General features: G+C 41.7%; 2 protein-coding genes across 5 annotated transcripts; both read left to right on the top strand.

The window, feature by feature from the left end:
• Nucleotides 1-14,469: 14,469 nt before the first annotated feature.
• nhp2 (NHP2 ribonucleoprotein homolog (yeast)) lies at nt 14,470-20,387 on the top strand. The gene is made up of 4 exons (XM_048552271.2): nt 14,470-14,854; nt 16,232-16,301; nt 18,553-18,658; nt 19,123-20,387. Exons 1-4 carry the CDS (start codon nt 14,698-14,700, stop codon nt 19,246-19,248), a joined length of 459 nt encoding a protein of 152 aa, XP_048408228.1. The 5' UTR covers nt 14,470-14,697; the 3' UTR covers nt 19,249-20,387.
• A 4,925-nt stretch (nt 20,388-25,312) lies between these two features.
• On the top strand, nt 25,313-70,961 carry LOC125462455 (tudor domain-containing protein 5). 4 transcript variants are annotated; one of them, XM_059654166.1, is made up of 18 exons: nt 25,313-25,405; nt 29,988-30,227; nt 34,136-34,531; nt 35,613-35,785; nt 37,072-37,155; nt 43,708-43,764; nt 44,704-44,857; nt 45,902-46,026; nt 47,525-47,724; nt 49,369-49,581; nt 50,297-50,363; nt 51,308-51,508; nt 54,638-54,820; nt 57,334-57,504; nt 59,253-59,409; nt 61,576-61,632; nt 65,253-65,510; nt 67,564-70,961. In XM_059654166.1, exons 2-17 carry the CDS (start codon nt 29,996-29,998, stop codon nt 65,489-65,491), a joined length of 2,709 nt encoding a protein of 902 aa, XP_059510149.1. In that variant the 5' UTR covers nt 25,313-25,405; nt 29,988-29,995; the 3' UTR covers nt 65,492-65,510; nt 67,564-70,961. The 4 variants fall into 4 exon arrangements, with proteins under 4 accessions (XP_059510149.1, XP_059510150.1, XP_059510148.1 ...); XM_059654167.1 differs by having other exon boundaries at nt 25,340-25,452; nt 59,256-59,409; XM_059654165.1 differs by having other exon boundaries at nt 25,340-25,452.
• The last annotated feature ends 1,128 nt before the right edge of the window (nt 70,962-72,089 follow it).

The following is a 72,089-nucleotide window of genomic DNA, read 5'->3' as shown; positions in this document are numbered from 1 at the left end:
AACACCAGCGCTTCATAGGAGGCTCACTGATGATGTTACCTAGACTGGTGACGAAACGTCTGAAAACTAACTTTCCAGCTCAGTGAACAAACTCACATCCAGAAACTCAACCTGAGCTACAAATCTTCTCAAAACTCGATGGTGGAGACTGTTACAACTACAACATTTAAAAGACATCTGGATGGGTATGTGAATTGGAAGGGTTAAGAGGGATATAGGCCAAATGATGGCAGATAGGACTAGATTAATTTAGGAGATCTGGTCGACATGGATCAGTTGGATTGAAGGGTCTGTTTTTGTGCCGTAAAACTCTTACTCTCTGCATTATGACTGGATGTTGTGCTGTGACAGCCTGTTACCTCCTAGAATTTTAGATAACAGCTGATAACTGAACTCATAACCATTATGTGATTGCAGTATTTAATATTCACCACAAGATGACGCTGAAGTAGTGTATTTGCCAAAGAACATCTTGCTCTGACAGGTCCATTATTCTCACCTTAGAGCCTGACTTTGACTTGAAACTGCATTTATATCTGTGTGATATCACAGGAGTTCAACTCAAACCACTTCATTCCCTAAAATCCCATTCTGATGGATATGAAAAATTTCCAATATGCTTCCTTATTAGTACAGAGATGGGAAATATGGAATCTTTTATCCTGCTTACTCCTGAAATGGGAAACCATGCATAAAAAATATTGTATCATTTTGCCTGATGCACTTTTTTTTAAGAATAGGTAATGTGTTAAATTCTTTTGAAGTGCATAGAGTGAGACAAGAAAGTAGAATTAAGTCCCCAACCCAGTCAGCCATCACCTTATTGAATGGCAAAGCAGGTTTGAAGGACTTAATGACCTATTCCTGTTCCTAAGTCCGATGTTCCTATGTCGAAGTTTCAACTGTTTTCTTGCTTATTATGCTCTTCCCTCAAAACATTTTCTGTTTGCCTGTTCCTTGATATTAATGGTTAACTGGTCATAAGCTGTTGTGGAAATTTCCCTGATGAACTGATTTCAACCATGAATCAATTTATTCCTGATGAACAGAAGCTATGGTTTTACATTTTGGAAATAACTGAATCCATCCTGTTCAGACAGCAGTTTTGTTTTGGGGACAAGCAGCTTAGCTGTCAGAAACATATCTCTGAGAAAACAGTAGTGAATTACCTCAGTCACTTTCACAGTTACTTTTACTCTTGGCTAGTTGAAGTTGGAATAGAGCAAAGGGGCCTAAAAGGAGGGAAGATAAATGACCAGAAATGTTAAATTAGAAGTTGGGTGAAAATGAAATGAGTACCACTCTCTTAATTACTTGCTGTCAATTTTGTGCCTGATCGAAAGAAATGGAATATAAAAATAGGGAGGTCTTGCCAAAACTACACAAGGCACTAATCAGACCACTGTTGGAATACTATGAACAGTTTTGGTCCCCTTATCTAAGCAAAAACATACTGGCCTTGGAGAAGTCCAGAGAAGATTCTAAGTTATGAGGGGAGGTTGAGCAGGTTAGGCCTGTACTCATCTGAGTTTAGAAGAATATCAGGTAACCATATTGAAGCATACAAGGTTGTCAGGGGATTTGACAGAGTAGATACAGAGCGGTTGCTTCCCCTTGTCTTGGATGAGTCTTGGACTAGAAGGCACAATCTCAGAATAAAGGGTTGCCCATTTAAGATGGAGATGAGGAATTTCTTCTCTTCGGGACTTGAATCTTGGAATTCTTTACTGTAAAGGTCTGTAGAGTCTGGGTCTTTAAAAATCTACTTCAGCTTTGAATATACTTAATTGGTAAAGGAATTGAAGGCTATGGGGAGAGGCAGGAAAATGGAGTTAATTATCAGATCAACCATGATCTTGTTGAATGATAGAGTCGGCTCTATGGGCTAAATGACCGACTTCAGCTTCTACATTTTGTCGTCGTATTGGAATGTGCTAAGACTCCACCTAATAATCATAACAAAGCTCTCTTGATTTTATTCATCTGTGACTGTAATTCATCACTTTTACCTGTTGTAGGATATACTAGAAGCAGTGGAGTTGGGTGACTTTAACAAGAGCCTCAATGGGTAAAAGCTTGCATCCAACAGGAAAATAAGGTATTGTATTTTGGCAACAGTATTTTCTGAAGAGTCTAGGCTCGAAACGTCAGCCATCCTGCTCCTCTGATGCTGCTTGGCCTGCTGTGTTCATCCAGCTCTACTTGTTATCTCTATTGTACTTTGACTCCAGTTTCATGTAAAACCATTTTCCTTTTGATGTTAGTTTAAGATTTCCTGCTGTTAGAACCTCTGGAGGAATGAGCATTTTTTTGGTAGCAAAAGCTTTTTTTAATACGGAATTGCAAACTAATTTTGTTAAAGAGCTTTTCTTAAAAATAAAAGCAAATTCATTGTTTTTCAAAAAAAAATCTGTGGAATTGAGACAGAGGAGCATCATTGACCCAGCTATCTTTATTTTTGTCTACAATGACTGGGGGTTTTAAAGCTGTCTTTAAAGAGAACTTGTTGTCTTTATTAGTCCAGTAACATCATCTTGAGACTGAGACTTCAATCCATTTAAAGTTTGAATTAAGTTTCATGGAAATAAAGCTGGTGTCATTCATATGACCCAGCTGTTTCACTATGTCTTCTACGGAAAGATCCTGTGGCCTATATGTGACTTCAGTCTCTGAACAATATGGCTGGCTAGCAACTGTTCCTCAATGACCTAGCAAGTCACTATGTAACATCAAATTGCTGATAGAGGCTCAACGAAGTGCCAGAAGTAACCAGTGATGGACAAGAAGTGCTGATGAACAATGCCCACATTCTGAGAAAGAATTAGTTGTTTCCTGAGTTAATAATGGGCATAGTTGTATTAGTGTGGGAAGATACCTTGTCTGTTTGACCTCACATAAGATGTAAGCTTAAATTCTGCCCTTAAGAAAGGGAATTATTGGTTTCATGTCAGGCCTGCTGGTGAATGAATGCATTGTTTTATCTCCTATGAATAGTGTTTTCATCCCAACTGAAGGTAGTATGGGACAGTTCTATTGACAGAATCAAATCTGGCTTAATAGATCATATGTTTAATTTTTGCCATTGGTGGTTAGTCATTGAAACACATTTAGCTGATACTGCAAATGTTCTTAAAAAACAGAACGTAAGTTTATTACACAAATAAACAAAGCTATATATATGGGAAAATTGAAAGATCCTGAAATAAACATCAAAATAAAGTTTCAACAATGGTTTCCATTTCCGGAGATGCGATCTTTGAGAAATAGCTCTCCTATCCCAGATTGCAAATCTTTACCTCCTACTTTCCGGTTTATTTTTGTTTTGCTGTTAAATCATTTTTAAATGATTCCTTTTTGAGTCAGCTGACATGAACCTTGAACAACTCTGGCATAAACTTTACTCAGTTCTAACCAACTTGAAGATTTCTATTCAAACTCTCCCAGCTTAAAAGCTCCTCAGACTAGAAATCCCTCTGCTGAGGGGATTGGTTCTCCTGAATTGATATAATTCCCTTACTAGGCAAAACAACTACTTCCTGAACTGAACTCCTGTTCTTCTGAACTAAAGCTTTGAACCTTCTGATCTGAAATCAAAACTAAATTCATTGTCTTTTTATAAACTAACGTGACTTTTTCCTTTACAGTATTTTCCCTTCGGACAAGATGGAAAATGAAAAGTTTTGTCTTTGGTTTCTCAATGCAATATTAATGCAGTGTTTCTCAGTTCAATATAATGGTTGCTACTGTGGTAATATGTCAGATGGGAAAAAGGAACCATAATTTATTGTATACAAGTTGCAAAGCACTGTAGGAATGCAGAATGCTATTCACCTCAAGAGGTATGTTCTTCGCCACGAAGAGGAAAAAATATGCTTTTGACTTTTTTCAATAAATGTTTGTTGACGTTCCTGTGTTCAGTTCAATTTCCTAAAGTTTATTGACTGGCTGCCTCTCGGTTGTGTGTACTTCATACTTGGATTTTTTGAATAAAAATTAATAACGCAATTCCACTTTGCTCAAAATGCAAATTATTTCGATCTTTTATTGTTTCTTCCTCACTCCTTAAAATAGTTGGTCTGTTGGGGCTTGGAAAAAAAAACTTCCAATAATTTTCCTTGCAGTAAGGGAGATTATGACATGATTTTTAAAAATTTAATTCATGAGATGTGAATGTCACTGATCAGAGCAGTATTTATTGCTTGTCCCAAGGGCAGATAAAGAACAAAGAAAATTACAGCACAGGAACAGGCCCTTCGGCCCTCCAAGCCTGCACCAATCCAGATCCTCTATCCAAACCTGTCACCTTTTTTCAAGGGTCTGTATCCCTCTGCTCCCTGACCATTCATGCATCTGTCTAGATACCTTTTTAAATGATGCTTACAGTGCCCACCTCTACCACCTCCACTGGCGAAGCGATCCAGGCACCCTGCCCCTTCTGTGTAAAGAACTTCCCACGCATATCTTCCTTAAACTTCTCCCCCCTCACGTTGAAATTGTGACCGCGAGTAATTGAGTTCCCCACTCTGGGGTGGGGGGGGGGGGGGGGGGGGGAGAATGCATTTTGCTGTCCAACTTGTCTATACCCCTCATGATTTTGTAGACCTCAATCAGGTCCCCCCTCAACCTGTGTCGTTCTAATATAAATAATCCTAATCTACTCAACCTCTTTTCATAGCTACTGCCCTCCATACCAGGCAACATCCTGGTGAACCTCCTCTGCACCCTCTCCAAAGCATCCACATTCTTTTGGTAATGTGACAACCAAAGCTGCATGCAGTATTCCAAATGTGGTCGAACCAAAATCCCAGACAATTGAAACATAACTTGCCAACTCTGATGAATGAAAGCGTCCCGTATGCCGCCTTGACCACTCTGTTGACCTGTGTTACAAACTTCAGGGTACAATGGACCGGAATGACCAGATCTCTCTGCATCAATTGTCCCCAGGGCTTTTCCATTTACCGTTGAGAATCAGCCATATTGTTCTGGGTCTGGGAGTCACATAGAGATGAGACCAGGTAAGGATAGGACATTAGCGAGCCAGATGGGATTTTCCAACAATCAACAACAGTTTCATGGTCATCATTAGACTTGCAATTCCAGATTTCCATTGGATTCAAGTTCCATCATGGGATTTGAACCTGAGCCTGCAGGACATTACCTGTGGTATCCGGATTGATAGTTTATTGATAAGACTCTCTGCCATTGCTTCCACCAAATTAATGGTAATGTCAGTGGCCTAGTAACCAGACACTCAGACCTACTGCTCTGGGGGCATGAGTTCAAATTCAAATTCAAATAAAGCAGCTTGTATAACTAAAACTCATTTAATAAATCTAAAAAATGAAGCAAATAATAAAGTGTGAAGCTGGATGAACACAGCAGGCCAAGAAGCATCTCAGGAGCACAAAAGCTGACGTTTCGGGCCTAGACCCTTCATCAGAGAGGGGGATGGGGTGAGGGTTCTGGAATAAATAGGGAGAGGGGGGGAGGTGGACCAAAGATGGAGAGAAGAGAAGATAGGTGGAGAGGAGAGTACAGGTGGGGAGGTAGGGAGCGGATAGGTCAGTCCAGGGAAGACGGACAGGTCAAGGAGGTGGGATGAGGTTAGTAAGTAGGAGATGGAGGTGCGGCTTGGGGTGGGAGGAAGGGATGGGTGAGAGGAAGAACAGGTTAGGGTGGCAGAGACAAGTTGGACTGGTTGTGTGATGCAGTGGGGGGAGGGGATGAACTGGGCTGGTTTTGGGATGCGGTGGGGGAAGGGGAGATTTTGAAGCTGGTGAAGTCCACATTGATACTGTTGGGGTGCAGGGTTCCCAAGCGGAATATATGAGTTGCTGTTCTGCAACCTTCAGGTGGCATCATTGTGGCACTGCAGGAGGCCCATGATGGACATGTCATCTAAAGAATGGGAGGGGGAGTGGAAATGGGTTTGCGTCTGGGAGGTGCAGTTGTTTATTGCAAACTGAGCGGAGGTGTTCTGCAAAGTGGTCCCCAAGCCTCCGCTTGGTTTCCCCAGTGTAGAGGAAACCACACTGGGTACAATATACCACGTTGGCAGATGTGCAGGTGAACTTCTGCTTAATATGGAAAGTCATCTTGGGGCCTGGGATGGGGGTGAGGGAGGAGGTGTGGGGGCAAGTGTAGCAGTTCCTGCGGTTGCCAGGTGTGGTGGGGTTGGAGAGCAATGTGGAGCGAACAAGGGAGTCACGGAGAGAGTGGTCTCTCCAGAAAACAGACAAGGGTGGTGATGGAAAAATGTCTTGGGTGGTGGGGTCGGATTGTAGATGGCGGAAGTGTCGGAGGATGATGCGTTGTATCCGGAGGTTGGTGGGGTGGTGTGTGAGGACGAGGGCCATCTCCAACACATCCCTCACCTTCCTGGACACCTCAGTCTCCATCTCAGGCAACCAGCTTGTAACTGATGTCCATTTCAAGCCCACCGACTCCCACAGCTACCTAGAATACACCTCCTCCCACCCACCCTCCTGCAAAAATTCCATCCCCTATTCCCAATTCCTCCGCGTCTGCCGCATCTGCTCCCACGATTAGGCATTCCACTCCCACACATCCCAGATGTCCAAGTTCTTCAAGGACCACAACTATCCCCCCACGGTGGTCGAGAACGCCCTTGACCGCGTCTCCCGCATTTCCCCCCACACATCCCTCATAGCCCGCCCCCGCCACAACCATCCTAAGAGGATCCCCCTCGTTCTCACACACCACCCCACCAACCTCCGGATACAACGCATCATCTTCCGACATCTACAATCCGACCCCACCACCCAAGTCATTTTTCCATCCCTACCCTTGTCTGCTTTCCAGAGAGACCACTCTCTCCGTGACTCCCTTGTTCGCTCCACACTGCCATCCAACCCCACCACACCTGGCACCTTCCCCTGCAACCGCCGGAAGTGCTATACTTGCCCCCACACCTCCTCCCTCACCCCCATCCCAGGCCCCAAGATGACGTTCCATATTAAGCAGAGGTTCACCTGCACATCTGCCAATGTGGTATACTGTATCCATTGTACCCAATGTGGCTTCCTCTACATTGGGGAAACCAAGCAGAGGCTTTGCAGAATACCTCCGCTCAGTTTGCAATAAACAACTGCACCTCCCAGTCGCGAACGATTTCAACTCCCCCTCCCATTCTTTAGATGACATGTCCATCATGGGCCTCCTGCAATGCCACAATGATGCCACCCGAAGGTTGCAGGAACAGCAACTCATATTCCGCTTGGGAACCCTGCAGCCCAATGGTATCAATGTGGACTTCACCAGCTTCAAAATCTCCCCTTCCCCCACCGCATCCCAAAACTAGCCCAGTTCGTCCCCTCCACCCACTCGATCCCAAAACCAGCCCAGCCTGTCTCTGCCTCCCTAACCTGTTCTTTCTCTCACCCATCCCTTACTCCCACCCCAAGCTGCACCTCCATCTCCTACCTACTAACGTCATCCCACCTCCTTGACCTGTCAGTCTTTCCTGGACTGACCTATCCCCTCCCTACCTCCCCACCTATACTCTCCTCTCCACCTGTCTTCTTTTCTCTCCACCTATCTTCTTTTCTCTCCATCTTCGGTCCGCCTCCCCCTCTCTCCCTATTTATTCCAGAACCCTCACCCCATCCCCCTCTCTGATGAAGGGTCCAGGCCCGAAACGTCAGCTTTTGTGCTTCTGAGATGCTGCTTGGCCTGCTGTGTTCATCCAGCCTCACATTTTATTATCTTGGATTTTCCAGCATCTGCAGTTCCCATTATCTCTAAAAAATGAAGCACATCTCATAGGGACTGGACAACTATTTTTCTTGTAAAAATGCATCTGATTCGCTGAAGCCCTTCAGGGAGAGAAATCTGTCATCCTTACTTTGTGCAGACCCACAGCAATGGGCCATCTCCAGCACATCCCTCACCTTCCTGGACACCTCAGTCTCCATCTCAGGCAACCAGCTTGTAACTGATGTCCATTTCAAGCCCACCGACTCCCACCTACCCTCCTGCAAAAATTCCATCCCCTATTCCCAATTCCTCCGCCTCTGCCGCATCTGCTCCCATGATGAGGCATTCCACTCCCGCACATCCCAGATGTCCAAGTTTGTCAAGGACCGCAACTTTCCCCCCACAGTGGTCGAGAACACCCTTGACCGCGTCTCCCGCATTTCCAGCAACACATCCCTCACACCTCGCCCCCGCCACAACCGCCCAAAGAGGATCCCCCTCGTTCTCACACACCACCCTCCGGATACAACGCATCATCCTCCGACACTTCCGCCATCTACAATCCGACCCCACCACCGAAGACATTTTTCCATCACCACCCTTGTCTGCTTTCCGGAGAGACCACTCTCTCCGTGACTCCCTTGTTCACTCCACACTGCCCTCCAACCCCACCACACCCGGCAACTTCCCCTGCAACCGCAGGAAGTGCTATACTTGCCTCCACACCTCCTTCCTCACCCCCATCCCAGGCCTCAAGATGACTTTCCATATTAAGCAGAGGTTCACCTGCACATCTGCCAATGTGGTATACTGCATCCATTGTACCCGGTGTGGCTTCCTCTACATTGGGGAAACCAAGCGGAGGCTTGGGGACCGCTTTGCAGAACACCTCCGCTCGGTTCACAATAAACAACTGCACCTCCCAATCGCAAACCATTTCAACTCCCCCTCCCATTCTTCAGATGACATGTCCATCATGGGCCTACTGCAGTGCCACGATAATGCCACCCGAAGGTTGCAGGAACAGCAACTCATATTTCGCTTGGGAACCCTGCAGCCCAATGGTATCAATGTGGACGTCACCAGCTTCAAAATCTCCCCTTTCCCCACCGCATCCCAAAACCAGCCCAGTTCATCCCCTCCCCCCACTGCACCACACAACCAGCCCAGCTCTTCCCCTCCACCCACTGCATCCTAAAACCAGTCCAACCTGTCTCTGCCTCCCTAACCTGTTCTTCCTCTCACCCATCCCTTACTCCCACCCCAAGCCGCACCTCCATCTCCTACCTACTAACCTCATCCCACCTCCTTGATCTGTCCGTCTTCCCTGGACTGACCTATCCCCTCCCTACCTCCCCACCTATACTCTCCTCTCCACCTATCTTCTTTTCTCTCCATCTTCGGTCCGCCTCCCCCTCTCTCCCTATTTATTCCAGAATCCTCACCCCATCCCCCTCTCTGATGAAGGGTCTCGGCCCGAAACGTCAGCTTTTGTGCTCCTGAGATGCTGCTTGGCCTGCTGTGTTCATCCAGCCTCACACTTTATTATCTTGGATTCTCCAGCATCTGCAGTTCCCATTATCTCTAAAAAATGAAGCAAATCTCATAGAGACTGGACAACTATTATTCTTGTAAAAATGTATCTGATTTGCTGAAGTCCTTCAGGGAGAGAAATCTGTCATCCTTACTTTGTGCAGACCCACAGCAGTGTAGTTCATTCTTAACTGCCTTTTGACCAAACCACTCAGTTCAAGGGCAATTAACGATGACTATCAAATGCTGCCCTTCTCAGTAACACCCACATAGAAACATAGAAGATAGGAGCAGGAGGAGGCCATTCGGCAATTGACTTTCTAAAAAGATCAAAGTCTTTCTGATTTAATATTAGAATCCATCTGTTACATTTCTGTCTATGAGACCATAGGATGTCGGAACAGAATTAGGCCATTTGGGCCATTAAATCTGCTCTGCTATTTGATCATGGCTGATAAGTTTTGCAACTCCATTCTTCTGCCTTCTCCCCATAACGCTTGGCCCTTTACAATCAAGAACCTATGTATCTCTCTCTTAAATATACTCAATCACTTGGCTTCCACAGACTAGCTTCCCTCTGGCTGAAGAAATTCTTCCTCATCTCAGGGTTATGCCTTCACTCAGTCTGTGCTCTCAGGTCCTAGTCTCTTGTGGAAAACATACTTGTGGAAACATCTTCTCCATGTCCACTCTATCCAGGCCTTTCAGTATTCTGTAACTTTTAATCAGAGTTCCCTTCATCCTAAACTCCATTGATTACTGACCCAGAGTCTTCGTGTGATAAGTCCTTCATCCCCAGGAGTATTCTTGTAAAACTCCTCTGGACCTCCTCTCAAGGTTAGTACAGACATCCTTAGATATGGTACCCAAAACCTCAATATTCCAAATGTGGTCTGACTAGACCCTCAGCAGTACATTTCTGCTCTTGTATCTCTTGAAATGAATGCTAACATTGTATTTGCCTTCGTAATGGCCAACAGAACCTGCATGTTGACCTCAAGAGAATTTTGAACTTGGACTCCCAAGTCCTTTTGTGCTCCAGATTTCTGAAGCCTTTCCCATTTAGAAAATAGTCTACTCTATTACATGTCCCTCCACCAATCTTTGTATCATCTGCAAAATTAGTAATAATGCCCTCAGTTCCTTCGTTCAGATCGTTGATGGAAAATATGAATATTTGTGGTCCCAACACAGTCCCCTGCTGAACTCCATTCCATCACCAGCTGCCATTATTGAAAAAACTACATTCTATTCTCATTTCATAACACTTGTCTCTCTTAGAGAATTGTTAAAAAGAGCCACAATGCACTCTTTAATGAAAACATTTTCAAAACACATAATAAATGTAACCTGTAATCAATGTCATAAAGTACTTTCACAGAGAGCTTTCTCATGAATGCCAAAGAACCACAGAGCTTTATAGCATAGAAAAGACCCTTTGGCCTATTGGGTCTGTACTGATCAGAAACAAGCACCTAACTACTCTAAGAGATAGCAGAGAAGTGAATAGCAATAACAGCAGTCCTTGGGTGAAGGTGTTAAGTTGGGGGAAGACAATCTACAACAATATTAGGCAGGAACTGGAGAATGTTGATTGGAGGCAGCTGTTTGAGGGTAAATCCACATTGGACACGTGGGAGTATTTCAAACGGTAGTTGATAAGAGTTCAGGAGTAGCACGGTCCTGTAAGAGTGCAGGGTAGGTATTGCAAGTTACATGAACCTTGGATGACCAGGGATGTTATAATGTCAGAAAGAAACAGGAGTCATACATAAAGTCTAGGAGGATGGAACTGATGAAGCCCTTGAAGTATATAAGGAAAGAACTTAAACAAGGAATCAGAAGGGCTAAAAGGGGTCATGAAATGTCATCAGTAAGCAGGATTAAGGAGGATCCCAAGGCTTAATAAATATATAAAGCAAGCGGGTAGCCAGGGGAAGGTTAACCCACTCAAGGAAGAAGGAGGGAACCTGTGTGTGGAGTCAGAAGAGGTAGGTGTAGTCCTAAATGAATACTTTGTGTCGGTATTCACCAAAGAGAAGAAACTGGTGAATGATGATAGGCCTGAAACGTCAGCTTTCCTGCTCCTATGATGCTGCTTGGCCTGCTGTGTTCATCCAGCTCCACACCTTGTTATCTCAGATTCTCCAGCATCTGCAGTTCCTATTATCTCTCTCAGGGAAGGGAGTGTCAAGTTTCTAAGCCAAGTTGCTGTTAAAAAGGAACAAGGTGTTGTGCATCTTAAAATGTATTAAGGTAGATAGGTCCCTGGGTCTTAATGGGATCTATCTCAGAATATTGAGGAAGGCAAGAGAACAACTTACTGGATCATTGACAGACATCTTTGTATCCTCTTTGGCCACAGGTGAGGTCCCAGAGGACTGCAGAATAGCCAATGGCTGACGTTTTGGGCCTAGACCCTTCATCAGAAAAGGGGGATGGGGTGATGAAGGGTCCAGGCCCGAAGTGTCAGCTTTTGTGCTCCTAAGTTGCTGCTTGGCCTGCTGTGTTCATCCAGCTCCATACTTTGTTATTTCGGATTTTCCAGTATCTGCAGTTCCTATTATCCCTGCTGAATAGCCAATGTTGTCCCATTGTTTAGGAAAGGTAGCAGGGATATTCTTGGAAATTACAGGCCAGTGACTTTCATGTTGGTGATAGGGAAATTATTGGAAAAGATTCTTAGGGACAAGATCTAGAAGCATTTAGAAGCGAGTGGATTTATTAGCGATAGACAGCATTGTTTTGAATGCAAGAAATCATGTCTCACTAATCTGACCGAGTTTTTTGAGGAAGTGACAAAGGTAATTGATGAGGAAAAAGTGGATTGATGTTGTCTACATGGACTATAGTAAAACCTTTGACAAGGCCCTCATGATGGACTGGTACAAATGGTGAAGTCACATGATATCACGGGAGAGCTCTCAAGACAGATACAGAACTGGCTTAGTTCTTGGAGATAGACGGCAGTGGTGGAAGGATGTTTTTCAGAATGGAAGGTGTGACTAGTGATGTTCCATGGGGATCAGTGCTAGGACGTCCGCTTGTTATCTACATAAATGATTTGGAGGAAAATGTAGCGAGTCTAACGAGTAAGTTTGTGGATGGTACAAAGATTGATGGATTTGTGGATAGTGAGGAGGATTGTCAGAGGATACAGCAGTATATAGATTAGTTGGAGGCATGGGCAAAAAAATGGCAGATGGGGTTTAATCTGGACAAATGTGAGGTAATGCATTTTAGAGGGTCAAGCACAGGCGGAAAATACACAGCGAATGGCAGAATCCTGAGGAGTATTGGTATGCAGAGTGTTCTGGGTGTACAAGTCCACAGATCACTGAAGATGGCAGCTCAGGTACATAAGGTACTAAAAAAGGCTCATGGCATGCTTGCCTTCATTGAATGGGTCACTGAGTATAAGGATAGACAAGTTATGCTGCAGCTTTATAGAACTTTAGTTAGGCCACACTTGGAATATTGCGCACAGTGCTGGTCACTATACTGCCAGAAGGATGTGGATGCTTTGGAAAGAATACAGAAATGGTTAACCAGGATGTTGCCTACTGTAGGGGATTTTGGCTGTGAACAAATGTTGGCTAGGCTGCGTTTGTTTTCACTGGAATGCAGGAGGTTGAGGGGTGACATGACAGAGGTTTATAAGATTGTGAATGGCATGGATAGAGTGGCATATATGAGGCATTTTTTCAAGGATGCAGGGGTCAATTACTAGGGGGCACAGATTCAAGGTGGGAGGGGGGGAGCTTAAAAGAGATGTGCGAGGTAAGTTTTTCCCACAAAGGTGGTGAATGCCTGCAACGTGCTGCCAGAGGAGATGGTGGAAGCAGACAACAGCACCTGGATGAAAAATGAATAGGAAGGGAATAGAGGGATACGGATTCTGTAAGTGAAGACGGTTTTAGCATGGAAAGGCAAAATGTGGTGGCACAGGCTTGGAGGGCCGAAGGGCCTGTTCCTGTGCTGTATTGTTCTTTACTCTTATTTACTTGCTCCTCTGATGCTGCTTGGCCTGCTGTGTTCCCCCAGCTCCACACTGACTGCAGTATTGCTTTTTATTTCCCAGCTCTGGTAGGTGTCAGTGTTTACATGGGTGGACCTGGGGGTAGGCATCAGTGTTTACATGGTGGGACCTGGGGGAAGGGGATACTGTTTCGAAGGGGGTGCCTGGGGGAGTGTGTCAGTGTTTACTGTGGGCTCCTGGGGTAAAGTGTTAGTGTTCACAGGGGGTGCATGGGGTAAGTGTCAGAGTTTACAGGTGGGTGCATGGGTGAAGGGGTCGCTGTTTAGAAGTGAGTGCCTGGGGGAAAGTGTCAGTGTTTACAGGGGGTAGCCTGGGGGAAAGTGTCAATGTTTACAGGGGGTATCCTGGGGGAAAGTGTCAATGTTTATGGGTGGCGCTTGGGGGAAGGTGTCGATTTGGAATCAAGGGTTATGGGGATAAGGCAGGAACAGGATACTGATTGTAGATGATCAGCCATGATCATAATGATGGTGGTGCTGGCTCGATGGGCCGAATGGCCTACTCCTGCACCTATTGTCTATTGTCTCTTTTCCCCGCTTCTCATTTCTGAAGAAGGGTTCCGACCCAAAACGTCAACTTTCCTGCTCTAATGCTGCCCGGCCTACTGTGCTCTTCCAGCTCCACACAGTGTTATCCCTAACTATCCCAGTCTCATTTTCCAGCTCTTGGTCCACAGCAACTTATGCCCCGGCCTCGCAAGTTCACATCTAACTTCTTTTTCAATATTATGAAGGTGTCAGCCGTTTCCACGCTTACAGACAGTGAGTTCCAGATTTCCCTTCGTTTTCATTTCCTCACATCTCCTCCAAACCTCCTGCGCCGTTCCTCAAATCGATGTCCCTGGTCATTAATCCCACCACCAAAGGCAAAGTTTCTTCCTATCCTATGTCCATAGTAATAATATGCATCGTAATCAATTTTCTCAGCTCTAAGGAAAACAACTGGCCTCTGTAAACTCGGTTAATTTCCATCCTGAGAGCGTTAAGGTATCCCGTTGCCACGGTGACCGTTGCCGGTTTGATCGGCAGACCAGTAGGGGCGGGGTCTGTATGACGTCACTGTCCGGAAGTGGGCTGTCGTTGCCAGGAGATCGTAGGACCTGCAGATTCTGAGATAACAAGGTGTAGAGCTGGATGAACACAGCAGGCCAAGCAACATCTTAGCAGCAGGAAAGCTGACGTTTCGGCCCTTTTCTGAAGGGTCTAGGCCCGAAACGTCGGCCTTCCTGCGCCTCTGATGCTGCTGGGCCTGCTGTGTTCACCCAACTCTACACCTTGTTATCTGTCGTTGCCATGGCAGCCCAGCCTGACGGCCAGGAATGGGGCGGGCTTCAGCCTCACGTCACTTCCCGGAAGTGGGCTGCCGTTGCCATGTGGTGACGGCGCTGCAGCGGAGACTGGGAGAGAATGAAGTCCCCCAAAGTGAAGAAGGAAAAGGCCGACAGGCCTCAGTACGAGGAGACGGAGAAAACCTACGAGGAGTTGGTGGCCAATGTGAACGACATCGCGCAGCCGCTGGCCTCTAGGAAACTGAGCAAGAAGCTGTACAAATGCGTGAAGAAAGGTAAAGATTTGGCGGGGAAGCGGTGTGGGGGAAGGTCTGCATCATCGACCCCAGGCCCATGAACAAAACTCTTCATGCCTCTGCCGTAGGACTGTTAGCTCAGGGTAGTTGCACTACGTGTGAAGGTAATTCGGCCAGTAGTGTCTGTGCTGGTCCTTTGAGGCTGCAATGCGCCCAGTGCCACTCTTTCCCCATACCCACCGTGCACATTCCTCTCTTTCAGATAATCCAAATCCAGGTGTAACTCGGCTCTGAAAGCTTTCACAGCTCTACACTTTCCTTTATCTTCCTCTTTGTGTCTATCTCTTCTTCCTGTCCTTGTCTCTATTTCCCTCACACGTCCCCATCTCTTCCCCCCCTTCCCCGTCTGATCTTGATTTCTGCATTAAATCAAACGCCTGTCACTAGTCAGTTTTGGTATAGTTTGAAACGGCTACAGTTTAGTAAAAAACATCTTATGTTCTAGACTTCCTAACATTGACTTCAGTGATTTCAGAATGTAATTACTGCATGCAACTCTTGCCAAGGTTTTGCTATTGCCACATGCACATTCTCCAGGTTCATCTTTTGTTCCTTTGTTTGTCACATCTAGAGGAAGTGGTGGCATTTTGGTAATGTTATTGGACTTTAGCTAGAGGCTAATGCTCTGGAAACATGGATTCAGATCCCACCGTGGCAGCTGGTGGAATTTTATGAATAAAGCTAGATTTAAAAGCTAACCTCAACTGGTGTCTCTAGAACTCCTATTCAAAATCCATCTGGTTCGGAAATGTCCTTCAGGGAAGAGAGTCTGCCATATTTACGTGCAGTGATTCCAGACCAATAACTGTGTGGTTGACACTTCACTGTCCTCTGCAATAACATGGCAGAACATTCCATCAAGGGAAATTAGGAATGGACAACAAAAGCTAACCTGGTTAGCGACACCCACATTCTGTGAAAGAATTAAATACTTCCTGCCACTTTTGCCTTGCATATTACATTATTATTTAATGCCCCCCCCCCCCCATTCCATCCCAATCTCAGACCTTCCCTTTTGTTCTTCTCTGCTTTCTCTTTTCCTGGAGGTGCTTGCTTAAAATCTATTAAGTCTTCAACTTTTTCCAGTTCTGATAATAGTTCATAGATCTGAAACATTACCTCTGTTTCTTGTCAGATGCTGCTTGATCTGCAGAATGTTTCCAACTTTTATTTTCTATTAATAATCTCTTTAATTTGGTTGTACAGTTTTTTTTCTGGAGCAGCTTCTGATTTTGTTGAGATAAAGATTTGTATTTGACAAAGTAAGTGGTGGGGAGAATATGGTTGTTACACATTGCTTGGAAACTTCAAAATATTTCACAACATCTCATTGTAAATTTCCATTTTTGTCTGCAGCAGCAAAAGTGAAACAGATTCGCCGAGGAGTAAAGGAAGTTCAGAAATTCATCAACAAGGGGGAGAAAGGGTGAGTATAATGTATCTGTTCTCTGATGCAGCACAAAGAGGAATTATTGTTATACATTTTTAATTCGTAATTCTTTGAATGCAAGCTCTCTACTAACACATTGTCCTACAAAGTAACAGATGTGAATTTGTCATTTTTCATCCACCATTTCAGTTCGCTACCTGAGATATTTTGTTTTGGGATTGCAGCAAGTGACAACCACCCACGAGCCCCAGGAAGAAAATGAGAGGATTCAGTTTAGTCGATGCTTGTACATCTAATCTGTTGGCCTCAGAACTGAGCTGTCAGTTTGGCTGTGTGACAGAAACAAAACTGACAATACTCAATTCTTAAGAAGGGTCATTGGACCTGAAACATTAACTGGGATTTCTCTCCACTCATGCTGCCAGACCTGCTGAGATTTTCCAGCAGTTTCTTTCTGATTTCCATCATCCTCAGTTCTTTTGGGTTTTTTTAAATAGTAGTGTATGGTTCACACCTCGGTATGATGTGAACAAAAGATTCCAATTATGGAGGTGATAAAGTTTTAGTGGACTAATCCAATTGAGTGAATTGTTTAGCTATTTCAGACAGCAATTGAGAGTCAAATGCATTGCTATGTGTTGCCTGTAAGTGAGGCTGGTAGGGGGATTGTTTTCCTTCCTCGAGGGACAGTAGGCAGCCAGAAAGAATTTAATAAATGTCAGTCATTATATGATCATGATTACTGAAACCAGCTTGTCATTTTATCCTTTAGATTTATTAAGAGACTTAAAAGATCCAACTCCTGTGGTGATTGAATTATCAGTCCAGTGATTTAGATTTAATTCAACGATATCACCACTATCCCTGACATCCTAATTGTAGTGCTGCAGGTTTATCCTATTGAAATTGCCATGCCTGTAGCCAAGCTGTTCTATTATTGATACAATGCTGGCAACCAGATGGCAATGTGGAATTATCTAACCAGTTCCCATTTGCATTCAATGGGATTAATATTACTGAGTTCCATCTCTTCTCCCAGTACTCAACACTGTAAATCAGTTCTGACGAACGCTTACTGGATGCATAACATTAACTCTGCATGCTAATAGACCTGCTGAGTTTCTCCAACAATTTTTATTTCAGATCTCAAGCATCTGCAGTTATTTGTTTTGCTGTGAATATTTTATTCATTAATATTACTGGGGTTTTCACAGTGAACCCAACTGCATCCGTTGCTTCTTGGAGCTGATGTATTAAGGTCACTGATCCAAATTGACTGATTTTTCTTTTAAAAACAAACTCCTTTGCGAGACTGAGACACATCTATCAGCCTCAATTTGAAATCCAAATCCAAAAATATGTTTGTTATTCACTTTTCATCACGTGAGCATTCACAAACCTGAACATTCTACCCCCTATTTCATTAAACACTACCTACTTCCCTGTGGCAGGATTTGTAGATCCAGAATTAGACTACTTAGTCACCCCATGACCTCCAACAGTGGAATGGATCCTCTCTGATAGCAAGGAACAGCCTAGATAGATACAAGATGCACAGCCAAAACTCACCAAGGCAGCAAATGCATAAAAATACCACTACCTGCAACTTTCCCTCTGTACCATCCTGACTTAGACGTATATTGTCTGTATTGCTTGGTCATAAACCTGGAACTCCCTTACAATCAGCACTTTGGGTGTAGCCCCACCACATGGACAGCTGTGGTTCAGGAAGGCAGCCCATTGCTGACATCTTAGTGGCAACTTGGGATGTTCTTCAAATGTGGACGTTGCTAACAATGTTTGCATCCCATGAAAGAATAATAGGAATCTATTTTGTATTGTGGAATGCTTGAATTTATAGACCTCTTGGGCCCACACGTCCTGGTAGTCGGAGTCAACCTCACTTTTTCCATTTTTGACCTACTTCTTATGTTTGAGCTGAATTCTCATACTGTAGCTTACTTGTCACCCTTATCAATTCTTACATCTGTATCTTCTTGCTCTGTGCTGTACCTGGATTAGCTATGAAATTATACTTTTTAATGAAAATTCCTCTTCCGTGCATTCCTTTTAATATGTGATTATACTTTGGCTGTTTTACAAATGAATCTTATAAATCAATTTACTCAAAATAAAACACACTGATATCTTGATGAATTTATAGTAAAGATGCAGGCTTGTTGTATTTAATGGAACAAAGGCAATAGAGCAGAAAACAAAAGTAATTTTGCAGGAGTCTGTACTTTGAGTGTGGTACTGTGCTGACATTCTATTTCTCTGCTTACAGGATTGTTGTATTGGCCGGTGATACTCTGCCAATTGATGTTTACAGCCACTTGCCAATCTTGTGTGAAGATAACAACCTTCCTTATGCTTATATACCATCCAAAATGGTACGCTTTCAGTTATATTCTAGAATAAACCAATGAAAAAATCTGATTCTTGTACAAGATACCTATGATAAATTTTCTGATGATATTGGCTGATGGTTTTAGAGTATCAGTTGCAGCTCAGATAGGTTGAAACTAAGAATGAAAATAATGTAAATGCAGAAATCTGAATCAATTAAATTATTTGGGACTAAGTTGTTTCTCAATGAGAAATTACTGTGCTGTTCTTGCCTCCAGTGGACACTGGAAGTATATTGGTTAGACCAAGTGAGAATTTGCCAATTTACACATGGAAGAGACATTGAATTGACAAAATATTTTTGGAGATCACATTTTTCTTCAATCTACGACATTGCCACATACTCAAGTGATCTGATTATCATGTTGTGCTGTCTGATCTGCAGTTATGTTTGCACAGATGTGACTGGAATATGCAGAGTGTGATGATAATATTTGTTTTTGCTCAGGATCTGGGAGCTGCTGCAGGATCCAAACGGCCAACATGTGTGATAATGATTAAACCTCATGAAGACTATCAGGAAGCGTACACTGACTGCTTAGATGAGGTGCGGTCACTAAACCTTCCCGTATGAAGGAACAAAACTGAGTAATCAGTGAACGTTGAATGTGTCCTCACAATATGGTGCACTGAATCAGTGATTTCAGATTCACTTCTGTCTGTGCCAGTTGCTGAATGTTATTTTCAATGCTTAAGATTTTTGTTTGAAATATGTACAGATATTAAAGTTTGTTGTGTTGTTCGAATTCTAACAACAAGCCGTAAACTTCAGAAGCAAAAGTTGCCTTTTTTTATTTCCTGAGGTTTATTTGCTGCGCTTCAGAAACTAAACATTTAGGGCTAATCTTTCGAATTGGATAAAAATTGGACTTGGGGAGGATGATGACTTCAACAACTGCAAACCATTTCAGTCATTAGGTTTCAGTGAGTAGTTTCAGTGAGTTGCTAATGCTCAACAAGTTTGACATGCAGCTCAGCATTGTCGGGGTGAAGGAAACTGGAGCTACATTCGGTGTAACTCCCTAAGGGAACACAACACAATCTGGAGTGGAAATCTCTGAGCAATCAGCAGCCATTGGAAGATTTGTGTTACTTCTGCCCTGCCCATCTTAGAGTGGAGGGATTTTTTTTTCCTGCTTTTGGAACTGCCTTTAAGGTGAAATCAGGCCACTTAATATTTAGTGTCATAGGAGCTCATCAAGTGATTAAGTTGGATGTTGCTGACTAGAAATATGAAACTTTTTCATATCAAGGGAAATGCAAGAATGTCAAGTGCTTGCTATCAGCATTGACTTGCTAACCAATCTCCAGTAGTATAAATTGTCGTAATCATTTGAAATTTGGCATTCTTGTGTTGGTTGTAAGGAGTGTAAGAGGAGAGACTTCAGCAATATGCCTGTCCTCTCAACAATATTCAAGCTGCATTACGCTAAGTGACTTTTCTAAGTGTTGTTGTGGTGAGATGACAAACCATTAGGATCATTATGATTGATATAAAACTAGTGCTAGTGTTAAAAATGATGTAATCTTGTGCATGGAGAAAATCAAATATTTCAAATTCATCCATTCCTCTTGTCAGGTTTTATAAAATCAATTTGGAAATTTTCCTTTTACATGCTGTTTGAGTCTGAGTTACTTCCCATATCTCTTGTAACATTGCACACTATTAACTTTTGTACAAATGTTTGCTAATAAAATAATGAAATTCTTTAACATTTTTTTAAGAATGCCAAAGTTAAATGACTGATTTATTCAATCTTGTGCGGTTACATTATATTTTTGTAGGAAGTAACTTATCCATAGTGTGTAGAACAGCAATTGTTTGCTTTTGCAGAGCAGCCATATTTCTGAGTCACTAGCCCTTCCATTATAAAGGACACTGAGACAAAAAGTATATTCGAATGAAAGCTTCTTCAGATGGGGAATTTTAGTGTCTTAAAGGGATGATAGAGTGTGGACCTGAGATGGGATTTAGGATGCATGTTAACCATTGAACCCCACAGTGTGGAAACAGGCTCTTCAGCCCAACAAGTCGACACTGACTATTACAGCATCCCACCCAGACCCAACCACCATCTCCTTCCCCCCCCCGTAACCCAACTAATTTACACATCCCTGAACACTATGGGCAATTTAGCATGGCCAAGCTACCTAGCTTGCACATCTTTGGAGTGTGGGACGAAACCCACGCAGACACAGGAGAATATGCAAACTCCACACAGTCAAGGGATATGTTATAGGCTGAGGTGCATAATTCCAGTCTTTTTATAACAAGCTTGTATCTACCATGAGAATATGAAAATTTCGTGCTATCCAATATATTTGAAATGCTGAGTCACAGCAAGATGTAACTTTCCTGGCCAATGGCAGAGTTACAGAGTGAACAGCAACCTTTTAAGTTTTTGTGGTTAATGACCTTGTTGAATTGGCTGCGATTTGTGCCTAAGTTGTGACTACCTTAAATCTCTCCATTACTTTGAGTGTAAATTCTGGCCCTGTGACTCAGTTTGGGTTTTGCCAGAGCCAGTCTATTCTTGATCTCTGTTTTAAACCAAATTTGGGTAATAGAGCTGAGTCTAAGTGGTGAGATAAAAGTACTACCTTTGCCCTGGCAGCATTGATTTCAACTGGACTGGGCTGAGAGGAACTGTCCACTGGTTAGACTCATACCTAGCATAGAGGAATGTGATTGTGGTTATTGATCAATCATCTCAGGAGTTCGACCCAGCAATCTTTAGCAACTTCATCAATTCCCTTTCTTATATCACCAGATGAATGTTAGTGTTTGTGTAACATTCAGCACCATTTATGTCCTTTCAAGTACTGAAGCAGTCCAAACGCAACAAGACCTATAAACATCCAGGTTAAGTATCATATGATATTTGCATAACACAAGTACCAGACAATAACCATCTTCAACAAGAGAGAATCTAATAGTCACTGTTGTTGAATTTCCACCACCCCTGCCCCAATAACATCCTGGAAGTAATTGCTGACCAGGTATTTAACTCCTCTGATCACAGAAACACTTACGACCAAAGGCTAGGAATCCTACACTAAATAACTCACCTGTCACTTCAAAAGCCTATCCATGGGACAAGCTCGGAGTGTGATGAAATACTCTCTACTTGCTGAGATGAGTGTAGCTGCAACAACTCTACCAGCCAGGACAAAGCCTGCTTGCTAGGCATTACCTTCAACATTCACTCCTTACACCACAAATGCTCCTTCAACAGCACCTTCCAAACCTGCAACCTCTACTACCTTGAAGGATAACAGCAGCAGATGTGTGGGAACACCATGACCAGCAAGTTCCCCAAGTCTCACATCATCCTGAAATTAGCAATATCACAATTTGTTCACATACTGAGTCAAAATTCTGAATGTCACTAATAACACTGTGGTCGTGTCTTCGTCTTGTGGACTCCAACAGCTCACCACCACACAAGGCAATTAGAGAAGGACAGTAGATAATGACATAGCCAGTGGTACCCATATCTCATGAACAACTTGATTTAAAAAGCATGAATTTGATCTCCCTAATCTTTAACTGAACTAAACTTCAGTTCTTCAGGGCTATATGTCAGATGACTAGTTTGACAATATAGGCTGAAAGGAAGTGAGGTAAAACTGGATTTAGAACCAGACATCTTTGGATGAGGGATAAGACAGGAAGTTGAACATATCTCTCAAGATCTTCTTCAGTAAGTATGGGAGAAGGAAGGGAAACTGTTGGAGATTCTTCAACAATGACTGACAAAGTTCCAGAAGGTGCTCTTTGATTAGAGAGAGAGAGAGACTATTGATAGCGAGTTTCATCTGTGTTCACCATGATTCAGTCATGGAGCAAGTTTGAAACTCTTGTTATCCTGTTTTGCAAAGCAGCTGTCAAGCCAACTTAGCTAAAAACTCTCCAAACAGCTAAGATTGGAAGCAGGCAACAGCAGTTTCATCTGGCCAATGACAATGAGAAGTTGATTGGCATGATTGAGCACATCATTCTCAAAGGCTTCGATAGGTTGAGAAGAATGAGGAGGGAATAATGCTGTAGGGCACTTTGATTAGGTCTACTTTAGTGATGGAGCAGAACTTAATGGGGTGTTCAAACATTGCTTTGCAGGTGAGGAAAAGCAGAGACTTAGCATACAACATCCAAAAATGTTGGTAAGGAAAGGGGAGATCGTGAATGGAGTTGTAGCAAATATAGGAAGAATATGTTGAGTAGAAGTTTGATAGATTTTGGAAGGGAATAGAATAGTAAGGAAACTGAATGATTGATTATATCAGCCAGTGTGATAGGAACTTGAAGATTAGTGGGAACCGGGTCAAGATCAAGAGTCTGGTGCTTGTGGACAAGAGGAGGTTTGAGAAAGATAAGACAATGACAAAGGTAAGTCTCTTGGGTCAAAGAAACAAAGTTGCAGAGGGAGCTAAACACTAATTGCAATCTTAGCAGAAATTCATGAGCTCCTTGCTGTTTTTGGGTGTTTAGCAAAGGATAAAATTGAGAATTCAAAGTGAAAGAAAATTTGGGTGTAACTTGAATGATTCTGGAGAGAGACTGGGATCTGATATTATGTGGCCAGCCAAATATAGTGATGAAATCTGCTGTACGATATAAAGAAGCAAAAGTGTAGGCTGTACCAGAGAAAACTTTAAGGTTCAGACAGAGTAAGGGTTTTAATGAAGGTAAGGACGTCAAAGTGACGGTGAGGAGGTGGTTTGAAGTTGGTAGCTCCAGAAATATTACAGTGAGCAAGAGAAAAGATGAGCTATTTGGGGACAAAAACTGCAGATGCTGTGAATCAGACAAAAATAGAAATTACTATAAAAGCTCAGCAGATCTGGCAGCATCTGCGAAGACAAATCAGTTAATGTTTTGGGTTGAGTGACCCTTCCTCAGACCTCTTTACTCTGATTTCTCTCAGCAGATGCTGTCATTTCCAATTTTTTTTTAAAAATTTCAGGTCTGGTGACCCTACCTCTGTTTTAAAAAGTCTGAGCTGTGACATGTCTACAAGTAGCATAGATGCAAACTTATCAAGCTGGCATTTACCTTCATGACCAGTTGTGGACCAGACCTACCAACCCATTAGAGTCATACAGCATAGAAACAGACCGTTCAGTCTAACTGGTCCATACTGACCATAATCCCAAACCAAATTAGTCCCATCTGCCTACTCCTGGCCTGTATCCCTCCAAACCTTTCTTATTCATATATCTATCCAAATGTCTTTTGAACCTTGTATTTGTACTTGTATCTGCTAGTTCATCAGGAAGCTCATTCTACATGGGAACAACCCACTGTGTAGAAAAATTGCCTCCTGTCTTTTTCCAATCTCTCCTTTCACCTTAACAATGTGCCCCCTAGTCTTTGAAATTCCCCATCTTGGGAAAAGAAAACTACCATCAACTCTATCTCTACCCCTTTATTATTTTATAAATTTTTATCAGGTCATCTTTCAACCTTCCATGCACCGGTGGGTGGTGGTTGGAGGGAGAAACGTCCTAGCCTTTCCTTATAACTCAAACCTTCCATACCCAGCACCATCCTGGTAAATCTCTTCTGAACCCTCTCCAGCTTGATAATATCCTCCTTTCAACTGGGCAAGCAGAACTAGACACAGTATTCCAGAAGAGGCCTCACTAATATCCCATACATACTCAACCTAACATCCCAACTCCTATACTCAAAGGACTGAGCAATGAAGGTAAGTGTGTCAAATGTCTTTTCAACCATCCTGACAAATAAATGATGCAAACTTTAAACAATTACATATCTACACTGCTAAGTCTCCCTGTTCTACAACACTACCCAAGGCCCTACCATTAACTGTATATGCCCTAATTTTGTTTGTTGTACCAAATTGCAATACCTTGCATTTATCCAGATTGAATTCCATCTGCCATTTTTGCTGCCCGTTGACACATTTCATTAACAGCTCTTTGCACTCTTAGAAAACTTTCTTCACTGGCTACAATGCCACCAATTTTGGTGTCATCTATAAATTTACTGAACATACTTTCTATATTCTCATCCAAATCATTTACATAAATAATAAACAAACATTATTTGAAAGAAGAACTCTGTTTCAAGAAGTTAAAAACCTGTGAATCATACATACTAGCCTGAAATGTCTTGCATTCCTCAAAATGGAGCTCCCACATGACTAGTGCATACGTTTCCAAGTTTGACAGCTTTGATCTTTGGGTTATCCCCACGTGTCCTCCTTTGTCATGTCTGCCATTGTCTTAAAGTGCAAAACAGGCCAGTTTTTATTTGGAGGGGGAAAAAAAGGCTGGATTCTTTAAAACAAAATACGCCAGAAAGGTTAATCCTTGTATGTGTTATTTCAGACTGTTGGTGCCAACTCTTGGGTCTGTTTCAGTGAATACTCAATAAAACACTGTGTTCTAGCTCCTGTGCGTTTATTTATTAATTGCTGTCTGTGAACGATGGAGAAAGTGGGGAGAGTTTCCTTACGGATTGCAATCACATTAAATCCAGCGCATCGTAAAACACTGGTTCTTCGATGGTCCCTGAAGGGTGTGCTCGGCGGAACGTGCGTTCGGGCTCACATCGGGAGGGGGTCTCGGGGGAAAGGTATTGTGGACAGTGTCCCTGGGATTTGGGGAACGGGCTATTGGTGGGACCGGAGGGAGGAGATTGGGTGACGATCCCCATTAAAACCCCCACAACAAAGTAATCAATAATCCAGGAGCTTCAGACGGTGAGTTGATCGAGCCTCTCCATCATCCACAATTAATTAGCAAATAAGTAAGTACATCAGTAAGCACGGGCCCTTCTAGGGTTAGTGGTAATGTCCCCTTCTTTTGAACCAGGAGCCCCAGCTTCAAGTCCCACCTGTGCCAGAGAGGTGTGTAATAACATCTCTGACCAAGTTGATTTAAAGCTATTTGAGGGGTTCTGGGGGGTTAATTTGGGGTAAGAGGTATTGAAATGTTCCCTCAGGCATGATTCTATTAATAGTGGGGCAGGCTCGATGGGTTGAATGGCCGCTGCTGTTCTTGTACCATTATTTATTGAGTATTAACCGGAGCAGGCCGAGGAGTGAGCTGCTGGGATCAACCAATACTCTGTATCATTGTTGAGCCTCCATTCAGGCTAATTTTTTTTTGCAGTTTTGTTTTTAATGAGTCCAGCTAAAATTAGGTTTTGTTTTTGTTTGTCTTGTGTGCTTTAAATGTATTAGTCAAAATGAATTTCTGCCTGACCTAAGCATTTCTAGTGATTTTTCTGTTTTCATTTAATTAAATAATTTAATTTCTCACACTGGCTGATGTGCTCAAGGATCTCTTTCTCCATGTGTCGCTTCCTTCTCACCCACTCTTCACCCAACTTAAGGTTTGTCCTTATCAACTCCTAAAATATTCTTAATTCCTTCCATGCTTGCAAATTTAGACCCAATTTTTTTTGTTTTGTAGCCTCCTGTTGGAATCCCTCCATTAGGTTTCCACTCCTGCCATTGTAATGAAATTATATTTCTCAATGTTGTGAATGATGATCCCTGTATGAATACAATAGGGGTAAATATTTCTTTGTTTCTCTTTTCAACCTGTTGGCTGTCTTTGTTGTAGTTGACCATAATATCCATCTTTGAAGCTGACCCAGACAATGTGCAACTTTGGGTGTCAGATTTGCCCCCAGGCTGGATATCTGACTAGGCATCCACTGTCACTACTTTCTCTACTTCCATTACAATTCTACAGCTGCCTTACGTTGTTGCTGCTGAAGCCCTTGTTCACATATAGCTCCTCTAAGTCTGGTATTTTGTGCATCTGATTTTAATCAATCTGCCGAGATAATGGAAACTGCAGATGCTGGAGAATTCCAAGATAATAAAATGTGAGGCTGGATGAACACAGCAGGCCAAGCAGCATCTCAGGAGCACAAAAGCTGACGTTTCGGGCCTAGACCCTTCATCAGAGAGGGGGATGGGGAGAGGGAACTGGAATAAATAGGGAGAGAGGGGGAGGCGGACCGAAGATGGAGAGTAAAGAAGATAGGTGGAGAGAGTGTAGGTGGGGAGGTAGGGAGGGGATAGGTCAGTCCAGGGAAGACGGACAGGTCAAGGAGGTGGGATGAGGTTAGTAGGTAGCTGGGGGTGCGGCTTGGGGTGGGAGGAAGGGATGGGTGAGAGGAAGAACAGGTTAGGGAGGCAGAGACAGGTTGGACTGGTTTTGGGATGCAGTGGGTGGGGGGGGAAGAGCTGGGCTGGTTGTGTGGTGCAGTGGGGGGAGGGGACGAACTGGGCTGGTTTAGGGATGCAGTAGGGGAAGGGGAGATTTTGAAACTGGTGAAGTCCACATTGATACCATATGGCTGCAGGGTTCCCAGGCGGAATATGAGTTGCTGTTCGTGCAACCTTCGGGTGGCATCATTGTGGCACTGCAGGAGGCCCATGATGGACGTGTCATCTAGAGAATGGGAGGGGGAGTGGAAATGGTTTGCAACTGGGAGGTGCAGTTGTTTGTTGCGAACTGAGCGGAGGTGTTCTGCAAAGCGGTCTCCAAGCCTCCGCTTGGTTTCCCCAATGTAGAGGAAGCCGCACCGGGTACAGTGGATGCAGTATACCACATTGGCAGATGTGCAGGTGAACCTCTGCTTAATGTGGAATGTCATCTTGGGGCCTGGGATGGGGGTGAGGGAGGAGGTGTGGGGGCAAGTGTAGCATTTCCTGCGGTTGCAGGGGAAGGTGCCGGGTGTGGTGGGGTTGGAGGGCAGTGTGGAGCGAACAAGGGAGTCACGGAGAGAGTGGTCTCTCCGGAAAGCTGACAGGGGAGGGGATGGAAAAATGTCTTGGGTGGTGGGGTCGGATTGTAAATGGCGGAAGTGTCGGAGGATAATGCGTTGTATCCGGAGGTTGGTGGGGTGGTGTGTGAGAACGAGGGGGATCCTCTTGGGGCGGTTGTGGCGGGGGCGGAGTGTGAGGGATGTGTTGCGGGAAATACGGGAGACGCGGTCAAGGGCGTTCTCGATCACTGTGGGGGGAAAGTTGCGGTCCTTAAAGAACTTGGACATCTGGGATGTGCGGGAGTGGAATGTCTTATTGTGGGGGCGGAGGCGGAGGAATTGGGAATGGGGATGGAATTTTTGCAGGAGGGTGGGTGGGATGAGGTGTATTCTAGGTAGCTGTGGGAGTCGGTGGGCTTGAAATGGACATCAGTTACAAGCTGGTTGCCTGAGATGGAGACTGAGAGGTCCAGGAAGGTGAGGGATGTGCTGGAGATGGCCCAGGTGAACTGAAGGTTGGGGTGGAAGATGTTGGTGAAGTGGATGAACTGTTCGAGCTCCTCTGGGGAGCAAGAGGCGGTGCCGATACAGTCATCAATGTACCGGAGGAAGAGGTGGGGTTTGGGGCCTGGGGCCTGTGTAGGTGCGGAAGAGGGACTGTTCCACGTAACCTACAAAGAGGCAGGCATAGCTGGGGCCCATGCGGGTGCCCATGGCCACCCCCTTAGTCTGTTGGAAGTGGGAGGAGTCAAAAGAGAAGTTGTTGAGTGTGAGGACGAGTTCAGCTAGGCGGATGAGAGTGTCGGTGGAGGGGGACTGGTCGGGCCTGCGGGACAGGAAGAAGCGGAGGGCCTTGAGGCCATCTCCATGTGGAATGCAGATGGACAGGAAGAAGCGGAGGGCCTTGAGGCCATCTCCATGCGGAATGCAGGTGGACAGGAAGAAGCGGAGGGCCTTGAGGCCATCAATCTGCCGTTGGCCACCTTACATGCAGCTGACATGACTCTAAAGTCTGAAATTCCCTCTCTAAAATTCTACACTTTTCCTGTTTTAAAGTGTACTTAAAGCCTAGCTCTTTGACCAAGCTGTTGGTCAATTGCCCAGCATCTCTCGAGGTAAAAGTGATCATTTTTGCTCTTTGAAAGCACTTTAGATATTTTTCTGCTCTGAAAGAAGTGTGTGTGTATAGGCAAGAGTTTAAAAAACAGACTTTTGCAATTCTCTTAATCTTGCCCAATTTGTATATCATTCCATTACTTCTCCAGCCAGTGTAATAATTCTGCCTTGAATGGCCTTTTTGTTGTCTGGTGGAGTTAGTTAAGGAATGTTTTGAAAGGCAAAAAATATCCTTTAAAGTTTGGGGCAGATGCTACTTTATTATGATCATAACCGAATAACTGCAGAAGGGACCATGGAAGGGCGGGGAATATATATATACTCAGTTTGTTAAGAGTGAATTTTAAATTAAACTGAGGAAAGGTTTCATGAAAGCCTACTCCCACCTTCGGCTGAGTTGACACTAATTTTGAACTTAGCTGCCTTCTTGATGATCAATCACAATTAATGAGACTGAAGGAATTTTGGAAAAAATTAATTGATGGGTTTTTGTGTGAGATTTTAAGTTTCCTTTAAATACCAAAGAGTTAGAAGTGCTGATGAAACTTGAAATGTAATGAAAATGAAAAGTATCCAAATTAAGCATCAAAGATTCTCAGTTATTGACCAGTTTCCCTGATTGTTAAATACATTGGGATATATTTACTGCTGCTTGACATCTTAAAGGGGTACGGGTGCGTTGCTAGTTAAAGGCAGAGGTGGATTTCAAGGACAGAGCCTGAAGTGGCAAAAAAATTCCTAAATAAGCCAGATTCGGAGAAAAAAAGTTGCCAACTCCCGTTCAGATGTCTTTTGATGGATACAGACCAATGTTCTGAACCTCTTTAATTTCAGCATTAAGCATGAATGATTTAACGTTATTTAAATCATATTATCTGTTTGCTTACTCTTTATTTTGACGGTAATATTTATTCCAGTTTATAAATCATGTAATCTGCTCAGATATAAATACCTGACTGCTCTTACCTTCTGTCATTCCATCAAATTTTAAATTTACAGTTAACATTTCATTCTGTTGGATAAATTTGCTTTTATATCATTTAAAATTATGTTCTTATTACATCAAGGTTAATATTTTATGTTAGTGTTCCAGGTGATCTTTACGTTCTTGGGTAGAGGTTAGGGGTTTGGAGGAGTTCAGGGAGCTCCTTCTGTGACAAAAGAATATAATGAAGCTTTGAAGTTATTGCATTCTGCCAGATATTGTAAGGTATCAAGTGATTCTTCTATTTTTATCCTTTTTAAAGAGTATACCATTTCCTCCAGCTCAACATTATCTGAGCAAACAAGTCAAAAACACTTTTTAAAGACAGATTTGAATCCTGACTCTGGCCAGGATATTTTCTTCTAAATAGCTGTTTTAAATCTGAAAGCATTATGACTAAGGGAAACAAGAGAGGTTATTGTGTACATTTTAATTTTATTTCTTTTTATTGCTGTAGCATTCAACATGTCAGATCAGGAGAAGTTGCTCGAGATTTTAAAGAAGGAGCTGCGGTCTCTGCTGATTTCTGCCAAAAGTAGCCTGACTCCTGTGGAACTAGAACGAGATTACCACAGCATGATGGGGAAGCAGCTGCCTCTGTGTGCATTAGGCTACAGGTCTGTTCTGGAGCTTGCCTCCAACATACCTGACACTATCAAAATTCATGCATGTCCAGATGGCACCGTCCTTCTAAAAGGTGAACGGGAATCTTTTCTTTGATTTTTCTAAAAACAAAATTCTTTGCATCAGTTGATTTTTGGAAAGTTTATATTCTTTCACAAACCCCACAAAACTGTGGAGTAATTTTATGTCGGGTGTCATAGCTGGCTGAATAACTAGAAAGGAAGTTTACAGCCTTCATTTTTCTTATCTATGTTATTCTTCAGTTTGATGTTATAGTCATAGATTTATACAGCACAAAACAGACCCTTTGTTCCAACCTGTCCGCACTGACCAGACATCCCAATCTGATCTAGCCTTGTTTGCTCGCATTTGGCCCATATCCCTCTGAAAAACACTTCCTATTCATAGAACATAGAACATAGAACGACAGCACAATGGTAGAATTTACTGAAGATATGGGTACCTAGCCCAAAAGGATTGTGAAGAGATTGAGTGGATTGTATTGTGTTCACACAATTACATGCAGATTAAACCTGTATTCAGACCTTGGGTGAAGTAATGCACTAATGGAGGGAAAGACACTGAAAATAAAGAGATGCGCCGTATTATAGGAAAGATGTGGATGCTTTGGAGAGGGTTCAGAGGAGGTTTACCAGGATGCTGCCTGGACTGGAGGGCTTATCTTATGAAGAGAGGTTGACTGAGCTCGGTCTCTTTTCATTGAGGAAAAGGAGGAGGAGAGGGGACCTAATTGAGGTATACAAGATAATGAGAGGCATAGATAGAGTTGATAGCCAGAGACTATTTCCCAGGGCAGAAATGGCTAACACGAGGGGTCATAGTTTTAAGCTGGTTGGAGGAAAATATAGAGGGGATGTCAGAGGCCGGTTCTTTACACAGAGAGTTGTGAGAGCATGGAATGTGTTGCCAGCAGCAGTTGTGGAAGCAAAGTCATTGGGGTCATTTAAGAGACTGCTGGACATGCATATGGTCACAGAAATTTGAGGGTGCATACATGAGGATCAATGGTCGGACTGGAGCACAGTGTGCCTTCAGCTCTGAATTTACTGATTACTGATAAAAGAAAGAATTCCCCCACTACCTACCTCTTTGTCTGTGTCCTGTTGGGATGATTAATTAGTGTTGGTTGTTTACTGCTGTGTTTCAGGCTGCAGAGGAATAAGTTCAGTCCACATGGATTGAGTTGTCTTCAGTCACTGAACAGACCTGGACTTGTATACATCTAGATGCCTTTTAAATGTTACAACTGTACCTTCCTCCTCCACGTCCTCTGGTAGCTTGTTCTATTCATGCACTACCTTCTGTGTGGAAAAAGTTACTAATCAGTTTGTCGTCTTTTCTGTGAAGAAGGCATATAGCCTGTTTTTCATCATTTTTGCCTGAATTCCCTTTAGAAATTGAAAATTCATCAAGTGAGGGGTTGCAGCAGTGTATAGAAATTGCACTTTAATGTCGTGGATGTTCATGGACTATTGCCCCATGCGTCCTCAGCATAGGCTTCCTCTTAGCTGTCTGTGTGTATAAACATAAAAACGTAGAAGGTGAGAGTATGAATAAGCTACTCGACCCTTGAGCCTGCACCACCATTCAATATAACTGTGGCTGATCATCAAGTTCAATACCGTAATCCCATTGTCCTCCCATCCCTTGATCCCTTTAGCCCCAAGAGCTATATCTATCTCCTTCTTGAAAACACAGAAAGTGGCTGAGCCAAAACACTGTAGTAGTGAGTGATGAAAGATTTCTAATAATCTCTTATATTCAAGCTGGTGGCATAGAATCCCTACAGTGTGGGAACAGGCCCTTTGGCCCAACAAGTCCACACTGACCCTTGGTGCATCCCACCCAGACCCATCCCCCTATAATCCATCTTGGCCACACGCCCCTGAACAATAAAGGCAATTTAGCATGGCCAGTCCACCTAATCTGCACATCTTTGGACTATGGGAGGAAACCAGAGTGCTCGGAGGAAACCCATGCAGACACAGGGAGAATGTGCAAACTCCACGCAGACAGCTGCCCAAGGATGGAATTGAACCTGGGTCCCTGGTGCTGTGAGGCAGCAGTGCTGAATGCTGAGCCACTGCCGGCAAATGAGTGCTTACTTTCATCAAGGGTTTTTAAAAAATACGAAACAAACCAGGTCAGAGTTCTTTTGTGACCTGATCCAGTGTGTGTAAGATAGGTGTCTAGATGTCTTCCAGCATTTTAATCAAAGGCTTTGAAGTTTATACATGAGTTAATGACAGATGGTAAACCTTGAAAGACATTTGTTGTCTTTTAGTTTCAAACATGAATCCTTTTGGGCAATTTTTAAGAATGTCGCTGATCAGCAGCAAATATAGTTTTTCTCATTAGAGTATAGGACAGTGCAGGGAAAGCTCAGTTACCCTATTGTAAAAGTTTAGCTCTTTAGACTTCCAGCCAGAAATGTTTGGATATAAGTCAGGTTATTAAAGGACCACTAATATCTTAAGTTTTCACTTTTTAAGAATATTTATGTTAGAAGACTTTGCAATTTTACGATACAAGACAAGGAGAAGCAGTTATCTCTCCTCCACACCTCCTTGACCTGACACAACCTGTCCATCTTCTCTCCCGCCTATCCACTCTTCCCACGTCACTGACCAATCTCCACCACTGCCTACCTGCACTTAACTATCACCATCCCGCCTACCTTCACCAGCCCCACCCCTCCTCATCCCTATTTATTTCAGAGCTCCCTTTCCCCTCTCCCATTTCTGAAGAAGGATCCCGACCTGAAACGTCAGTTTTCCTCTTCCTCTGATGCTGCCTGGCCTGCCGTGTTCTTCTGGCTCCACACTGTTATCTATGACTCCAGCATCAGCAGTTCTTGTTATGGCTAAGTTAAACTTTGAGATTTGATTATAGAAGAATAATTTATTTAGATTTTGATCCGCTCTAAAGTTATGGCGATAGCTTGTTTAGATTATTTTAATTTTGAGTAATAAACTTCCGTTTTATTGTTAAAACTTTGCAGCCTTGTATCTGTATGTTTCAGTTAAATACCACCACGTTAAACTGAGGTCAAAAATTATTTGTCAAGCTATCTTTTGTTCTGGGATGTGACTGGCCCAGTGGCAACTCAGCTGGCATCTTAAGTGTCTGAAGAATTTTTCAAAGATTGAAGTTTCAAGATGGCAAAGGAATGGGATTATAGTCTAGTCAGGTTTGAATTTGAAATAGATTTTTAAAAAAACACACTTCTATGGTCAGTAGCTAACACGTTGATGATGTGGGGAAGTTGATTTTACTTCAGAGTATAGACTTGTCAAAATGTGGTAAGAAGTTGCTATAGCCCTTTAAATGGGATGTTTCTGAAATCATATGTTTCTGATTGAGGATGTTTCCAGCCTGCTGAGAGTGTATTGCTAATTCATTGTGATTATTATGAGTGTTGGCTGGTATGATGTCCTAGAACTTGTTTGAATGCTGTCAGAAGTTGGAGAAGAATTCCCAGTACTTTTCCTGACTTGGCTACAGATTTTCTCTTTTTCCTTTTTATTATATCTCTCTTGGAAGATAACACTATTAAGCAGGTAGTTTTCTGTTTGTGTTGTTGCAAAGAAGCTTCATTGTTTCCTTTTTGTCACATTTTTTAATATGTTTACGAGGAAATCAATTACTTGGAACTGAAATCGCTGTTCATACATTTGGAGTCGTTCATGGACACCTTTTATAGAGTTGGGTTTTTTTTGGTAGATTTCTTAAATACTAATAGCATTTCCTGCAGGACACATCACCATTATCTGAAACTGTTTTTGTAAATGGCATTGGATTGTATCATTTGGTGTGGGAAGATAATACATTGTCTGGCTGTGATCTGACCATGATCTCATGATATTTTGTATTTGGATTTTGTTTCATTTTTGAATGGAGGATGAATTAAAATAATGGCAGCATTTGGTTACTCTGCTTTTGAATACCCTTCTTTTCCAGGGGTTGGGAATGAAACCACAAAAGGAATTGAAGAGCTGGTAGCAAAAGCAAAAGTTTCTACCAAGACCAAACGTAATGTGAGAAAAACCCGGGTGGAACTCATGCAGAAGCAGGCGTTTCTGCCCAGGAGATATAATACCACACCAATTCTACCAGCATTAATAAAGTGTGAACTCAGAGAGCTGGTGGCATCCTTTCCTGGTGGTGTCTTGCTCTCTGATTTTGACAAGTCATTTATGAAAAGGTACGGGCGGCCTTTTCAGTATACGAGGTATGGCTTTTACTCCTTGCAGGAAGTTCTCAAAGTAGCTGGAGATGACATTGAGATCCAACAGACACGCCGGGGTTCCCTGCTGTTGCCTAGAAACAAAAATAGAGAGAGTCCACTGAAGCAAGGTAGGTTTTTTATTTGGAAGCTAGTTCATGCTTCTTATTTTATAAAGCCTGATTTGTTTCATTTATAGCCAAAGTGTTTCAATTAGCACGTTGTCAGTCCGCTCTTTCAAAGGTTCATCCATTCAAGCAATATATAACATCCATAAATGTTGGTGCTAGTCCTTAACTGACCTACACCATATGATAAAGGAGCGGAATTAGGCCATTCAGCCACACAGGTCCGCTCGGCCATTCAATGAGATCATGGCTGATCTGACAACCCTCAACTCCTCTTACCTGTCTTTTCCCCATGACCCTTGAGTTCCTTGCTGATTAAAGGACTGTCTATCTCACTTTGAGTAGACTTAATAATCCACTCTCTCGAGCCCTCTGCCGTGATTTTTAAAAAAATTCACAGATTCACTACCCTCTCCGAATAAAATTCCCCCTCAACTTTGTCTTGATGAACTGCCTTTTACTCTGAGATTATCTTTTTCTGGTCCTGTACCCTCCTATGAGAGGAAACAACCTTAACATATTTTCCCTGTTGAGCCCGCTATGCATCTTAAATGTTTCAATCTGTTCTCGTCTCATACTTCTAAACTTCAGCGAGTGCAGGCCCGATCTAATCAATCTCTCAAGAAAATTCTTCCATACCCAAATTAAACTGGAAGTGTTAATTAACTGGGAACAACACAGTGTGGAGTTGGAGGAACACAGCAAGACAGGCAGCATCAGAGGAACAAGAAAGTTGACTTTTCAGGTTGGGACCATTCTTGTGAAGAAGGGTTCCGACCCGAAATGTCAATTTTTCAGCTACTTTGCTGCCTACTCTGACTCCAGCATCTGCAGTTCCTGCTAGCTCTTGAGTGTTCATTAATCGTCCTCGGTGCTACTTGGAAATCATGTCATTGCTTCATTTCCACAGCTGAAAAACAAGAATACTGTCAAAGAATCATAAAATAGCCAGCAATAATTCAATAGCTGAAAGAGGCTCCAGATGTCAAGTTATGAGACTTGGCGAGAAGTGAAACTTGCACAGTTTGCTCTTCCAGATGTTAATGCAAATTTGCACATTTAATTGTATTTTATGCCGGTTTAGGTAACTGGTCAAACCAATCTGTTCAGAGCAATCCAGCCGAAACACATGCGAAAATGGCGGTACCAAGCTCAACCAAACCACCTACAGACAATCAGATGGTATCAGTTTTGAATACAGAGGATTTACCTGATCCAGCTCCAGTCCCTGAGTACTTTGATGGAGGTTTGAAAAAGGTTTGCATTTCCTTAGCTATCTTTGCTTACAATCATCTATCCATCTCTTTTTTTTTTCCATACCTGCTGTACAGCTTTCTTTTGTAGCTGTGGTTTCTTTCGTTTTGATCTTTGCAGTTTGGTGTTTCTTACTGTCTGATCTTTGATTTTTGTTTGTTGCCTTCTTTGAGCAAGATATTTGCCTTCGGGATCAATTTGTCTAAAACTGTGTCTGAGGACAAAGACTTGACTGTCTTTGAAATCAGGTGTCCCATTTGTCTACTGATTTATTTTTTTCCTTACTGTGCTATCTTCCTGTTATCAATCTCTTCTCAACTAGTTTGGTTTCCTGAAAGGAACAATTGTAGTTTTAAGAAAAATTGTGATCTCAACACAAAGCAGCATTAAAGATGACCGTCAGGTGCATGTGCACAGAGTTACCATTATGTCCCACATGTGGGACTGATGATACTCTAGCTGACATTTGATGAGTAATTTTAGAAAATTCCCATGTATCTTTCCTGCTTTTATTTTGCTTTGCCATGTCTGCTTTCCAGCTAAGTGTGGGTTCAGAAAGTTGAAGCCAATGAACTGAATGGTGTGGGTTAATTGTGACGCCTATTAAAAAAGGTTTTCATATTGATAAAGCACCACGTAGATGTTTTCAATGTAGTTGAAGTGAATTTCTGTGACCTATGCTGCACTTTTTATATTAGATATCTTGATGCTATTCCAAATCTGTTTTATATTAATGGAGATGTGATGGAATAACTTGTCCACGAGTGTTTACCAACATTTTTCAGATAAAAATAGAAGGGCCAAAGGATCATATGCAGAGTACCTCAACTTCGCTATCTTGAGAACATGGAATCCTGAGTACTGGATTTCCTCTTGAGGTCCTCTTTTTTTTTAAGAAAGATTACAGTGGAAAACTTTTTTCATGAGTGTTTTGAAGAAATTCCAGTAGCCATGAGTTTGATTTATTCCCACCCTGCATTGAATTATGACCGGTTCCTTGATTATACGGAAAGTAAACTACATTGAAGGAATTTACGTGGCTTTACAATCTTGGCAAAATCGACAGAGCAGACAAACTTCTTAATTGCTTTTGCTACAAGTAGGCTGATCAACCGTGAATGAGACAGCATGGCTGCCTGTTAACAGCTTGCCGATTCCCATCTAGGCCAACATGGGAAAAGGCAGGTGAGTAGTCTAGAAACCAGCAGCTGTTTTGTTCACTGGCTTCACCTCCTCTTTTTGGTGCGTTGAAATGATGTATCACCAACCAGTACCTTTTGGTGTTCAAGCTTGTAGAAGACCTGAGGACAGTACTTGTAGATAAAGGAGTTGAAGGCACCATTGATTTGCAAATGAAGGAGAAAATTCGATTTGTAAGTAGAAATTGAATATTTTGATGGAACCTTTTTTCCGGGGAGGGAAGTGAGGAAAATGTTTATTTCGGTGTTGTACCATGTGATGGTCAACGTGAAACTCAATATCTTGCAAATAACCAAAAGTGATTGTGAAATTTTAAAGCAACAGAGAAACATCTTCCTCCTTTTCCATTTGTGAGGTGAAGATCAAGGGGCATCATAATGTGAAAACACCCAATTGTGTTTTGTCAGGTAGGTTTTATTAAATAGGCACTTATTCAGAGTTAATCCTGCGTTTGTATTAAGTGTTGAGTCAAATATAAGGCCTATGTAACCAACTAAAGATATAAAGCTTGCAGCTCCAAAATTGTTTCAGACACTGCCCACTCAACAGATGTAATAGGCTGGTTTTCGTTTCCTGCTTAAAAGAGGAGGGGAGACTTATTTGGAAGTAAACTAGCGTAATAGTTTGCAAAACAAAACTTTTATTATTGAGATGGAGTTAAATGTGAGAAGTTGTATTTTGGTAAGTCAAACCAGGGCAGGACTTAACAGTTAATGGTAAGGCCCTGGGGTGTGTTGCAAACAAAGAGACCACAGGTGCGGGTGCATGGTTCCTTGAAAGTGGAATTGCAGATAGACAGGGTGGTGAAGGAGGTATTTGGCACACTTAGTTAGTCAGAGCATTGAGTATAGGAGTTGGGACGTCCTGTTACAGCTGTACTGTATTTTGATGAGGCCACATTTAGAATACTGCATATAGTTCTGGTTGCCCTTCTATAGGAAAGATGTTGTTAAACTTGAAGAATTCATAAGTTGTTCCAGGATTTTGCTGGGACTGGAGGGTTTGAGTTAAAAGGAGAGGCTGAATAGACTGGGCTTGTTGTTCTTTGAACTTTGGAGGCTGAGAAGTGACCTTGAGGGTTTCATAAAATCATGAGGGCCATGGATAGGGTGGAATATCCAAGGTCTTTTTCCCTATGTTGGGGGAGTCCAAAACTAGAGGGCATATGTTTGAGGTGAGATGGGGAAATAATTTTTAAAAAGGACCTGAGAGGTAACAGCACAGTGAGTGGTGCGAGACATAGATAAGCTGCAGAGCTGGGCTGAGAGGTGGCAAATGGAGTTTAATGCAGACAAGTGTGAGGTGATGCACTTTGGTAGGAGTAACCGGAAGGCAAAGTACTGGGCTAATGGTAAGATTCTTGGTAGTGTAGATGAGCAGAGAGATCTCTGTGTCCATGTACACAGATCCTTGAAAGTTGCCACCCAGGTTGACAGGGCTGTTAAGAAGGCATACAGTGTTTTAGCTTTTATTAATAGAGGGATCGAGTTCCGGAGCCATGAGGTTATGCTGCAGCTGTACAAAACTCTGGTGCGGCCGCACTTGGAGTATTGTGTACAGTTCTGGTCACCGCATTATAAGAAGGATGTGGAAGCTTTGGAAAGGGTGCAGAGGAGATTTACTAGGATGTTGCCTGGTATGGAGGGAAGGTCTTACGAGGAAAGGCTGAGGGACTTGAGGCTGTTTTCATTAGACAGAAGAAGGTTGAGAGGTGACTTAATTGAAACATATAAAATAATCAGAAGGTTAGATAGGGTGGATAGGGAGAGCCTTTTTCCTAGGATGGTGACGGCAAGCACGAGGGGGCATAGCTTTAAATTGAGGGGTGAAAGATATAGGACAGATGTCAGAGGTGGTTTCTTTACTCAGAGAGTAGTAAGGGAATGGAACGCTTTGCCTGCAACGGTAGTAGATCCACCAACTTTAAGTACATTTAAGTCATCATTGGATAAGCATATGGATGTACATGGAATAGTGTAGGTTAGATGGGCTTGAGATCGGTATGACAGGTCGGCACAACATCGAGGGCCGAAGGGCCTGTACTGTGCTGTAATGTTCTATGTATATTGAACAAGCTGCCAAAGTGGGTACTATTACAACATTTAAAGGCATCTGGATGGGCATATGAGGAGGAAAGGCTGAGATTGATATGGGCCAAATACTTGCAAATGGTACTAGATTATATTGGGATGTCTGGCAGGGATGAGTTGGACTGAAGGATCTGTTTCTGTGATGTATGACTATAAAGAGAGATGTATTTTTTTTTCATTTTCTACCCTCCTCATGTGGTACTGCAGTTATTGACTTTCTAGTTCTGGCCATATTGTCTAGTTTTCACCAAATAACATTCTTTGTTTTTGGCTCATTTTCCTCTTCCTTTTTCAAGAAGCAACTGTTTTATTTAGAACGTAGAACAGTTTAGCGCAATATTTGGCCCATGCTGTTATGCTGACCTATTATCCTACTCTAGATCAAAACTAACAGGCATACCCTACGTTTTACTATCCTCCATGTGCCTATCCAAGAGTCACTTAAATGCCCCTAATGTATCTGACGCTACTGTAATTTCCCTTCCTCCAACTAAATACTTTCCCATGCCATCTACCCCTGTCCCTCTCCATGACTATAGTAAAGGTCAGGGAGTTATGATCACTATCACCGAAATGCTCTCCCATGAAGAGATCTCCCACCTGGCCTGGTTTGTTGCCAAATACCAAATCCAATATGGCGTCCCATCTAATTGGCCTCTCTACTTATTGAGTCAGAAATCCTTCCTTGACACACCAATATCTGCTCCGTCTCCTTGTTTAAGAAGGGTAGCAAGGATAATCCAGGTGATTATTGACCAGTGAGCCTGACATCAGTGGTTGGGAAGCTACTGGAGAAGATACTGAGGGATAGGATCTATTCCCATTTGAAAGAAAATGGGCTTATCAGTGATAGGCAACATGGTTTTGTGCAGGGAAGGTCATGTCTTACCAACTTAGTTGAATTTTTTGAGGACGTGACAAAGTTGATTGAGGGAAAGGCTGTAAATATCATATACATGGACTTCATTAAGGCGTTTGATAAGGTTCCCCTTGGCAGGCTGATGGAGAAAGTGAAGTCACATGGGGTCCAGGGTGTGCTAGCTAGATGGATTAAAAAACTGGCTAGGCAACAGGACACAGGGTAGTAGTAGAAGGGAGTTTCTCAAATTGGAAACCTGTGACTAGTGTTCCACAGGGATCTGTGCTGGGACCACTTTTGTTTGTGATATATGTAAATGATCTGGAGGAAGGTGTAGGTGGTCTGATCAGCAAGTTTGCAGATGACACTAAGATTGATGGAGTAGCAGATAGTCCCTTTCACTATCAGAGATTACAAATAGACTGGAGAGTTGGGTAGATAAATGGCCGATGGAGTTCAATCCAGGCAAATGTGAGGTGATGCATTTTGGAAGATCTAATTCAAGGGCGAACAATAGAGTAAATGGAAAAGTCTTAGGGAAAGTTAATGAACAGAGATCCGGGTGTTCAGGCCCATTGTTCCCTGAAGGTGGCAACGTAGGTTAATAGGGTGGTCAAGAAGGCATACGGCATGCTTTCCTTCATCGGACGGGGTATTGAGTACAAGAGTCGGCAGGTCATGTTGCAGTTGTACAGGACTTTGGTTTGGCCACATTTGGAGTACTGTGTACAGTTCTGATCGCCACATAACCCAAAGGATGTGGATGCTTTGGAGAGGGTGCAGAGGAGGTTCACCAGGATGTTGCCTGGTATGGAGGGTGCTAGCTATGAAGAGAGGTTGAGTAGATTAGGATTATTTTCATTAGAAAGACGGAGATTGAGGGGGGAACCTGATTGAGGTCTACAAAATCATGAGGGGTATAGACAGGGTGGATAGCAAAAAGCTTTTTCCCCCAGAGTGGGGGACTCAATTACTAGGGGTCATGAGTTCAAAGTGAGAGGAGGGAAGTTTAAGGGAGATATGCGTGGAAAGTTCTTTATGCAGAGGGTGGTGGGTGCCTGGAACACATTGCCAGCGGAGATGGTAGACGCAGACCCGTTAGCGTCTTTTAAGATATATCTGGACAGGTACATGGATGGGCAGGGAGCAAATGGACACAGACTGTTAGAAAATAGATGACAGGTTAGACAGAGGATCTCGATCAGCACAGGCTTGGAGGGCTGAAGGGCCTGTTCCTGTGCTGTAACTTTCTTTGTTCAAACTATTTGCAGTTAGGAAGTTCCGGTCGATATTTGGGAAGTTGAAGTCACCCATGACAACAACCGTATTACTTCTGCACCTTTCCAAAATCTGTCTCCCAATCTGTTCCTCAGTGACTCTGTTGCTATTGGAGGTGCCTAGAGAAGACTCCCAATAAAGTGACTGCTCCTTTCCCGTTTCTGACTTCCATCCATACTGACTCAGACAAACCCTCCTCGACAACCTCCCTTCCTGATAGCATCCCTGATTAGCAATGCCACTCCCCCACCTCTTTTACCTCCCTCCATATTTCCTTTGAAACATCTAAACCCCAGAACATCTAACAACCCTTCTTGCCCCTGTGATATCCAAGTCTCCATAATGGCCACCACATTGTGTCTCCAAGTACTGATCCATGCTCTAAGTTCATCACCCTTATTCCTGACACTTTTGCATCAAAATGGACAGACTTCAACCTATCCCGCTGGCTGCAACTTTGCCCTATCAACTGTCTATCCTTCCTCACAGACTCTCTGCATGCTGTATCTACCTATACACCAGCTACCCCATTCTCTGATCCATTGCTCCGGTTCCCATCCCCCTGCCAAACTAGTTTGAACCCTCCCAAAGAACTTTAGCAAATCTCCCACCCAGGATGTTGGTGTCTCTCCAGTTCAAGTGCAACCTGTCCTTCTTGTACAGGGCCCACCTTCCCCAGAAGGTATCCCAGTGATCCACATCTGAAGCCCACCCTTCTACACCAGCTGTGTAGCCACATGTTGAGCTGCACTCACTGTCTATTCCTCGCTTCACTAGCCTGTGGCACCAGTAGTAATCCTGAGATGATTACTCTGCTTGTCCTGCCTTTTTAGGTTCCAACCTAACTCCCTATATTCACTTTTCAGGTCCTCATCTCTTTTTCTAGTTATGTCATTGGTACTGATGTGTACCACAACTTCTGGCTGGTCCCCCTCCTCCTTAAGAATCTTGTAGACTCGATCCAAGTCATCCCTGACCTTGGCACATGGGAGGCAACATACCATCCAGGAATCTCGTCCTGTCTGTTCTCCTACCCTTGAATTTCCTATCACTATCGCTCTCCTATTCTTCCCCCATTCCCTTCTGAGCCACAGAGCCAGGCTCTGTGCCAGAGACCTGGCTGCTATGGCTTTCCCTGTAGGTCCACACACGCACATGCACACAACAGTATCCAAAGCAGAATACTTTTTATTGAGGGGAACGGCCACAGGGAATCCCTGCACTATCTGTTTATTCCCTTTCCCTTTCCTTATAGCTGGGTGACTATCGTTATCCTGTAACTTGGGTGTGACTACCTCCGTATAACTCCTCTCTATCACCTCCTCAGCCTCCTTAATGACCCAGACTTCCTCCAGCTCCAGCTCCTTAACACAGCCTGTGAGGGGCTGGAGTTGGGTGCACTTCTCGCAGGTGAAGTCAGCAGAGACACTTGTGGTGACCCTTACCTCCCACATCCTGCGAGAAGAGTTGCTTGAGAAGAATTAGAGTTTAAGATCTCTAGTTGAACAACTTTTCTTGATTTGAAAGGAAACTCACTGATATGTACTTGAGAAGTAGCAAGATAATATTGAGGCTACCAAAACCAAATTCTACAGCGTTGTTAATAGATAAACAGAAAGGCAGCTTGTTCAAGGCATCCAAGCTTTGGGAAGAATAATAGCTCACACACAGGCACTGGGCAGAAATTTCCCATTGACTTAGAGCACCCACATTCAGTTAATTATTCAAATGCTTAGTGGTGAAAAATAGGCTTTTAGAAAGCTTAATCTGAGTACTCGCTTTCAAAATGCTCCCAAGAGCACACTGTGTATTTGAACTTAATTAATGTTGCATTGTGATTCCATTAGAATCAAATACAAATCACAGGACGTAATATTGAGCCTGCTGGCTCTTAAGCATTCCAGGTGGTACCATGCAGGACCTTTTCTGTGCATTTCTAATTAACATATTGCAGGAAGAACAGTATGGTGTTGGAAAATCTTATCAAATATGCTAAACATCTGACACCTGATGACAGAGAGAAACTGAGGCGGTTGCAACACAGAAAAAATCAGTGGTAATCAGAATCCCTAAGGGTAATAGCTGTTTGAACCCAATAAATTGTTTGTCCTTGATCCAAGATGCATGTGAAAAGGTGCATGGACATCAGAAAAACTATTTCATCAGGAACAAATGTTTAGATTGGTTTGCCCAGGTAAGTGATGGGGTTTGAAGATGTTAATTTTAAGACTTATTAGACTAAAGTGCTGCTTGGCCTGTCTCTCTGTCCCACTCTGTCATTAATTGTCTTTGATATGCATCACTTTGTTGAGCAGTTCTTTTTAACTAGAAGTACAACTGATGTGAAATTTTGAATGATGTAGAGACCAATAGCCACAAGCTTAACTGACTTCAGATTAGTTCAGCCACTACTTGGGAATAAAAAGCTTTTAAAAGTGTGGTGTTAGTTTAGTCCTGCGCGTGGCTTCTAATTTAATCTATTTTTATGTCTAATTTAGACAGTAACACAACGACCTGATGGGTTATTGGCATCCAAACTCCCCACAGAATTCAAGGTAACTCCAGGAGTCATAAGTATGTGCAGGCAACCTGTGGATCAGTACAAGAGCCCCGACACATTGGGATGGATTGTCAGTTCTTCCAGTGAGGCGTGTCAATGGGGAAATATTAAAAATAATTAGTTGACAAGTCTGCTTGCATGTGAATAACTTTCTCTGTATTTGACTGAAAAATAATTGCTCACTTGTCAATGTCGCAAACATGAATGAACTATTATGTTCTCTGGAATGTGTCCATTTTTCCCTTAGCTTCTGATCTTTGACGTTTTTGCAATGAATTTCAGCACTCCGTGCTAAATATTATTAGGTACTGGCTGAATTATATTTTTGAAGTACACTTAATGCTTTAAATGGGATTCAGAGGATTCGGAAAGAACAAAGGGGGATGTTTGTGGAATGAAATTGTTGTTTTGATCTTGGTGGCTTTGGAGCAGAGGAGCAATTCTTCTGAGGGTTTGCCAATATGAGACCTGTCTGGGCACCTTAGCTGAAGGTGTGAGCCAGCTAAATTTTTAATGTGAATGTACTGAATTAAGTTGTACAAATTGACATGTCATTTGTCAATCGTATTGCCAACCATTCTTACTGTTTATTTCTCCTACTGTTTTGCCAAATGTTAATCAATTGTTTGTCACCTAGATCGCCAAACCTGATGGAAAGTAAGTCTGAATTAGCCTTCTGTTTCTATTTATGAAAGTTGACAAACTCAGCGCTAAATTTACACATTGAAGTAGTCTTTAATTTGCAAGGGATGAGGTAAGGTACACCTACAGGGGCAAATCTAATATTGCTAGTAGGCTCCAGGTGACTAAATGATAATCTAATTTGTTTGGAATCCACACTGTGGTTTGTATCCTGTTTAGTATCTGGTGTGTAAGCAGCTACAAATAATAGGAAATGTCTTAATCTGAAATCTGTGGTCTTCTTCACTTGCAGAATATTTTTGGAATGGAACTTCCCTTAAAGGAGTTGGGCTTTTATAGTGTGACTGAGCTTGTTGGTGCCTTGAGTGATACCGTCTATGTGGAGCGTGACTCCGTGAATCAGGATTGGCTAGTCTTCGACATTCGACACCACAAGTTGCTTCAAAGTAAAAGGCTAATAAAGTACTGTGTGTTTCTGTTTAGTCATAAGTTAGCCATCTTTCAGCAACACTAAATCCCAGAAATTCTTTAAGGATTCCTACGACCATAGTCATTGTTCTAAATTTGTACAGATTTGTTGTTTTTCATAAATATTTAAATTAATTTTTATTAATTCTTCTCTGACCCTTCTTTTAGCGTAGGCTTTTAGAGCGTAACGTTTGAAACTCCCTGAACTTGTGCTATAATTGACATTCCCCAGCCCTATGAAGTAAAGAAACCCAAAGATTCAACACCCTCTGAAAGAAGTAGTTAGTCCTCATCTCTGCCCATTACACTGAGAGTGTGGCCTATGATTTTTGAGTCACGAGTCAAGGATAACATCTGTGTCCGTCCTGACATCTCCTGTGAGAATCTTGTAAAGTTATTGAATGACGGACAAGGCTTCAAAGGTCACGTGGCTTTATCTCATTCTTGTGTGCGTGATCAGAATTGATTAATGATGTTCCATCAGGTTCATTCCATAGTTTTAACATTGTTGCGTCCTCTCGCTCTATCTGGTCATCCCTGTTGTAACCTGTAATCATTGAAGCCTACAGTGATGAAATGAAAACAATGTTGGAGAAACTTGCCGGACCTGGTGGCGTCAATGGAGATATATTCAAATATTTCAAGTCCAATATAAATTTTCAAAAGACTCGCACTGCACGTGAAATGTTAACTCCATTATTTTACCTCTCCAAAGACACTGACCCGTCTGAATTTCTCCAGCACTTTGCTTTTATTCACATGTAATTAGAATTAATTTGATCTATTCCCCTTTCGGAGCTGAAATATGTTACTTGCTTCTGAGTAACCTTTTCTCCAAGCTAAACCAACTTGGTAGAGCTACTTTTCAACTGATACCTTTTTTAAGGTATTAATTTCGTTTCACTTTGGTACTCACTATGGTATAGGTATAGCATTGCACATACTATTGCAGGTGGGGCTGCATTTTTATGAAACAAAAGATATGAGAGTAGTGTTAAAATATATTTTATCCTTTTTTCTAGAGCAAGCTGAGCTACAACTCAACAAAATCAATTCATTGGTGTCAGCAGACCAGGAAGGGGCAGTTATTGCAGACAGTAGGGAGCCTGAAAGGAATTTGAATCTTAAAACAATTAATGTGGAAACGGTAAAGGTTTAAAATCTTTTTCAAATGAAATCTTATCTCAGCTACTTTTTTTTATTATTATTATTCAATTTTTAATGCCTTGGCTCTGATCCAAAATTGGGAATTTCTTGCAATGATTACAACAGATGCTATTTGTCCCTAATATTACTCCCATTTCTGTTGCCATTTTGGTACTGTCAGTTAATGTTCAAATATGTTGGCAGATTAATTAGTAAATGGAGAAATGTTAAATGGATGTAGTAGGTAGAATGACTTGAATGTAAGAATTATGTAACCAATAATACCTCAAGGGTGGAGGACTACAAAATGGATTGGTACTTGGAAATTTCCATACAGACTGGGGAGTAGAGGGTAAATAGCACAATACTGCCTGTCAAAGATTTTTTTTTCAAAATTCCATTGAAATTATTCTGTAGAAAGTCTCCACAGCTTCAAATTCTTCTCTTCTCACAGCTGATTTTAGAGAAGAGAGCTGTCAGGAAGAGGGCATGGGACATTCTGAGGAATGCAAGGTGACAACAATACAGAGATGGTAGAGTCTGAAAAAATAGTTGCTGGCAGGAAGTCAGAGGGCATTCTGCTATCTAATTGCAGTGAAATGGAGTTTATGTTTATTTTCTCTCTGAACTGTAATACTCGGCACCAAAAATGCGCAGGACGCGGCTGCTTTTGGGAGATAGGTTTGCTTCTTTCGAAGTGGGGAGGGTGACAAAAACTCAGTCCTCTGCTCGTAAGACTTTTGGCAACAAATTGAAAGCCCAATGAATCTTGGCATCTGGCCCCTTACATGGCTACGTTGGCTGAACATCTGCCAGGGTTCAGGCCTTCCATCTGTAAGCATAGCGCAGCTGTACATGACAGATTTGGAAGGGAAGCTGAGGATCTTCCTTCTGCGATGTCTATGTGTCATTTGATCCCTCTCCACTGTTCGATTATATGTGTAACTGTCTGATGGTTCTTCACTTTTGAGGTCTTCTATTCTTCTTATCACTACAATCTGGCAACATGGTGGCTCAGTGGTTAGCATAGTTCCCGAGGCTGTAAGGCAGCTGAGTTCAATTCCAGCGTCAGTCTGTATGGAGTCTGCATATTTTCCCCATGTCCACATGGGTTTCCTCCAGGTGCTCCAGTTTCCACCCACAGTCCAAAGATGTGCCGGTTAGGTGGATTAGCCATGCCAAATTGCCCTGTCGTGTGCATGGATGTCTAGGCTAGGGCGATTTAGCCATGGGAAATGCAGGGTTACAGGGTTGGGGGATGCTCTTCAGAGAGTCAGTTTGGATCCAGTGGATCAAATAGCCTGTTTCACATGGTAGGAATTGTATGATTTAGAGTGACAGGCAAATATGTGGTGAGCATCACCTGCAGTTAACCTCCAAGCCACTCCCCATCCAGTTAAAGATGAACATGTCAGTAGGATAAGGCAAAATCTATGAAAACTGGTCCATGAAATGAAGAGAATAAGCCTTGTTTTACAGTTTGTTATCCTATTATACAGGTTGCAAAGGTATATCCACCAGAAATTGAGATTCCACCAGATGCCATACAGGATGGAAATCTCTACAAGCTGCCAGAGCTGGAGGAAAATTCCTTTGTCTGTGTGTTTGTGGAAAGCGTGACTTCACCCAGCCAGTTTTATATCCGTTTCTATGGGGATTTCACTTCAATGATGCTCGAAGATCTGATGATAGAGATGAGGTACAGACTTCTTAAAAACCCATTGGGCTAGATTTTGCCAAAAACTTCAGGACTGCGATGTTGAAACCAAAAAGGGGCCTCGAGTCTGTACTTGCCAGCAGTGAGGATGGCTCAGCCATTTTTTTTGACATTGGCCATAGCCACTTTGTTGCCTTAATAAGCACAGTGGGTTTGCAGCAGAGGCCTTACCCAATCAGAGAGGTGGCAAGTTTGGAGCCTCGGAGAGAGAAGTGGGCACTACTGCAGTAGAATGATTACCACAATGGTGTCTAAACATTTGAGCTGCAAAGCGTTGTAGAACTAAACAATCTAGCCTGGCAAGTCCAGAAAGGATTCTCCTCTTGAGGTTTCATGCTTGTGCCACCATTAATGGAGTGTGAACACCACTTAACTCTGATAACCCTGCCACTTGCTGCACAAACCCCACCTTCGTTAAACTGATGACCTTCACATGCAGTGGGAGGATTAGCTGGTGCTGGCTGTCAGATGCCAGTAAGGCTGCAATAATTACCCTAATCGGTACTTTTACAAGCTGCTTGCTCCACAGAGACAGGAAGCCATGAACACATGCTTTTATTCTTCTTTAATGCTAACCTAAGATAGAAACAGCAAATATAAATTATCCCCTAAACTCCCCATGCTAATGAAAGATTTATCGTTGATTTTCTGAACCATAATTAACATACAAAAGTCAATTGCTTTGAGAACTACTGAACAGAGACACCATGATTGGGGAGTTCTTTTTTTAATCTTGTTCCTTTCATAAATCATTGAGCAACATTGCAAAAGGAGTCCAGAATTAAGTTGCTTTTTCTGTCACAGTAGAGATGCACTTAATGCATTAAGTAGTTCTAGTAGACCCTGTATGACCTCGTTATTTGTTTCCTCTGTGTGAACAAGCTTAGGGAATACTGGGTCCAAATTGAGATCAAGACATTCCTTGTACTTTAACTTATCACAGAAGTCAAGTTGGAGGGTAAATGGCAATGTACTGAGGTGATTATAGTGCAAATAAAAACTGAAAGAACTGCAGATGTAGTAAATCGGGAACAAAAGCAGAATTTGCTGAAAAAGCTCGGCAGGTTTAGCAGCATCTATGAAGAAAATTGGAATTAACATTTCAGGCCCGGTGACCCTTCCTCAGAAGCCTTGAGGAAGGGTAACTAGACCCAAAACATTAACTCAGATTTTTCTTCACAGATGCCACCAGACCTCCTGAGCTTTTCCAGCAACATCTGTTTTATGTCTGTTTATAGTGCAAATCTGAATGGGTAACCCTGTCACTCCTGATTGGTAAACACGCATGTTTTACAGGTGAGCAACATATACTAAAACATGAAGTCCACTCCTTTTACTTTGGGAGAGGGCCGGATAGTCAAACACTTCTTTGCATTTCATGTAGCTGTTTTCCAAGCATTTCCTTCCATTGTTATCTGTGGGAAAGGTAAGAGGAGAGCTCAATTGTATTTTAATTCTAACAGAAGAGATTCTGGCCTCCTTGTTTGTATATAAGTTCAGTTAAGTAGGTCTTGACTTTGTGGATGCATTTAAAAGTTCAAGCCGAGCAGGGCTAGACATTTCGTAAATGATTGTTCTAAACAAGCATTGCTGGGCTAGGTATTAATTGTAGTCTTACCTTTTCAGACGTTGCTATTCTTATGAGGAAGTCTCTGAACGTTATGTGATGCCAGATTCATTTATCCAACCAGGACAAGTGTGTTGTGTGCGAAACCCTGATGATGTGTGGTGGTATCGTGTCATTATCCATCGGGTGCTAGATGAAAAACTAGTGGAGGTGTACTATGTTGACTTTGGAGACGTTTCTCCTGTGGAAAGATCTAGACTAAGATTCCTCAAGTAAGCATTTTTTTTAATGTGGTTTTTATGTCCTGCATTTGTTTGGGGTTCTGCTCATCTCCAGTCTGGATGATGTGAAGAATCGAGTTTTACATTAGAGAATGAGTTTACATGCACAATTTGAAATAGGTCATCTTCCTCTGCAGCAGTCTTGCTGTAATGGTCAGTGAGTGTTCATGTTGAGTATCCAAAGAAACCACTACCTGACATGATCCATGAGGAGTAGGAACCATTGTTTGTAGGGAACAAAATCAGTGGGAAAGTTTTTAATACAAATCCATAAATCTCCATGTGTAAGTACACACAGATTGGGAGCAGTAGTAGTCTTTTCAGCCCCTCAGATCTGCCTGCCGTTTGACAAGGTCATGGCTGATCTGATCATGGCCTGACTCCACATTTCTGCCTAAACCCTCAATACTTTGACTTAGTTTTTAGTCAAACTGGTTCAAGTCTTAAAGTTGTGTCATTGTGAGTCAAATAGTTGTAGCTTTGCTTGAACCTGAGCTCAATGTATGTCTCCAGATACCATGTACTGAAGTAACCGTCCATCAATGAATTTGTATAATGTGGGCATGACATGCACAGACCATCTGTAAACTATATAGAGAGCTTACAAACATGAGTAGTATTTTGTCTCAACAGGTTTTTTCCAACCTATGTCTTGAAAGCCAAACACCTGTGAAGATTCATAAATATTTTCTCTTGTTTTCCTTAGATGTTGTCATTCAAAGCTTCCGGCCCAAGGGATTCCATCAACACTTATGTGGCTACAACCATCTGAGGTGGGGAAAAGGCGAAGAATACTTTCAAGTATATGCTGTGTTTTTGTGGAGAAATGCAATTTAGCATTCTCTTTCTAGTATCTTACGTTATTATTTATGAAGGGTTAGCAGATACACTTTTCTAATGATAGGGGTATCGTTAATGTGTAATAAACTATTCTATAGCCTTCAGCTGTAGTGATACTGTGCTCTGAAAGGAAATACCCCGATCATTGCAGACTCAATGGGCTGAATGACCACCTCCTGTTCCCACATCTTATCGTCTTGAATTCTCACCCTCTAATTCAGTGATTTCAGTTACCTGTGCATGATTGCACATAATACTGGCTGTCGTTTTTTTTTTTAATCCTTACTTCTGACCAACTCCTTTAAGTCTACCCTTTGTTCCTATTTTTATGCATCACTTTTTACTGTCAATGATTGCCTGAACCAGGATGAATGAATAAATGGAGCTCCAACAGGGAGGAACAGTCTGGGGACTGCATCTCTTGGGAGTAACCAGGGTGGACCCATTTTTTTTTTAAAAGAAAGGTTCCTAAGTTCTGGAGCTAAATATTTTCACTTTTTTTTTTGTTTATGGGTCATTTGAACAAAACCCAATGACTCAAGCTCAAAATACTCCTTGAATAACATCACCAAAAAAGTAGTTTATTTCATGCTGTGTGGACAATTGTCTACAATTTCACCATAATTAATGTGAATGAATTTCAAGTTTGAAAATTAACGTTCTTCCTATGTTAACATTGAATTGTATTTGTGTGTCAGTTTGGTTTATCAATTATTTACTTTGTTTTTCCTGTTAATATTTTGTCATTCAAATATTGGAAAATTGAATCAATTAAGCCCTTGTTTCAACAGGTTACATTTCTTTGCCCTAAGATGTGACACCTGTGAATTGTGATTCAGCATTTCATTGTAGAGTTTACATTTTTCCTTTTTGACAGGATGATTGGAGCATTGCTGCCAAAAGTCAGTTCCTGAGATTCTGTGGAAAACAACCGCTGGTGGCACTGATCTGTGGATATGTTGAGGATGTGCTGCACTTATTCCTTTGTGATACTTCTACTGATGAAGATATTTACATTAATGATGTCCTTACGAAAGCAGGCCATGCTGTACCCTGTCTCTCAAATGATGCCTGTAAGGTACAATCAAGTATACTTTTTTGGCAAAAAGAGGAGGGGGTGTAGCACTACTAATCAGAGAGGGTATCACAGCTACAGAAGCTTCCATTGTCGAGGAAGATCTGCCTACTGAGTCAGTATGGGTGGAAATTAGGAACAGCAAGGGAGTAGTCACCTCGTTAGGGGTTTACTACAGGCCCCCCAATAGCAGCAGGGAGATTGTAGAAAGCATAGGTCGACAGATTTTGGAAAAGTGTGGACGCAGTAGGGTTGTTGTAATGGGTGACTTTAACTTTCCTAATATTGATTGGAACCTCCTTCGAGCAGAAGATTTGAATGGAGCTGTTTTTGTAAGGTGTGTTCAGGAGGGTTTCCTAACGCAGTACGTTGACAGGCCGACGAGGGGAGAGGCCATTCTAGACTTGGTGCTCGGAAACGAGCCGGGGCAGGTATCAGATCTTGTGGTGGGAGAGCATTTTGGTGATAGTGACCATAACACTCTCTCATTCTACATAGCTATGGAGAAGGAGAGGATTAGGCAGAATGGGAGGATATTTAATTGGGGAAGAAGAAACTATGATGCGATTAGACACGAGTTAGGAAGCATGGACTGGGAGCAGTTGTTCCATGGTAAGGGAACTATAGACATGTGAAGATGGTTTAAGGAACAGTTGTTGGGAGTGATGAGTAAATATGTCCCTCTGAGACAGGCAAGACGGGGTAAGATAAAGGAACCTTGGATGACGAGAGCGGTGGAGCTTCTAGTGAAAAGGAAGAAGGTAGCTTACATAAGGTGGAGGAAGCTAGGGTCAAGTTCAGCTAGAGAGGATTACATGCAGGCAAGGAAGGAGCTCAAAAATGGTCTGAGGAGAGCCAGGAGGGGGCACGAGAAAGGCTTGGCAGAAGGAATCCGGGAAAACACAAAGGCATTTTACACTTACGTGAGGAATAAGAGAATGGTCAAAGAAAGAGTAGGGCCGATCAGGGATAGCATAGGGAACTTGTGTGTGGAGCCTGAGGAGGTAGGGGAAGCCCTAAATGAGTTTTTTGCTTCTGTCTTTACGAAAGAAACGACCTGTGTAGTGAATGAAACCTTTGAAGAGCAGGTGTGCATGCTGGAATGGATAGAGATAGAGGAAGCTGATGTACTGAAAATTTTGTCAAACATTAAGATTGACAAGTCGCCAGGCCCGGATCAGATTTGTCCTCGGCTGCTTTGGGAAGCGAGAAATGCAATTGCTTCGCCACTTGCGAAGATCTTTGCATCCTCGCTCTCCACTGGAGTCGTACCTGAGGACTGGAGAGAGGCAAATGTAATTCCTCTCTTCAAGAAAGGAAATAGGGAAATCCCCGGCAATTATAGACCGGTAAGTCTCACGTCTGTCGTCTGCAAGGTGTTAGAAAGGATTCTGAGGGATAAGATTTATGACCATCTGGAAGAGCATGGCTTGATCAAATACAGTCAACACGGCTTTGTGAGGGGTAGGTCATGCCTTACAAACCTTATCGAGTTTTTTGAGGATGTGACTAGTAAGGTTGATGAGGGTCAAGCTGTGGATGTGGTGTATATGGACTTCAGTAAGGCATTTGATAAGGTTCCCCATGGAAGGCTCATTCAGAAGGTCAGGAGGAATGGGATACAGGGGAACTTAGCTGCTTGGATACAGAATTGGCTGGCCAACAGAAGACAGCGAGTGGTAGTAGAAGGAAAATATTCTGCCTGGAAGTCAGTGGTGAGTGGGGTTCCACAGGGCTCTGTCCTTGGGCCTCTACTGTTTGTAATTTTTATTAATGACTTGGACGAGGGAATTGAAGGATGGGTCAGCAAGTTTGCAGACGACACAAAGGTCGGAGGTGTCGTTGACAGTGTAGAGGGCTGTTGTAGGCTGCAGCGGGACATTGACAGGATGCAGAGATGGGCTGAGAGGTGGCAGATGGAGTTCAACCTGGATAAATGCGAGGTGATGCATTTTGGAAGGTCGAATTTGAAAGCTGAGTACAGGATTAAGGATAGGATTCTTGGCAGCGTGGAGGAACAGAGGGATCTTGGTGTGCAGATACATAGATCCCTTAAAATGGCCACCCAAGTGGACAGGGTTGTTAAGAAAGCATATGGTGTTTTGGCTTCCATTAACAGGGGGATTGAGTTTAAGAGTCGTGAGATCTTGTTGCAGCTCTATAAAACTTTGGTTAGACCGCACTTGGAATACTGCGTCCAGTTCTGGGCGCCCTATTATAGGAAAGATGTGGATGCTTTGGAGAGGGTTCAGAGGAGGTTTACCAGGATGCTGCCTGGACTGGAGGGCTTATCTTATGAAGAGAGGTTGACTGAGCTCGGTCTCTTTTCATTGGAGAAAAGGAGGAGGAGAGGGGACCTAATTGAGGTATACAAGATAATGAGAGGCATAGATAGAGTCGATAGCCAGAGACTATTTCCCAGGGCAGAAATGGCTAGCACGAGGGGTCATAGTTTTAAGCTGGTTGGTGGAAAGTATAGAGGGGATGTCAGAGGCAGGTTCTTTACGCAGAGAGTTGTGAGAGCATGGAATGCGTTGCCAGCAGCAGTTGTGGAAGCAAGGTCATTGGGGTCATTTAAGAGACTGCTGGACATGCATATGGTCACAGAAATTTGAGGGTGCATCCATGAGGATCAATGGTCGGCACAACATTGTGGGCTGAAGGGCCTGTTCTGTGCTGTACTGTTCTATGTTCTATGTTCTATGTTCTAAGTGCCAGTGTAGCAAGCACATTACCGTTTATTGTCTTGAAATGGCCCTGTTTAATTCCACTGATCCATGTGTCAGTTTTTTTTTGTCTGAAACGGTGATTAGTGGGCTTTTTGGATCTTGTTGCTGTTTGTCCTGATGCTGGGGGAGGAAATGAGGCAATATCCCGGCTCTTACGTGGTATCCTTGCCTCAACATGGCAAATCAGATGTTTTTAGAGAGCAAACAATTTTGCTAGTTTTAAAAAGAAACAAACTGGAACAAAACATGGGTTAGTGTGCTCATTTTAAAATTAGTGGACCAAGACAAAAATAAATTTAGAAATTAAGGAGCAAGAAAGTCCTTTTTACCAGCTTTTGTTGTATCTTGGTTGAACTCAAATAAGCTATGAAATGTTTTAATTTCTTTCTTGCTTTGGTTTTAGGCATTTGAGGAGTTTAATCCAGCTGCCTTGTATTTGAAATCAAAGCCAGTTTCTGTGAAGGAGATTTCGTCAAAAGTTAAGGCATGTCCAACAGCTCCACTTGACAGGAAACTCAATCCCAGTACAGAAGAGGAGAGTGACAAAAAAGCAGACCTCCCAATATATGGAGATAACAATGAAGAGGTGAGCTAATCTTCATTGTGTTGTGAAATCTTTAGTTTGACTCTTAATATTCTCTCAAACCACGTCAAGACCACATGCGTTAATCAGGTTTTCAGGCAGATAAGTAAATGTACCTAGGTAGGGGTGACTGGAGGAACCATAGAGAGAGGATGCTTTTAAGATTAGAGGAGGTACACGTGATGTGGTTAGGACTACATTGACTGGGGTTTAGAAGAATGAGTGGGGGGATCTCATAGAAATCTATAAAATTCTAACAGGACCAGACAGGGTAAGTGCAGCAAAGATCGGTACTTTGTATAAATTATTTGGATGAAAGTATAGGAGGCATGGTTAGAAAGTCTGCTGATGACACCAAAATTGATGTATAGTTGAAAGTGAAGTAGATTATCTGAGATTACAAAGAGATCTTTATTAGTTGGGTTAGATGGAGTTTAATTTGGATAAATGTGAGATATTGCATTTGGTAAAACAAATAAGGGCAGGACTTATTCAGTTAATAGGACCCTGGATAGTGGTGTTGAACAGAGAGACTAGGGGTCTAGGTGCATAATCTTTTTGAAATTTTTGTCACAGGTAGATAGGGTGGTTAAGAAGGTGTTTAGCACGCTTGCTTTAGTTGCTCGGATCTTTGCGTATAGGAGTTGGGACATCATTGAGGTTATACAGGACGTTGGTGAGGTCTCATCTGGAGTAACGTGTGCACTTCTGGTACCATTCTATAGGAAGAATATTATTAAATTGGACAGGGTTCAGAAAAGATTTACGAGGATGCTGCTGCAACTGAGGGTTGGACATATGGATAGACTTGGACTTCTTTCACTGAAGTGTAGGAAATTCAGGGGTGACCTCAGAGGTTTATAAAATCTCGAGGGGCATAGATAAGGTGAATAGCAAATTTCTTTACCCAATGGTGGGGGAGTTCAAAACTATGGAGCATGTTTTTAAGATGAGAGGAGAAAGTTTTAAAAAGGATATGAGATTTACACAGTGGTTTATGCGTGGAATGAATTGCCAGAGGAAGTGTTGGATGCAGGTACAGTTACAATACTTAAAAGACATTTGGATAAGTACGTGAATGGAAAAGTTTTGATAGGATATGGGCCAAAGGCAGGCAAATGCGACTAGTTTCGTTTGGGAACCTGGTCACCATGGACTAGTTGGACTGAAGGGTTTGTTCCTATGCTGGATGACTCTGACTCTCTGCTCTCCATGACTGAGGAGCCCAAAGATCTGTGGTAGACTATTTAGGACTGGGATAGGGAGAATTGCCTTCATCCAGAATGTGGTGAGCCTGTGTAATTCTCTACCATAGAAATTGGTTCAGGCCAAAAGAATTGAATGTTTTCAATAAAGAATTTAGATACAGTATCTGCGTCTAAAAGAATCAGAGTATGGGGAGAAGGCATCAAAAGGGTACTAAGATGGATGGTCAGCCATCATCAAATTGAATTGTGGAGCAGGTTCAAAGCTGAATGACCACCTGCTTTAACAAAGTGTGGAGCTGGATGAACACAGCAGGCCAAGCAGCATCTTAGGAGCACAAAAGCTGATGTTTCGGGCTTAGATCCAATGAAGGGTCTAGGCCCGAAATGTCAGCTTTTGTGTTCCAGTGATGCTGCTTAGCCTGCTGTGTTTGTCCAGCTCCACATTTTGCTGTCTCGGATTCTCCAGCATCTGCAGTTCCCATTATCTCTGACCTTCTGCTTTTATTTTCTGTGTTCTGTGATTCATTGCAAGGCAAGTATGATAAAAACATAATGTAAATCCTGCTTTAATGCCAGATTTCTTATTCTTGACCTGTAGTATCCCAATGAGAAGATTTCCTTTTCTAGCCACTGACAGAAATATGCAGATAGAATTACTCATTTCCTCCTCTGAAGGGGTTTGGACAGGAAAAGGAAATATTTCTAACCACAGATGATTCTACCTAATCACTAAATAGATGGAACAACAACTTTCTCATGACTGCAATACCTTGAAACTAGGAATTAATGATCCATTCCTTTCTAATAACAACACACATACAACTAAGATTTCAAGACCGGTGAGAGGAGAGAGATTTTAAAAAAGATTTGAGGGGTAATTTTTGTACAGAGTGGTTTGCATGTGGAATGAAATTCCTGAGGAAGTGATACAGTCACAGCATCTAAAAGACACTTAGATAATTGCGTGAGTAAGAAATGTTTGGAGGAATATGGGCCAGGAGCAGGCAGTTGGAACTAGTATAGTTGGGATTATGGTTGGCATGGACTGGTTGGACCGAAGGATCTGTTTCTGTGCTATATGATTGTATGACTCTATAACTAATCCATCAGGCCTTGACCTCTGTAATGATCATGTGAAAATGATGGACATGTTATTCTGTGTCAGCTTTAATAATGGGACACTTTATTCTATAATGTTGACCACTCACCACATTGCCTTAATTATGAATGTCATTCACCACCCATTACAGTCATGTATATATCTGTAATTGTGGACAGCCTTTAACAGAGTGATAATTTCTTTCACAGGATTTTGAAACAATAACCTATGACTTGCCATATCTGGAGCCATATCCATTTTGCCCTGTTACTCCAGTTCAAGACAATTGTAAATCTTTGAAGATGTCTGTATTGGAAGCATCTGAACAAGTTGAATATAATGAGCTCCCAGCACTAGAGGTGGTGGAGGAGGAAAAGCTAGTATGTATTATCAGAAACCCAGAATTGATTACTCTAAATCTGATAATCAACAAAAAACCTGTATACACTATTACAAAATGACCTCAATGTGGTGTGCCAGCAGAGGTAACTGGTTTCTGTTTGTCACAAGGCATTTTATATGCCCAGATGTTTAAAAGAAACAGATTTTGTAGCACTGAAGCATATTTGCAAATGATGTAAAAAGCATTGTAGAGTTGGAAACATCTGCTTCTAACATGGTGTTAATAGGTTTCTGCCAGTGGGACAATATTTTACTATTTGCCCAAGATGAATTTCCTAGGTTTCATTATCCTTTTTACTGGTTGTTCTGTCTGTGCTACACTCACTGACTGTGAAGCTGCTTCTGGTTTGGTAGAAAATTCTGTCCCCCTAGTGTACAGGACTAATGGTAAGATTCTTAGCAGTGTCGATGAGCAGAGAGATCTCAGTGTCCATGTACACAGATCCTTGAAAGTTGCCACCCAGGTTGACAGGGCTGTTAAGAAGGCATACAGTAGAGTTTATTAGTAGAGGGATCGAGTTCCGGAACCAAGAGGTTATGGTGAAGCTGTACGAAACTCTGGTGCGGCCGCATTTGGAGTATTGCGTACAGTTCTGGTCACCGCATTATAAGAAGGATGTGGAAGCTTTGGAAAGGGTGCAGAGGAGATTTACTAGGATGTTGCCTGGTATGGAGGGAAGGTCTTACGAGGAAAGGCTGAGGGACTTGAGGCTGTTTTCATGAGTGAGAAGAAGGTTGAGAGGTGACTTAATTGAAACATATAAAATAATCAGAGGGTTAGATAGGGTGGATAGGGAGAGCCTTTTTCGTAGGATGGTGACGGCGAGCACGAGGGGGCATAGCTTTAAATTGAGGGGTGAAAGATATAGGACAGATGTCAGAGGTGGTTTCTTTACTCAGAGTAGTGAGGGAATGGAACGCTTTGCCTGCAACGGTAGTAGATTTGCCAACTTTAGGTACATTTAAGTCGTCATTGGACAAGCATATGGACGTACGTGGAATAGTGTCGGTTAGATGGGCTTGAGATCGATATGACAGGTCGGCACAACATCGAGGGCCAAAGGGCCTGTACTGTGCTGTAATGTTCTATGTTCTATTCGTGCCACCTGATTCACAAGTCCCAATCTGTTCAACACCAAATCTTTCTTTGTTAAAGTAATAATAACAAAGAAAAAGTTATTTTTATTATATTGTTGCTCTAAATCAAAGAATATGACCTCTGGTAATTCCATCTCCAAAGTGAGATTGAACTGAGTGAGCAACTTACTACACTTGCAACCATGTCAGAAAATTTGACACTCAACCTGACATATTTAGCATGAGGTAGATTGTTATTGTACTACTTAGATTTGAGCAGAACATTGCACTTCCCAAAAGTTGATCTGAAAAATTGTTGGTGGATTTAGGTTCCTTAGTCTTCTAGCGGATGCTGCTTCTAGTTATTTGGATAAGATGAAGGTGCTAGAATTTGGCAGACTTCGAAGACAACAAAGGTCATTTAGCTTCACATTCCAAATGCTTCAAATTCAGACGATGCTTTCGGTTTCTTATGCTGAAATTTTTTTTATTGAATAATGGTTTCTGCACCTAAAGTGGGGAGCAATGTTATAACTTTGTAATACCAAATATTTCTGGACATACTGGTTCAATCACTGTACTTAATCTTGATGAAAAGTGATTAAAGTTTACCTTGTGTTTGTCTTATTAACTGTGTATATAATTCTAGCAGGAGCTGTGCTGTGAATCGTTGAACAGCATGCATCATCTGCAAAATCCAGAGACCAAGTTAAAAACTCAGGATGAGTTCTATATCTCTATAATTGATACTAAGCATTCTGCAGAGTCAGGCAATGCAGAAATTCCAAGTGCTTATGACAAGCCTGGTGAGTAGAGCAAGTACTATTGAGATTGGAGAATTGGATATTGCTGAAATATTTTTTATCTGAGATGAAATATACAGGTGTGTTTTTTTTCTTAGAATTTAACTATTATTGTATTACCTCCAAGATAACTGAGCCCTATGGTATGAAAGAGAGGACTGATCATCAGCAAGATAAAGTCGCCACTACAGGATATTGTGCAATCATATAACATTTTTGTAATAATTTTCAACTTCTTCACAATGCGCTTTGCAACTCTCCCAACTTGGTTCAGTTGGTAAAGACACTGGTAAATATGGACGTGGACCATAATAGATGAGAGAGTGCATGTTAGATGGCTTGTGTGCTGCTGAGATGTCTGATCTGAACTGGAATTATTAGAACTGGAGTATTAGAGCTTGATTTTGATATGCTTGTAATATAAAGGATAAAAATTGACCCTGAATCCTGTTTCTGCCTGCTATATAGTGATGTTGGGAAGTGCACATGTATGGAGATGTTGTATAAGACCTGCCTTGGCTTTGGTGATCACGTCAGAGTCATATACAGCACAGAAACACATGCTTTGGTCTAACCAGTCCGTGCTGAGCATAAACCCAAAATAATCTAGCCCCATCTGCCTGCTCCTGGCCCATATCCCTCCAAACTTTTCCAATTCATATATTGTCCAAATGTCTTTTAAACATTGTAATTGTCCCTCATGTACCACTTCCTCAGGAAGTTCATTCCATATAGGAACCTCGCTCTATAAAATATTTGCTCCTCGTGTCATTTTAAATCTTTCTCCTCTTGCCTTTAATATGTCCCTTAGTCTTGAAATACCCCACCCTAGGGAAAAGACAACTGTCATTAATCCTATTTGCACCCCTCATTATTTTATAAACTTCTATAAGGTCACCTCTTTACCTCCTACACTCCAGTTTTTTAAAAAAACGCCCCAGCCTATCCAACCTTCTTTATAACTCAAACCTTCCACATCTTGGGAAATATGGTCAAGATTTGCACATGAGGATTAACCACTTGGGCTGTGTATTGTAGCACCCTTAGTGATTGTTTAACTATGCTGCCGAATGGTTAGAAAATAGATAAAATGAAAGATTTGTGTTTCTGGAGAAAGAGATTTTTATTTTACAAATGGTGTTGTTGCATTAATGTTTTAGATTTTTTTTCATATTCTGTTGAAAATACTTTTCGCAAGAACTGATAGGGCTAGGTTTGCACTGAGTTATGCAGTCCTTAATTTGTAATGTTCAATAATAAAACTCCTCTTTACAGAGCCTACAGTGTTGTTCCTTTACGGAGAAAGATTGAATTGTGATGAAAGGTTGTTGCTTTTTCAAATAATTTCAAGTTCTTAATGGACCCTTCAAAATATGTAATTTAGTCTGTCTTAGAGAGGCTTTTTTTTCTTGTATCAGTGTCAATTCAAGTTTTAATTTGTTTTCACACAAAATACCAGTACCACAACCACGCCTCCTTGAAAAGCAATGTACTATTGTGCTGTCAAGATAGCTTGAGTTATTTGGGGAACATATTTGGATGGTGAGCACAAGTTAAAACAGGCATTTTTGTTTTGTTTTGTGCTGAACTTGGTAACATCAGTTGAAATTTACAGTTTTCAGGCTGGTTTACAGCTCCTTTTGCCCAGCTCCCAAACAGTAAATGGCTGAACGTTTGGTTGAAGAGGACTTTCCTGCACTTATAAATATAACTGCTAATTTGTGTACTGCAGCCCTTGTGTTTGATTGAAGTGCAATATTTGCCATCAGGTGAAGTAATTTGATAAACAGTTTGCATCAGCAGGAATAATCTGTGAAATATGACGATAGAGGACTGAGACAGAACTATCCACATTTAATCCGAGATACTTGAATTATTCATCAATTGCTGTTAACAACTAGGAATTCTTCACATCCTAGATAATCATTAAGATGTCAGTAAAGTTTGAATACTTTTCCTCTGATGTACAAAGTTGCTTTTGTGCTGTCAATACGTGTTACTCTTTTTGGCCTAAAATAAAAGAAAAATCCCTCAAGATCAGTCATGTGACCAATTTTTATATGTAGATTAAAACTTTCGTAAAATTTGTAAAACATTCGGGATGTTTTAATGCTGCATTTTAATAATCTTGGCTGATCATCCATTTGTTATTGATTGCTCGTATTTCAGGTGAAAAATTCAAACCAGAGAATATTCAGTCCTCTGTGAAAACAGGTACCAAAAAAGGTAAATACTTGAAATGTTGGGTACAGCCACTTATTTACACTTTCACTTTGGATTAACTGAGAATCTAACTCCTCTTTTGGACGTACCTGCTCTTCTGAAAATGTTTTCCATTCCGTACAGTCCCCGCTCTTGAACAAGTCACAAGTGAGTTTTTTGTACATGTGATGTAGGCAGGTATTGTGATAAATAACCAGTCTGTTTAGCAGTGATTAAGAGAAAGATGTTAATCAGAATTTCCTGTTCTCTGAATAATATTACAGAGCATTCTGTAGCCATTCTTTAATCCTTGTCTGGAAAAAAAACTGAGAAGGTAGTTGTCATCTTAATTTTTAAGCTCCCATCTGAAAATGAATGATAACTGGGGAGTTCAAGCTGGCTTACAGTGAGCACATGCTGTCAGCTCGAAGTATATTGAAACTCCCAATTGTGTAATTTGACTGCCTGAGATGAGCCATTTTAAAATGACACCCTTGTTTGTGCAAATTCCTGTTCAGCTAGGGAATATGAAGCTGCTACTAACAGTAACCCACACACCTTAGCTAAATGCCAGTGTTTGGACATGCTCTAAGAGAAAGTTGACAAGCTCAGGTTGAAATAGGTAATTGCTCCCTCTGATTTATTGCTTAGGACATTTGTATTTTGTGTAAATTACAGCCAAATAAGCACGCATAAGCATTGCTCAAATGTAGATTCTAATCTACAATTTAAGCACACTTATGTAAAACCTGGCTATGAATTATAAATTCTTTCACAGATGTATTTAAAGTTTATTAAGATGTTAATCAATACAAACCTGATTTGAATATCAAATTGTTTATTATTTCAATTGCCATTTAAGGTTACTGATTCTCTGGAATGGTTTTTAACAGTGACACTGACACTGTTTTATTTGAAATATAAATCTTACTGATTTTTCACCCATGTAATGAGCTTTTATCTTCCCTATTTCATAAATATATACAATTAGAATTTCACTAAACCACTCGGTAAGATATTGCCTGGCTAGGAAAAGAAAGTGAGCAATCAGGGTGGATCACATAAGTATTAGCTTTAGTCTTTTAAATGAACTGATGTAAGTAGGTGAAGCAATGACAAATTAATAAAAATAAACGTAAAATTTGTGTATAGAAAGCTAAAATGGGCAACACTGAACAGACAGCAGTATACAAACTGTGTCAACACCACCTTAGGACAAGCAGGAACATGCTATAAATGTGATGTTGGATGTATTGTTAAGAAGAATACATTCCAAGAACGATGTTAAAATAGCTCGAAGATGAGGTTGAAAAGAGCTATGATTCTAAAATTTGGTGCACAACCTGGCCAGCTAACAGAGCACAGAACTCAATACCACCTTTTGAATTTGGCTTTGGCATCTTGCTGCACTTCTTAATTGTTTTTGGAAAACATAGAACATAGAATATTACAGCACAGTACAGGCCCTTTGGCCTTCGATGTTGTGCTGACCTGTCATACCGATCTGAAGCCCATCTAACCTACACTATTCCATGTATGTCCATATGCTTGTCCAATAACGACTTAAATGTACCTAAAGTTGGCGAATCTACTACCGTTGCAGGCAAAGCGTTCCATTCCCTTACTACTCTCCTTGTTCTCACTGTCACCATTCTAGGAAAATGGTTCTCCCTATCTAACCCTCTGATTATTTTATATTTTATTATATTTATTTTATATGTTTCTATTAAGTCACCTCTCAACCTTCTTCTCTCTAATGAAAACAGCCTCAAGTCCCTCAGCCTTTTCCTCATAAGACCTTCCCTCCATACCAGGCAACATCCTAGTAAATCTCCTCTGCACCCTTTCCAAAGCTTCCACATCCTTCTTATAATGCGGTGCCCAGAACTGTACACAATACTCCAAGTGCGGCCGCACCCGAGTTTTGTACAGCTGCAGCATAACCTCTTGGTTCCGGAACTCAATCCCTCTGATAATAAAAGCTAAAACACTATGTCTTCTTAACAGCCCTGTCAACCTGGGTGGCAACTTTCAAGGATCTGTGTACATGGGCACCAAGATCTCTCTGCTCATCTACACTGCTAAGAATCTTACCATTAGCCCAGTACTTTGCCTTCTGGTTACTCCTACCAAAGTGCATCACCTCACACTTGTCTGCATTAAACTCCATTTGCCACCTCTCAGCCCAGCTCTGCAGCTTATCTATGTCTCTCTGTAACCTACAGCATCCTTCGTCACTGTCCACAACTCCACCGACCTTAGTGTCATCTGCAAATTTACTAACCCATCCTTCTACGCCCTCATCCAGGTCATTTATATAAATAACAAACAGCAGTGGACCCAACGCCGACCCTTGCGGTACACCACTAGTAACTGGTCTCCAGGATGAACATTTCCCATCAACTACCACCCTCTGTCTTCTTTCAGCAAGCCAATTTCCGATCCAAACTGCGATATCTCCCACAACCCCATTCCTCCGCATTTTGTACAATAGCCTATTGTGGGGAACCTTATCGAACGCCTTGCTGAAATCCATATACATCACATCAACCGGTTTACTCTCATCTACCTGTTTGGTCACCTTCTCAAAGAACTCAATAAGGTTTGTAAGGCACGACCTACCCTTCACAAAACCGTGCTGACTATCCCTAATCAATTTATTCGTTTCTGGATGATTATAAATCCTATCTCTTGTAACCTTTTCCAACACTTTTTACCAACAACTGAAGTAAGGCTTACTGGCCTATAATTACCAGGGTTGTCTCTACTCCCCTTCTTGAACAGGGGAACCACATTTACTATGCTCCAGTCATCTGGCACTATTCCTGTAGACAGAAACGAGTTAAAGATCAATGCCAAAGGCTCGGCATTCTCCTCCCTGGCTTCCCAGAGGATCTTAGGATAAATCCCATTCGGCCCAGGGGACTTATCTATCTTCACGTTCTGTAGGATTTCTAATACCTCTTCCTTGTGAACTTCAACCCCACCTAGCCTAGTAGCCTGTATCTCAGTATTCTCCTCAACAACATTGTCGTTTTCTAGAGTGAATACTGTCGAAAAATATTCATTTAGTGCTTCCACTATCTCCTCTGGCTCCACACACAGCTTCCCACTACTATCCTTGATTGGCCCTAATCTTACTTTCGTCATTCTTTTATTCCTTAAATATCTATAGAAAAGGGGTGAAACGCTTGGGGGTCGTCCCATCTTGGCTCAAACAAAATAGATCTCTGGGAGAGAGATGGGAATGGGATGGGGGAATGCACTGTTCTTTACCCCTCCAGGAATGCTTGTGTGTTGCACTGATCCTCTTGACCGAGGAATGTTGCCCAAGGTATGGGCAAGGAGGAAGTGGCTAAAAGTGGAGAAAGAGGAAGTTGCACAAGAATAAGAAAATTGAAATGATATGAGCATAAAGAGTTGAGGAGAAAATGCAGAATCTCCACCAAAAAATCTTAAAAACTCAAACAATAAATCTGTTTCTAACTGAATCAGTCTGGTTTAATAGGAATGAACGTCTAAGCAAACCATGCAGACCAATGCACTGTTTGCCAAAGCCCAATACAACTTTAAGTGAACTAGAATTGAACTAGCAAAAAGTTGTTACCAGGTATCAATTAATAAAATACCTTTTTTCCAAACAGTTTGGAGCTGCTGTTCTGAAATTCTGCAAAAAGAATCCATTCAGGATTCTACCGTGCCTTTACTCGGCAGCGTCCAAGAGGAGCCAACACCAGTGTTACCTGAATTAACTGCACCAGCCGGGCAGAGTAAATTTCACGTTCTTCTGAGCTCCCCATCTGCAGCACTAGGACCCTCAGCACGCATGGCAGGAGCACTTCATCATTTATCATGGCTGTCGATAATGAACAAAAATCTGTAACCTTCACAGTTACAGTCAGGTAAAAACCTTTTGTATGTGATGTGGAAAAGGGGAAAAGGCATTTTTTGGCTCACAACCTTGTCAGCCAGTCCTGCTGTTGCCTTCTGTCTGTCGATCTCTGTTTCTCTCACTCTGAAAATCTTTGGGTAAGGGTTTATGTTTTCTCTTTACAGGCATCTATATAGCTCTGAGTAAATGCAAGTGGCACCAATAATTATGGACTGCATCTGCCATATATATTCTTGTGATATTTTCACACTTACTGCAATCATGTATATTTCAGTGAAGAAACCCAGGCTGGAACATTGAGCTATGGAATTTTCTGTCATTGGCAAGACACCTTCCTTAACAAACATTCACGTTAGGACGAGCTATACACATTTGGCCCCTTGAGCCAGCTCTACCATTTAGTAAGATTGTGGCTGATCTGATTATGGCGTCAACTCTGCTTCCTCCCTACCAAATTACCCTGGTCACTCTTAGATACATTGCCTCCCTTGTTATTTGTGATTGCTTTTTGGAGGATGGTGTTCCAAAAACTCTCCCTTATTTTTTAACCTGTCCCATAGTTCCAGTCACTTTGATCAAGGCTAAGCATTCTTTCGCATCCGCCCTGTCAGGTTCCCTAGAATCTTGTACAGATGTATTTCAATAAGCTTGCCTTTGCCTTTTCTTTCCATTCCCTTTGGTGGTTTAAATCCAGTAACATTTTCAAGTGTTTCTCCAGACACCTAACAATGGTGGTATAGTAGGGGCAGCAACCAATTCAAAATATTCTCACACTGAACCAGAAAGTGAAAATCACTGACCATTTTCACTTTTAATTTAGGTTTTCACATAGTGAACCTAATAATTGTTTGGGTTAAAGTAGAAGCTAAAATATTTATAAACTTGTAACTTTATAAATATGAATGTAAATAATGATAGAAAAATGTTCCACAAACACCAAACCAGCTTTTAAAGGGCGATGAGGGGCATTTTGGCGGTAATTTAAACTTAACACAAATAAATAAGTTTTTTTTTAAAAAACGCGAGAATAGACCAAACAGTCTCCTTTACCATTCAATAAGATCTCAGCTGATCAAGTCTTGCCTTAACTCAGTTTTCTACCTGTTGCTCACAATCTTAACTCCATTATAGTTTAAAATCTGTCCATTTCTGTGTTAAATATGACTCAATGACTCAAGCTCTATCTATCTCTGTAGGGGAGAGAAGTCCAAAGCTTTACAACCTTCCAAGAAAAGAGAGCCTGCATTTCTGTCTTAGATGGACAAAACCAGAAACTTGTATATTCAGAAAGTCTGCCTCCTAGCTCTGAATTCTGCAGAGGCAAGCATCCTTTCATCGACTACACTGCCAGGCCCCCTGAGATCTGTTACATTTCACTTAGATATATAGACCCAAATTGCTCAATTTCTTTTTCTTATTAGACAACCCCTTCATACCATAAAACAACCTTAATCTAATCTGCTCCTAAGGCAGGTATATTACTTCGCACATGGCATTCTAGGTGTGGCCTCAAGTAACACTGTACAACTGTAGGAGAACTTCTTGCTTTTGTACTCCACCTCTTCCACCTCCCATAAAGTCTAACATTCCATTTGCCTTACTAATAACTTAATATACCTGCATGTTAATTTTGTTTCAAGAATGAGAATTTCTAGAGCCCTCCAGTGTGACAGTTACACCTCATTCCCAAACTGGCTGAGGTAGCCATGAGGGATTTTCCTTAGCCACCTCTGCCCTTGACTGAAGTGACCCTTAACCTACCATCATTATCTTACTCTAATGGTAAGACTCTGGTGACTTTCCCTTTTCATATTGCTGAGATGGAACTGTAACTCTGAGAGAAGTGGGGACAAACAGTGGCAATATGGGGCTTCAACTATACTGGAATAATTTTCAGGTTCAAGGATTTTGATGACTTGCGTAAATGGCTGTGCTTTCAATCAGAGTAATCTTCTAGTTTTCAGATATTTCTTCTGTGTGTGACTAGATTGTACTTTTAAATCATTCCCAGGTATTCATATTCTTTTTCTAATTGAATGTTTTGAAATTATTTACAACTCCAGGAAATCATCTTGCATTAGTTGGAACGCTACTTGATCACCAAGACAACATTAAAAAGGATACCTGTTTGATGCTGCAGGCCTGTATGATACACATTGCATGGTTTGGAGTGTTACTTTCAAAAGACTGAATATCAAACTGACAAAACCCACGTTTCACAATGCTAAAATATTGTCTAAACATTTCATGTGATTGAGAATTTTATTTTCCCGTGCTATCAGTTTTTTTTTAAACATGCTTGTTCAAAGGAAACATTGTATCTGATGGATGTAATCTCGATCTTTGTTCTTCGTATTTTAGGATTTATTTTTTCTGAAAAGTTGTATAAGTTGCCATCCACCTTCAGAGAATTAAGATTTTTTTTAACTTTGGGAAATGTTTTGCTGGTGAATATTGATTCAGTTGAAAGAAGAAACATGACTGTTGTACTGAAGCTAGTTTAACCCACGAAATTGAAATAGAAATTATTTACATTTATTTGCACTGAATGGAAAGCTGTTGCTTTTCAGCTCAAATTCTTGTCCTGCTCAGTAAGTTTGTTTTTTTGTACAGTTTAATTTGTATATTTTAAAACAATTCTGTTTTTTTGCTGATGACAATGAAACAACTTTCCCCTTTCAGATGCCGAAATACAGAAACTGCACAACAAGTTGCTTGGATGGAGAGCTATAGCCTGAAGAACCTTAGCTGCAGCTCAGTTGGTAGCTTTCCGGCTTATGTAGTTCTGGGTTCAAGTCCTTTTCCAAAGCTTGAGCATAAAAATCAAGGCTACCATTCAGTGCATTACTGAGATGTGCTGGAGTGTGTGAAAGTAAATTATATCACAGCTTCATTTGCCTGTTCTGATGTAAGTGAGAATGGTGGGGGACAGGGAGAATCTCGGAGCATTTTCTTGAAGAAGAGCAATTTGTGTACTGGCCAATATTTATCCCTCAATCGCTATCACATAAATAGCAGCCTACCCTATGATTTTTATCATGTTGCCATTTATGGGAGTTTGCTATTCTGCAGAAGGTGGAGGCTTGTTTCGTACATTTCAGCAGTGACTACACTTCAAAAGCACTTTGAGACAACCAGTGGCTAGGAAAGTCAGTATATAAATACTAGATTTTTTTCTTTCTCCCTCAAAGTTTACATTACCTAATGGTTCCTGCTTACTCAGTCTTGAAATTTCCGTCTTCAAATCATCTCTTTCTGTGGTCCCTCTGAATAAGATTGACAGTTATTGGCATGCAACACTTTGCAATTGTATTCAAACTTAAATAGATTATGATGTGGAGGTGCCGATGTTGGACTGGAATGGACAAGGTCAGAAATCACACAACACCAGGTTGTAGTCCAACAGGTTTATTTGAAATCACAAGCTTTCGGAGTGCTGCTCCTTGGTCTGTTGTCGTGTGACTTCTTACCTTAAAAAGATTTAATTAGACCCTTGCGTTGAGCAAAAGGGATGTCTTTGTCCTGTTATCCTGGAAGGATTGAAACATAGTGTACAGACGTTAGATACCGTTAAGTTGCACTTGAAGAGTAAAATTTTGGGGCCCGGGAGGGAGATCATTTAGCTCAGTTGTTTAGATGGCTGAAGTGTGGTTACAGAATATAAATCAACAGTGTGGGTTCATTCTGTTTATGGTGGCCTGCCTCCTCCACTAAACTCTATGCTTATAGAGTGGTTACCCTGAAGCTATATATAACCAATTGACTCTCTAACGGACAGTGATGCCTATGATTCTTTGTGGACTATAGCCCGAAAACATACAATAGGTAAAATGTTATTTTAGGTTCCAATCTAGGAAGCTTCTCAGATAAACTCTTAAAAGGTAAAGGCAGACTTTATGGAACTCTGTTAACACCATCTTTCATAAGGCACTTGGGTTTGATCCCAACGTGAAATCAGCTTGATATCAATAGAGTTTAACTGAATAAAAGCTCTCGATACATAAAATGTTCTTTCACCAGCTGTAACTGATACTGACTCAATACCGTGACTCAGAATAAAATGACCCGTATAGGAAATGGAGAAATAGTTATGCTAGTGTTACCTTTTGAAGACGAGCTGTACCTGAGCTAGGTTTTCTTCATGCTGGCATTTAATATGCTAATGTCATTTATTTAAATGGATACGCATTCATCCTCACCAGAAGTAAAACAGTTCCTCCACAGTGCAAGTAAAAAGAAATACGCTGAGTAAATTGGAGGATGACATTATTTTGATGCAAATGTTTCTGTTAACTTGATTTTTTTTATTTGCTTTGGTTTACCGCTGGTAAAAAGTACTAATTGATGATGTTAGTGGCCAGAAATATAACATTCTTTTGGGCAATTTGGTTCCATTATATGTAAATTTTAATGAAGAACTAGGATTCAGTCATTGTTTCACTTGTTCAGTAAAATGATTGCTGGCTGACAATTGGGAAATGTGAGCAATAACAGCCATTCCAAATAAATCTTCAATCTTGCAAGAAATGTGCTGATATCTGTGGATTTCTTATTCTGCAAAGCATCGTATATTCCCTATCCCTTTCTGCTCTGCCAAATAAATTAGTTTTTTGCCAGTACCATTTTAGTATTTCAGTCAAGAGGTTTTATTTATTTGGGAGTTTCACAGGTGAATGCAAGCAAGTGATTGTGATGGCATGGGGACTTAACATGGCTAAATTTAATCCTGTCCTTTTATATTGATTTTAACAGCAGTCCTACAATTCCATAATCACCAAATAAGGACTCTAAAACTTCTTATAATAAGACGATAAATATAGTAGCAGAATTAGCAATTTAGTCTATCAAGTCTGCTCCACCATTCGATCATGGCTGTTTGTTTGTTTTTTTTCAACCCAATTCTCCTGCCTTCTCTCCAAAACTCTTGATCCCCTTCCTATTCATGAACCTATCTATCTCTGCCTTAAGTCCACTAATTGACTTGGCCTCCTCAGCCTTTTGTTGCAGAGACATCCACGGATTCACTACTGTGGTTGAAGACATTCCTCCTCATCTACATTCTAGAAGGTTGTCCCTTCACTCCTGAGGCTGTACCCTCAAGTCTTAGTCTGTCTTAAGAATAGAAACATCTTCTCCACGTCTACTCTATCCGGGCCCCTCAGTGTTCTGTTTCAATGAGACCTACCCTACCATCCATCTAAACTCCCATCAAATACAGAGCACACAGTCTCAACTGTTCCCCGTATGACAAGCCTTGAATTCCCAGGATCATCCTTGTGAACCTCCTCTGTACCTTTTCAAAGGTCAGCATGATCTCACTTAGATACGGGACCCAAAACAGCAGTCAGTATTCCAAATGTGGTCTCACTAGAGTCTTATACAGCCACATAATCTAGGTTAACACTTCAGTGCTGTGATGTGGAGGTGCCAGTGTTGGACTGGGGTGGACAAGGTCAAAAGTCACGCGATACCGGCTTATAGTCCAACAGGATTATTTGAAATCACGAGCTTTCGAAACACTGCCCCTTTGTCAAGTCCAGTGAAGAGAGTACCCACGCACAGACTTTATGATAATCTTTTGATCTGTCTGATTATAAAAATGGTGTGAGTGGTGGCTTAATAATAGAATAATAGGCCTCTGCAGGTGATCAAGAGTGTTAGACGAAGTGTCTAAAGTGTCAACAGCTGAATAACAAGTGAAGAGATGACCTATGATCTGATTAATTGAGGCAGAGATAATTACAAAAAGTTTAAAAATAGGTGGTACTGGGGACAAATCAAATGGCTGGAGTAACATGATAGGTATAACAGCTGGATGCTGAGGGTCTAACCAAAGTAGTAAGTAATCCAAAACTGTACAAACTAATTGAGGTAGAGAGATCATAAGTTATTAAGGTGCTGTTGTCAAAACAGGACAGTATAGAGGATTTTACAGAACAAGTGTGGTGGGGTCACATGTAGCATGACAGGAACCCAAGATCACCCTTGACATGCAACTCTTGTACCTAGCATGTTATTCCAGTCATTTGGTTTGTCTCCAGCACCACCTTATTTTTAACTTTTTGTAATTGCCTCTGCCTCAATTAATCAGATCATAGGTCATCTCTTCACTTGTTATTCAGCTGTTGACACTTGAGACACTTCGTCTAACACTCTTGATCACCTGCAGAGGCCTATTATTCTATTATTAAGCCACCACTCACACCATTTTTATAATCAGACAGATCAAAAGATTATCATAAAGTCTGTGCGTGGGTGCTCTCTTCACTGGACTTGACAAAGGGGCAGTGTTTCGAAAGCTTGTGATTTCAAATAATCTGTTTGGACTAGAACCTGGTGTTGTGACTTTTGACTTCAGTGCAGTGCCAGAGTGTTGAATTGTTAAAGGTGCTGTTCTTCACAGGCAACACAAAGTTAGCAAAGCATTTATGCAAAAGGATTATTTATTTGTATAGTCATAAATCTGATAACTTCAATTCTTTCTTTAAATGCTGAATCCCACTCATGTTGAGTTGCTTAGCATTATAAAATGTCATTTTTAGCACTAAAATGGCAGTTCTCAGGATTAGACTGAGTTAGAATTAAAATC

This window comes from Stegostoma tigrinum, chromosome 23 (assembly GCF_030684315.1).
Source record: "Stegostoma tigrinum isolate sSteTig4 chromosome 23, sSteTig4.hap1, whole genome shotgun sequence".
NCBI classification, from domain to species: domain Eukaryota; kingdom Metazoa; phylum Chordata; class Chondrichthyes; order Orectolobiformes; family Stegostomatidae; genus Stegostoma; species Stegostoma tigrinum.
Note: the sequence above shows the minus strand (reverse complement) of the source record. Positions and strands in the feature narration are given on the sequence as shown.

Excerpts from the sequence above, each read along its gene's own strand:
- nhp2 (XM_048552271.2), top strand. The coding sequence starts at position 14,698 with ATGAAGTCCCCCAAAGTGAAGAAGGAAAAGGCCGACAGGCCTCAGTAC. Across the intron at positions 16,302-18,552 it reads ATCAACAAGGGGGAGAAAGG|GATTGTTGTATTGGCCGGTG; the intron begins GTGAGTATAATG and ends CTCTGCTTACAG. Across the intron at positions 18,659-19,122 it reads CTTATATACCATCCAAAATG|GATCTGGGAGCTGCTGCAGG; the intron begins GTACGCTTTCAG and ends GTTTTTGCTCAG.
- LOC125462455 (XM_059654166.1), top strand. The coding sequence starts at position 29,996 with ATGTCAGATCAGGAGAAGTTGCTCGAGATTTTAAAGAAGGAGCTGCGG. Across the intron at positions 30,228-34,135 it reads TGGCACCGTCCTTCTAAAAG|GGGTTGGGAATGAAACCACA; the intron begins GTGAACGGGAAT and ends CTTCTTTTCCAG. Across the intron at positions 61,633-65,252 it reads GAAAACAGGTACCAAAAAAG|TTTGGAGCTGCTGTTCTGAA; the intron begins GTAAATACTTGA and ends TTTTCCAAACAG.